The following is a 71142-nucleotide window of genomic DNA, read 5'->3' on the forward strand; positions in this document are numbered from 1 at the left end:
TGGCTGCTGCTTTTTTCCGGCTCGGGGTTTTGCCGGAGAAAAGCGCCAGTCTAGACGGGATCTTTCGGAAAAGATTTTAAGAGGAATTCTTAATCCTCTTGATCGCGGCTTCATTTAAATTTACATGGCTGCCGCGCTGAGCCGACAAACAGCTGATCAGCTGTTTGTCGGCTCAGCGCGCTAGTCTGGACGCTCCCCTGCTGACATCAAAGCCCTTCGTCAGCAGCCCCGTTATTCCTCGTGGGATGAGGTTTACCGGGGCTGCCGACAAAGGGCTTTGATGTCAGCAGGGGAGCATCCAGACTAGCGCGCTGAGCGGACAAACAGCTGATCAGCTGTTTGTCGGCTCAGCGCGGCAGCCATGTAAACGTAAATGAAGCCGCGATCATTTAAATCGCGGCTTCATTTGACTTTGCCAAACAAACAAATCTACATGGCTCCGTCGACGGAGCCATGTAGTTTAGATGTACCCAGTGAGTTTAAAAGCTATGAGCTAAAAAAAAAAAAAGCACAACAATGCAGTCAGTGTACAGCTAAGGTGCTTTTCTTTACTATGGTATCTTAACTTCTCTAACACAAATCTTAAACACATATATACACAAACGCCCTCCAAAAAACAACAAACCATCACCATTGTAACATTTTAATTTACTCAATTTGTGTGTAACTTTTCAGCTCTAGAGAGACAATTAATGTGGAATGTGAGTGTTTTAAATAGTGTTAGTTCCCTGTACATTCTTTTGTAACTCCCACAAAAGAAAACCTGTGAAGATTCAAAGCCATGAATAAGTCACTTTCAGAATACAAAATAGGATGCAAGCACTATATCCCTTGTTGTAGTTTACTTGATCAGAAATAATTTAAGGGTTTTTGTTTTCTGCCATACTCAGACTGGTCTCTGATTGATTTAAGCCCTCGGATGAAGTTTCAGCATCTGTAAAAAGAAGTTTAAAATATTTTAGGCTTACAAAACACATTCTCATTTGAAGCTTTTACCTATTTTGTTCTCAGTTTTCTGATGGTCTATAGCAGAGATGGGGAACCTTTCTGGCATTGGGGACCACTGACCCACAGAAAAATGAGTTGGGTCCTGCACACAAGCGAGAAGAAAAAAAAACACTCCTCACTGATGTGGCCCCCAACTGAGAAGATGAAAGATACTCCCCACATTCCTCTCAAACACCAGAACCTAGGAGAGCCCAACCTACTAGATTTTGTGTGCTCCAGCTGCACGGTAAGACAGTCAAGGGGCTGGAGTGCCAGCTGGGCTCCTCAATCCAAGGGGGGGCACTGAGCCTCAGGGGCCGGATCCAGGCCAGCCGGGGGCTGCATCTGGCCCCCAGGCCTGTGGTTCCCCTCCTCTGGTCTATAGGATCCAGAAGTCTCTCTGGAAATGTCTACCATAGTACTGAACATGTGTGTGTCTACACAAGCGGGGAATCACACCTGTGATTCCCTTAAGGAACAAGTAAACTGCATTGACCAAGTTTTCCAACAGCTCATCTTCCATATCAACACTTAAATGATGTGGCCAGACTTTCAAAGGTGCTCAGCAACCAGCAATCCCCACTGAGAAGCTAATAATACCTGCTTTGATTTTTATACTATATTTTCCATTAACTGAATGGATAATTCTTTATATTCTGTTTTAAATTAATCCAACTTTGTCAGTGATTGCAGAAACTATTTAGGACTGGTATCTTGCTATTCTGTTTATCTACAAAATAATTTTCCATTGTTTTGTTTTTGGAAAGTTGAGGATTTGCTACAATTTAAACATTAGTTAGCTAGTTAGTTAATGCCTATTATGCCCGCTGGTTTGTAGGGCAGCAACATGAATAATAAAAAATTATATTTAAGTATCTTGGCTTACCATCTATGGGTACTTGAACTTTTTCTTCTTCCAGTATCTCTGACTGAAGTAACCCATTGGGTGGAGCTTCAGTTTCTGTAATAAAACAAAATGAAAGGATTAAAATGCCCCACCTTTACTACATTCATGTCTGGATTTGAATTACTCTCTTTCTTTGTTCACCATTTTTTTTTGAATTTAAAAGGCTTCTAGGACACTACACCAACACTCCTCCAGCAACACTGATCAGCACATATGCAACTGAGAGCTTCTTTACACTTAGACTAATGTCTAGACTGCCCCCTCTTAGGCAAGAGTAGAACTCTTAATTTAATTTTTAGCAACTGAACCACACTGTTTTATATGTAGAAGCTTATAAATCTGTGTGTAAGGAACTCCAGAGTTGACTCTAGGTATCTGTGGATTTAAACCATGTATTTATTAACTGGAAAACCAAGTTCACAGTCTATGCATTGTGCTGTACATAAGGTAAGTAGTATCTGAAGAGACAGAAAGTATCTGGTGCATAAGTGCCTGCAATAAGAGTAAATTGTGACATTCTTTTGACCATGAACAAATAAAAGATCATTTTTAATTAAGCCTCTTGGTAGATCCTTTGTAGGACTTTGAAATTTTTCTCTTTATAGGATATAAGTCACTGGAAGAAGCTGCAGCTTCTACAGTAAACACAATTAGAGGATGAAATGTTTCACATTCACAAGTGAGTTAATTCGCATTTTCCATGTTCCCCTTTCTCTAATTTGTTTTTTATCTAAAAGTGCTGGAGGAGGAGAAGGCGGCATTAGAAGTCTTTTAGCATTTTAGTAAGGAGTCCCCCTGGCCACATCAATATTAAACAGTGCATGTAATTTTTGCTTAATAAGCCCCTCTCTCTTCATTAAAGGCCCAAAACAGTCCACTGAAATCAAGGAAAAGACTCCCATTGGACTTCGATTCAGATCCTAATGGGATGCAGCATTAGAAGCAACATTCATTTTGTTTTCATCTACATATGATGGAACAAGCTACTTCTCTTTAGTCAGATTTCACACAAGGAAGACACTGCTGTCCTGCGTAGCAGGGAGGAACTCAAGGAGAGATGGAGATTTCTGTGAGTATGACGAGTTAAGATCGTGTAGTCCCATGTTTCCCATTATATCTACTAGCACTGTTCGTCCCATTGTGAGGGTAGACATACATGTGGCCTCCTCCCTCAACGCTGTTCCCAGGGACAGAGACTCTTGGGCTGGCTTGGGCCATGGGGCCTCTTCCCTCCCCGCTGCTCCCAGGGGTGGGGAGGCTCAGGGTGTGAGGCCTCTTCCCTCCCCGCTGCTCCCAGGGGCAGGAGGGGGGATTAGGGCCTTCCCCGCTCCTCCAGGGATGCTGGAGCACGTGCTCTTCCTCTCCCTCTGGTGTGTGGGGGGGGGGGGGAGGCGCACGCATGCTCAGTGCACTGCTCCTCCTCCTCCCCTCCACATGCTTGGGGTGAAGTCTCAGTGGAGGGGATGGGGCTGTGGGTGGGGCTGGGGACCTGCTTCCCCCTAGAAACTTCTCAAGCCTTCTCAAATGTTCACACTCCGCCCCCTCTTGGCCACAGCTCTGGACTCTCGGCCCCTCACCCTGACCCAGGCTCTGGGGCACCCCCTCCAGTCACAGACTGGTCCTGGCCTCTCTCCCGCTCCCCCATCCCCCTCCCTGGCCTCTTGGTCCCCTGTTCTCACCCAGCCACGGCCCCCCCCTTCCTCCTTGCTGGCCTCTCAGCCCCCCATTCTCTCCCTGGCCCACTCCCAAGTCACAGCCAGCCCTGGCCTCCTTCTGGCCTGTTGGCTCCCCACATCCTGCCTGGTCACAGACAGCCGTTGCCTCCTCCCTGTCCCCCCCCCCCCCTTCCTGGCCTCTCAGCCCCCCCATTTCCTCCCCACAAGCCACAGTCAACCCCGGTCCACCTCCTGGCTTCTCGGCCCCATTCCAGCCATTGGAGGAGGATAGGGGCTAAGCGAGGGGGTTGTGGTGGCAACAGCAGTGGCTCCTTGCTGTGTGGGGGGTTCCAACACTCTGGGACCCAGAGGGGAACTGCTGCCTCCAGCAACTCAGTCCAGATGCGCTGGGGCCATTGCATTCCTGGCGGCTCAGCCTGGAACCCTCCCCTCCCCCAACCACCCACAAGATTAGCATGCCAGCACCAGCTGGAGGTGGCTTGCAGAGGAGGGCCCCTGGCCCTCCCCACAGCAGAGAACGCAGAGCCTCGGGGTTTTCTCCTCTCCCCATTCCTCTGCAGTAAGACAGTGCTGGTGCTAATTTTGCGGGGGGTTGGGGAGGGAGGGTTCCAGGCTGGATCCCACCACCTCCTTGCTCACCCTTGACCCGAGCAGCTGGAGATGACAGTTCCCCACCAGGTCCTGGAGTGTTAGGACCCCCAGCACAGCAAGGAACCCTTTAGGGGAGCCCAAAGAACACCCAAGGGTGGGAGAGGAGAACACTGAGCCCTAGACACCTCTTCCCCTTTTGGAGAGTCTGTTGATGCTGGGGGGGTGTGTGTGACATAGAGTGACACTGTAACATCACTCTGTCATCCTGCAGGAAAAACTTTAACATAGAGAGATGAATGTTAAATTACAAAGCGAAAAGACAACTTTAGTTAACAATTTGCATTGGGATTGGAATGACCATCTTATGGAACAATTTCTCAGGACCCACAGATATTAGAAATTGGTTTCATACATATTTTTTTCATTGTTTTCAGGAAAGGATTATTGTATCTATTTAGTGATCTGTAAGTGTGTCTTATGTATGCATTTTACACACACAAACTCCCGTTAAATTGGGTGCATAAAACTTTGAGAGAGAAAAGACAAAGAAAGTTCAGCCTTAATTATACCTTCTTGTTTACATATATCCTTACGAAGAAATTGTCATTTATTATATCTGTGACCTCCTGAGGAGGAAGCAGCTTGGGGCTGGAAACATTTCTTTTTATATTTGTCAATACCATTGTTCAGTATAACCTGAATGTGAATATTTTGGATAAAAAAAGGAAGTTTTTTTTAAATAATTGGCCTACTTGGCTTCAAACCATTAAACATAAAAGGTGAAACTGACTTTAGTGGGACCAGTATTTCACACCAGAAGCTTTACCCTCTTGTTTGGGAATGTCACAGTTGCATTCCTTTTGTTTTTCAACCTGCTTCTGCATTAAAGAGCTCCAACTTCAGATGTTATCAAATTTTTGTAGAAGTTAGGATATTCTGGAACATATAATTTACCATCTGCAGTTGTTTGGACTTTTTCTCCTTCTGGGGCCTTTGGCTGAAGTAAGCCATTGGATAAGGTTTCCAAGTCTGTAACAGACAAAATAAAAGAATATTCTGTATTTTAAAACACACACCTCATATTGAAATACACAATGAGACAGGAAAGTCATTTTGATGCTTTGCTATTATCTAATAACTAGCCAATTAGCCCGCCATAAGATGGGATTTTCAGGTCTCTCCTCCATGTCGGTCTTATTTCCTGAGCCTCCGGTTTCTCGCTCCGTCTCTCTCTCCTCCTCCTCCTGCCTTCCCCCCTCTCTCTCAGCTCTCCTCCGCCTTCTGCCTCTCTCCCCGTCTCTCTCTTCTCCCCCGCTGCCTCTCATTCTCCCTTTCTCTTCTCCTCCTCCTCCTGCCTCTCATTCTCTCTCCGCTCTGTGTCTCTCCATTGGGGATGCACGCTTATTGAGGCCCTGCCCACTGGATGTGTATGTCACCTCCCCGTCCCCCTTCACCTCCTGCCATGACGCTCGGCTGACTTCTGCACCGCTCAGCCGGACTGCCACGCAGGAGCAAGCAGCACAAGTGGCCTCTCTCTCTCTTCTCCTCCTACTGCCCCATGCTGCCTGGGGAGTGCGGACCCCAAACGGCCGCTTGAGTTGCTTGCTCCCGCGCGGTGGCCCAGCTGAGCGGCGCAGAAGTCAGCAGAGCGCCACGGTGGGAGGCAACAATGATGCCCAGAGGGAACAGCCAGCGTTTCAGCGTTACAAAGTCACAGACATTGGGCTACTATATCTAATAATATGATGCTATGAAGATTTAATTCTAAGACTTCCAAAGCCATAGGGAAACTTGACTTACAGTGGTCTTAACCAATTGTGTATTTAGGTTACCACTGGCTAGAATGCTTTTAGCGGAGTTGCTCCTCTGCTGAGATGCCAGTGTAGCCTCTCTTAACCCAATGGATGAGGCAGTTTTGCAAAAGCACAGCACAGGGAGCCAGGTGACAGTTAAGTAGGAAGAGTTCTGCACTGACTTGCTACATTGCACCCGTAGCTCGAAATAAGTTACACAATTTGAGCTACGCAAATTGCATAGTTTATTTTGAGACAATTTCAAAATTTGTCGCTGTCTACACAGCACTTATTTTTAAATAAATCACTATTCCAAAAAATCCCATACTGCTTGTGAAACGAGGTTTACAGGGATGTCAGAATAGTGAGCCTGTTATATTTCGAAATAATGAGCATTCTCAAAAGACACAGAATAGCTAGCTCCGCAGTATAGATGTAGCCTTGAAGTCTATCTCTGAAAGCACAGGGATGTAGCCAGTGCAGATCACTGAACCCTGAATATGAAGAATCCGTCACTGGGGCTGTGGATTATGAAAGACCAAAATGCTCAGGAGCTCACTGGAGGTTTGGAACTGCTGAGATACCATTCCTCTTCCTTTTTCCCAGTATGTGCATGTACAGAGTGGATGGGAAAGAATAAAAGTTAATGGAGAAAAGAGAGTTGATATGACCTGAAAAAGCAGTGGGGCTTTTTGAGGGGCTCTCCTTTCCTGTAATTAGGACCTCCTGAGAAAGTGACCAGATGTATTGGAACTTCCCTGGAATAATTTGGGCTATTTATTAGCCTACCGTCTGGAGGTGCATTTTCCTCTTCAAGAAGCGCTAGCATATCAAAGTCAATGAATGCAGTTTCTGTAACAAACAGCCAAATGAAAATATTCAAATTCATAATTACAACACTACTTTCTGCCTCTGAAGTGTTCTCTTTTTTTTAATGCCAGGTAGTCAACGAAGAGGCTAAGAGCCCATGATGTACCAGAATGGCCTCAAACATTTAACTGGGACATACAGCAGAAGTATTTTCCAGTTAGCTATTTCAACAAGGGAAACGGTTCAAGGTTCAATATTAATCAATGACAAGATATTAAGCCTTCATCCCAACTCAAGTAATATTTACAGTCTAAATGCTAACAAACCAAAACATAATTGCCACCATCCAGTCTTCTATTGTCTAAGGGCTACGAGATTACAGCAGGACAGTATAATCTGGACCCTTAATGCCAACACTTAAAACAACTTCAGAAATCCAAAAGCCATAATTGTAATCAATTGAAATAGAAAAAAAAAGTCATCAAACCCACTACCATAAATCCTCCTAAAATCTTATTTTATGCCTTGTGGTATATGACACAGCTGTTATATGACACTGCAAACCAATATTTACTACTCATGGTTTTACCTTTATATGGACACATTTCCGATATTTCCCCTAGTGCAACTTTTTTTTCCTGCATGAGAAAGACAGCTTTATTATTATATACTGTTTATAACAGTTACAATTTATAACACACATTTAAAATGTTTTGATAAAGATTCCCCTGCATACTACTAACATGACTAAAGAGAATAAAAATCTGAATGGTACTAAGGTGAAGTATTTGAGATTGATCCTTCTCTTATATTCAATATGAATAACATTTTCCAACTCACATTGAATGACACACTGAAAAGAAATTGCTGTTACCTTATTTTGTGTTTTATGAGAAATTTTAAGTTTTGAAAAATCCTAGTCTCCAGTACTTATACATACGGCACAGCACAGTCATATCAGTGAACAGTCAATATGCCATGGTACTATCATAAATATGGTACAACCAAAATAAAATGGTCCAATCAGCCACTCAGAATGTAACTAGAAAATTAAGGCATAATTTTCTGTCCTGCACTATATAAAACACACAAACTTGTGGGTGCAAAATCTCTTGTTAACTATTATTACTATGTGCTAATAAGCAGAGCTCGACAAATCAGTGAATCTACTTGCCCGTGGCGAGTAGATTTCAGCCGGTTGCCCCGTTTACCGGCGGTGCGCGTATGCACAATGCGGGTTTGGCGCATGCGCAGTGCGGGTCTGGTGAGTAGATTTCGTCGCGGTTTGTCAAGCCCTGCTAATAAGCAATTAGTTGCTCAGTTGCCCAATTTATATATATAAATACTAGGGATGTTAGTTATCATGTAATTGAATAGTTGTGTAACCACACGAAATTTTAGCGGTTACACGACTGTTCAATAGTCCCCAGGGACAGGGCTGGCAGCCAGTGCACTCTGGCCCCATACCCAGGGAACACCCTGCCACCCTACACTGCTGTCTCTGTAGGTGGGAGGGGGCAGGCTGATCAAGTGTTCATGGGGAGACTGCTTAAAGCTAGCTCCTCATGGGCACTGGCTCCCACTCCACCTCTTGCTGCCTCTGATGCAGAGGTAGCAAGGGAGGGGAGTGCATGTTGTTGATAGGATTTACCTATAAGGCTAGGCTTATTGGTTAATTGTTTGCTCAACTATACACTAACATCCATAATAAATGCTAGTCTAAACATCCAACTATGAGTTTTTGGTATATTCAACTGTGGATGTGCATTTTGTAGGGGTCTAGTTTGAAAGAGGGGTCTCAGTGTCCAAAATTGTGATGGGGTGTTCACCCCACACCAGCCTGGAAGGTGTTAAAGAGGCCGAGAAAGGGCCAATTAAGCAGGTAGGCCACAGCTGAGAGGAAGGAGGTGGCCTAAGTAATCCCCTGAATGATGACAGCATCCATCTGAGAAGGAAAAGGGGGCCTAGGATAATGCCAGGACACTGACAAGAGAAAGGAACTGCAGGGGAGTAGTTATTGCCACTCCCTGGGAGCTAGCAGGTGTGTTCGAGACTATAGTGCCATGAAGCCTACTGTTACTCCCTGACAGAATGGTGTTGGGGCTAGTCAATCCAGCGAGGAAGGGAGCCAGAAGAAAGAGCTGAGAAGTAGGAAACTGTAGGAAAGAGTCTGGGAACAGCAACATAGGCGGGGAGTGGACAGGCTGCCATTGTTAGAGATAGGGCCATAGACTAAAACTCAAAGTAGAGGGCATGCCTGGGTTCCCCTACTAGCCACTGGCGAACTGCTTGAGACCATGGATATGAAAAGACTTTGAGAGCCCAGAAGGGGGAACCACTCAGTGACCTGACTAGAGGATTGAATCATGAAGAGAAAGATGCAGCTCCTGGAGCAAAAGAGGAGTTGCAGATTGAGAGCGACTGAGTGGAACTTCAGGAACTATTTAGAAAAGCTAAAACAAAATACAGGACTATGTAGCACTTTAAAGATTAACAAGATGGTTTATTAGATGATGAGCTAAACGTACATAAATCCATGGGTCCGGACTTAATACATCCAAGAGTACTGAGGGAGTAGGCAAATATCATTGAGAAGCCTTTGGCCATTATCTTTGAAAAGTCATGGAGATCAGGAGAGATCCGGATGATTGGAAAAAGGCAAATGGAGTGCCCATCTTTAAGAAAGGGAAGAAGAATGATCCAGGGAACTATAAGCTGTTCAGTCTTACCTCAGTCCCTGGAAAAATCATGGAGGGGATTCTCAAGAAATCCATTTTGAAGCACTTAGAAGAGGGGAAGGTGATCAGGATAGTCAGCATAGATTGATGAAGGGCAAGTTGTGCCTGACCAATCTGATCAACTTCTATGATGAGGTAACTGGCTCTGTGGATATGGGGAAGTCAGTGGGTGTGATACACCTTGACTTTAGCAAGGCTTTTGATACGGTCTCCCACAATATTCTTGCCAGCAAGTTAAAGGAATGTGGATTGGATAAATGAATGGTAAGATGGACAGAGAGCTGGCTAGAAGGTCGGGCCCAGCGGGTAGTGATCAACGGCTCGCTGTCAGGATGGCGGTTGGTTTCTAGCGGAGTGACCCAAGGTTCGGTTCTGGGACCGGTTTTGGTCAAAATCTTTATTAATGCCCTGTATGAGGGGGTGGATTGCACCCTCAGCAAGCTTGCAGATGACACTAAGCAAGGGGGAGAGGTAGATACACTGGAGGGCAGAGATAGAGTCCAGAGTGCTTTGACAAATTGGAGGATTGGGCCACAAGAAAACTAATGAGGTTCTACAAGGACAAGTGTACAGGAGTGGTCTGAGGCCGGCTGCGGCAGCTGGCACCCCAGCAAGCAGTGCAATTGGCGCCCCCGCCTGTATGGCCGACAATGGCAGTGACATCATCATTGGGCGCCCGAGCCAGAGGCACTCTAGGCAACTGCCTAGTTCCCCTAGGCTCACGGGCTGCCCCTGCAAGTGTAGAATCCTGCACTTGGGATGGAAGAATCCCAAACATTGTTACTGGCTGGAGACCAACTGGCTAAGTAGTAGTTCTGCAGAAAAGGACCTGGGGATTACAGTGGATGAGAGGCTGGACATGAGTCAACAGTGTGCCCTTGTAACCAAGAAGGCTAATGGTATATTAGATTGCATTAAGAGGAGCATTGCCAGTCGATCCAGAGATGTGATTATTCCTCTTTATTCGGCTCTGGTGAGTCCACATCTGGAGTATTGTGTCCAGTTCTGGGCCCCCAATTACAGGAAGGATGTGGATGCGTTGGAGAGGTTCCAGCGGATGGGCAACCAAAATGATGAGGGGACTGGAGCATATGACTTATGAGGAGACGTTGTGGAAGTTGGGTCTATGTAGTCTACAGAAAAGAAGAGTGAGGGGGGATTTGATAGCAACCTTCAACTTCTTGAAGGGAGGTTCCAAAGAGGATGGAGAGAGGCTGTTCTCAGTAGTGACAGATGGCAGAACAAGGAGCAATGGTCTCAAGTTGTGGTGGGAGAGGTCCAGGTTGGATATTAGGAAAAACTATTTCACTAGGAGGGTGGTGAAGCACTGGAATGGGTTACCTAGGGAAGTAGTGGAGTCTCCATCCCTAGAGGTGTTTAAGACTCAGCTTGACAAAGTCCTGGCCGGGTTGATTTAGTTGGGATTGGTCCTGCCTTGGGCAGGGGGCTGGACTTGATGGCATTCTAAGGTCTCTTCCAGCTCTATGATTCTATAAGTGCAACGGCAGGAAGGGACATTAGCCTGGCAGAGATAATCCCCAGAACAGCCAGGAAAAGGCACTGCCAAGCAGTGAGTAGAGCACCTTGTGACAAACCCACAGATGATCAAATGGAAATAATATTAAATGGCAAGTGACATCACCTGTATCAGATCATGGGTTAAATACTTCAGAGTTTCCTGAGTTTCTTCATTAATTTCTGTTTCTGTAATGACCTCCCAACCACCATCCTGGAACCTCACAGGCATGGAGAAGAAAATCCCCTCAGGGGTGCAAAACTGCCCTAAAGAAAAAAATTCCCACAAAACATGTTTCTTTCTGATGAAAACACATAGTAATGCACTCACATTTTGTAGTGGTGAGTAGCAGTGTAAAACCCTAAAACAGACCAATTGCTGTCTCTCTGTTTACAATACAAAGAACACTGAACTCCCTGCACATTTTAATTAGGAATCCACAAAATCATTGTGTACCTTCCACTAGATATGCAAAATTCCTTATTGCCATTTGTGCCTTAAATGATACTTACGAAAATGTTTCTACATGTATTTGGGCCTATAATCACAGGTAAAGGATAAAGCAGTGACTATATAAAATCAGTTGATTAGTGGGTTAAAATAGAGGGACAGGAAATGAAATAACCACAAGAATACCACATTCCAGATCCTTGGTGGAATAATTTCTTAGATTTGGAAGTTTTTGTGTTTAAAAAATAAGTTGTTAGCTCAGAGTATAATGATTTAATTTTAAATAGTTAAAGGTCTGAGTAAAAACATTACTATTACACTCACTGAAGTAGAGAGAAACCTTCAGAGTGCGTGTGAACTATAAATAGAAACTTACCTTCACTGAGTATTCCCATTGATACAATCTCCCCGGGAGGAGAGTCTTGGTACCAGTATCTCAGCACAGTGGCTATTACATGAGCAGGTGAAATGCCTAGACAGTGATGTTCCCGGGAACTCAGTAAACTCAGTACAGATGCAAATTCTGAACGCACCCAGTTGCTGCCATCAATAAAAGAGATTTTTAATATAACTATGGAAGGCTAAGATCAAATAGTCTTCTTGAAAAAATAAGAACTATAGACAATAGGAGATGTCAGTACAGACTAATTCAATCTTGAGTGCCTAAGCTAGTTGCCTACAGCCATAAATAAAACACAGAGGTAAAAATGGCCTGGTTGTCAGAGGTGAAGAGTGTTGCAGGTACAAGTCATTTATTCAAATACCTTTTTCCAGAATTTAGACTAATGGGGACTCCATAACCTGCTAGTGGAGATAACCCAGGGATTGTTCGGAATCTGCAGCTAATCATAACTTCTCAGCTGCTTCCTTGTAACTGCATGATCCCCTAAGAGCATAGACTGTTGGACTACTGCTGTCAAGTTAATCAAGATCTCAGAGCCATGTTTTCAAAGGGAGTTAGGCACATGAAGATATAGACAAGTAACAGGATATAGGCATCTTAGCACCATAGGCCTGGCTTGACATAAGTGAGTGGAGAGAGGTGAGGTCTCATTTATTGGCAGACAAAATTAGGAATTTAAATGGATTAACAGTCTGAAAACAATGTTCGTACCAACTGAGATAAAGTGCAACATCCAGGTAACCTTTTACAATGGACAAGACAACAAACAAGTCTGGAATGTAAGGTGCGGTAAAGCAGGATTGGGGAACATGCAGACCTGAGCCTTGGCACATCTTTGTGGGGCTGGAGCCGCAACCACCAGTTTGCCAGCACATCCTGCAGCCCCTAGGCAGAGAGGCAGATCAGGGAAGCTCCATGTGCTGCATCTGCCCCCCATCACCAGCTCTACAGCTCTCCTTGGCCAGAATCTGCGGTCACTGGATCCTGCGGGGGTAGTGTCTGAGGATGGAGGCAGCACACAGTTTTACGGCTGCTCTTGCGCAAAAACTTGCTGCCTGTCTATACTGGCCGTGTGTTCTTGCGCAAGTGAACTGACGTTCTACTGTATAAAATCAGTGCTTCTTGCGCAAGAACTATGATGCTCCCGCTCAGGAATAAGCCCTCTTGTGCAACTGTTCTTGTGCAAGAGGCCAGTGTAGACAGGCAACATGAATTTCTTGCGCAAGAAAGCCCGATGGCTAAAATGGCCATCAGAGCTTTCTTGTGCAAGAGAGCGTCTACACTGGCATGGATGCTCTTGCGCAAAGGCACATGCCAGTGTAGACGCTCTCTTCTGGAAGAGTTTTTGCCCAAGAACTCTTCCGCAAAAGAGTTCTTGCGCAAGAAGCTGCCAGTGTAGACATAGCCCTAGGGTCCAGACTGACAGCTGCTACTGGGAGCAGCATAGAGCCAAGGCAGGCAGGAGGCCTGCCTTAGCCCTGTTAAACCGCTGCCACCTGAGGAAAGTGCCACTTGGCCAAAGCCTGCTCTCCGAACCTCCTCCCCACACCTCAATGAGAGTCATTTTTCCCATTGACCTTCCACTGTGGGAATGGCGCCAAAGTTCAGCTTAAGGTATGTCAACTTACCTATGTTGTTTACATAGCTAGAAATGCCTACCTTAACTGATCTTCCTCTGTAGTACAGCCCTGGTCTCACTCTACACAAACTAGCAAGCAGCAAAGGTTCGCTTATAACTTCTAGTCCAGTGGTTAGCCCACTTACCTGGAGACCACTAGTTCAAGTCCCCACTGAGAAGGGAATTGAACAGGAATTTGCTATTAACCAGATGAGTGTCCTTATCATTGGGCTGTACAGTTAGTTTTTGTCCCTAGCCCATTTAACAATCAATTGTTCAACTTTAATTAAGTTATTTCAACAGGAGAAATTGAGGAATCCCCATGTCAGAATATCCTGTAGCCCAGTGGTGTGAGCACTTGCTTGCAAGGTAGCAGATCCATGCTCAAATCCCTTCTTGCATTCCAAGTGAAGACTCTAGCCACTGAGTTAAAGGGAAGTCCTTCCCTCTCTATCCCTGCTGTCTTGTGTGGAATTGAGCAGCCTCTGAGTAAGGCCCCACATGCAAGTTAGGTGGAATACCTATCTTCTCCCAGTTTGTGGAGCATATTGGGGCTTAAGTGGAAGGTCAACACATGGATATCTAAAGTGAGGCAACAGTGTCCATACTCTAGGTGTTTTTGGAATGTTACCTGCAAAAACATATTCAGAGTGAGGTTAGGTGTCTACAGTGTGGGGCAGCATCTGAGCAGGATTCTGTGGATTACAGTGGTTCCTAAAATGGGACTTAGGTGACAAAGCACTTTTGTAGATCTAGTTCAATTGGGCACCTAGCAGGATTATCAAAAATGCCTATGTGCTTCTTTAGGTTCCTGAATACTTGTGAAAAACCTGGCCCATAGTGACTTTTCCTTGTTTCTCTAGTCCTTTACATAATAAAGTGGAAGAAAAATGTTTATATGATCAATTTTCTTTCTTTAAAACTATTTTAACTCATTTTGGGGAAAAAATTATCTCAAGCTGAATTTTGTCCCATTAGTATTATGTTGGAAGTATAATCTTTAAATATAACAATGACCATGCATATGCGAGTGGCAGCAGGATGATATGGATTTTAAAAATTGATAACATTTAAAAGATCAAAATGAAAAATAAATGTGTACTTTACCCATCATAGATCATGTCCAGCAAATGACGTGAAAAGCTAGGTGGACCCCAGATAGCACTGTCATATCTGTAAACTTTTGCTTTAGACAGATCAATATAGCTCCTGCCACTGATATTACCCCAAATAATCACATCTTTGATTCCTGTAACAAAGGAGAATATATAAAGATTAGCGAACAAAAAGATATTGTGTTTAAATGCAGAAGCAGGCTGGGAGCAGGGTGTCTGGCTGGGGGAAGGAGGCAGGAGTGGGCTGGGGCAAGCTGTCTGGACAGGTGGCAGGAGTGGGATGAGGGTAGGCTGTCTGGCCAGAGTCAGAAGTGGGCGGGGGGCAGGCTGTCTGGCCAAGGGGCAGGGTTATTACCATGGGGCAGGAGTGGGCTGGGGGCAGGGTGTTGGGGTAGGAGTGGCCAAGGGCAGGTGTCTGACCAGGAGGGAGGGAGCTCAAGCAGGCAGGGGGCAGGATGTCTGGTTGGGGGCTGAGTGACGGGGTGGGGATGTAGAGTCTGAGCAGAAGGGGGTGGGAAGCACTTGCGTGATTTTGCGCTGCATCGCAGGCACCGTGTAATATGGCCTCCTACTGCTCCCATTCGCCAGAAGAAAGCTTCCAGGAAGTGTGTCCAGGGGGAAGGAAAATGGCAGCATGCATGGAGACATTTTTGGCCACTTGTTCCCCACAGGCCAGGGGAAGGAAAAGGGCAGTGCACGGAGCCAAAAATGATAGAACTTGTTCCCTGCAGGCCAGATCAAGTGCGGAGGCTCAGGGCTTCCCCTCCACCCTGCAGGAAGCCAGAGATGACGTGCCAATCTTGTGGGCAACCATGAGATTGTAGCACCAACACTGGCTCCCTGCTATAGTGGGAGCTGGGGGACTTGAGTTGGGGCTCCAGAAGAGCCACATCTGGATCCCTAGTAAGCCATATTTGACTTGCAAGCCATAGATTGCCAACCCCTGCTCTAATGTGCACTTGGATGGTGGCACATGAGAGAATGAATGAAGGGCCGCCCACCTAATTAGTGGGGCTGTGTAGATGTGGCTCCACTAATTAAGTGCCAGGACCGGGGAGAAGACATACATATAAAGCGAAGTGGTGGTCTTGGGGAGAATGGGGGGCAGGTAGGAGGGGGCATAAGGTAAGGGGGAAAATAGGAAGTAGGTGAGGGAAGTGGGGTGAGAAGAGGGAGGGGGGAGAATTTGGAATATGCAGGGCTGCAGTTGCCAGAGAAAGTGATGACTTTCCACAGCTCCAGGCCTATGGCTGCTGGGAAAAGATACCCCACTTACCCAGCCTCAGCTCACTGGCTCCTGTGATGGAGGGGAAAAGACACCATTTCTTGCCAGCTGCTGCTTAGAGGCTGCTGGTGCAGGAAGATGCCTCCTCCTTTTCAGCCCCAGCTCACTAGGGCTTTGTGCAAGGTTTTTGCCAAGAAGCTTTTTGCGGAACAGATCTTTTGAGGCGTCCACACCTCAAAAGTGCATCGCAAGAGAGTGTCCACATTACATGGACACTCTTGCGCAAGAAAGTTCTGATGGCCATTCTGTGAATGGCCATCAGAGCACCCTGTGCTTTTTGTGAGAGGCTCTTTTTGCGCAAGAAACACGTTGAGCATCCACACACACCTTTTTGCACAAGAACTCTTGTGCAAAAAGGAGTTATGCCTCGTAGAAGGCAGTATACCTATACCGCAAAAAGCCCTCTGTTCTGTCAATTGACTGTAGATTTACTTGAGCAAAAATGCGCTTGAAGTGTGGACGCTCCACGGGTTTTTGCACAAAAACGGCTGTTTGCAAAAACCTTGTAGTATAGACATAGCCTGGCTGACAGGACTAGGTGGGAAAGGAGGGAGAGATAGAGAAAGCCCCCCTTCCCATTTGTTCCAGCCCAGCTTGGTGGCTGCTGGGGTGGCGTACAAAGGCTAAAGCTGACAAATATTATACCTAATTTCCGTAAACCTTGCTCACAAAAATAGGCACATCCATCGCATTATATATTAAAATATGAGTTGTGTGGTTTTATTTGTAGAACAAAAAAAAGTTAAGATTTTTTTGGTCCTGCCATGAGGGCAGGGGACTGGACTTGATGACCTGTCAAGGTCCTTTCAAGTTCTACTATTCTATGATTCTATATATAATGCTTTTATTCAAAGCATTTTACAATAGTTAGCTAACAGTACAAGCAACATTTGGAAAGATCATTAAGTGGCCCACCAAAACCATCAGCAATTTTCAAGTGTTTGGGAGAAGAGTTTGAGAACCATTGCATTAGTGTATATCATAGTACTAATTTAAGTTACCAGGTAACAAATAAAAACAAACTGAAAACATGAAAAAAATAAAGCCTTAGAGATAAATTCTTAATAGTGACTTGTAAAAGATTATTAAATTAGCAGACTTACCTCGTGCTAAAATATAGCCTCTGTCTAGACTACATGGCTCCGTCGACGGAGCCATGTAAAATAGTTTATTCGGCATAGTCAAAGAAGCGGGGATTTAAATAATCCCCGCTTCATTAAAATAAAAATGGCCACCGTGCTGTGCCGACAATCAGCTGATCCAGCACAGTGCGGCAGTCTAGACACGGCACGGTCAACAAAGGAAGGCTTTGTCGACCACTCCGGTATGTCTCGTGAAACAGTACAATATTTAACATATTAACTTCAAAGAAAGGCACTGATTGCACCCATACAAAATGTGTGTGTGCACCCATTGTACTTTTAACTATCTGAATTTGTCTTATTCCGAATTCCATATTTGCAGCTGTAATGGGTGTACTTATTTTTACATATATCCCAACTGCTCTAAAAATCTATGCTCTATGCTCAGATGCATAATTCTGATCATTGAAGTTCCCAGATTGTAACTGATATTGAAGAGAACAAATACAAATTACCCACCTGCTGAATGCATATTCAGTTTCCTGGCCAGCATGGCTTTTGCTGCACTTTCCAAGAACATTGCCATGGCGATAATATTCTGGGGGTCAATGGACAGGGCAAATGTCATAATCATTAATGCCCTAAGATTCACAAAAGTTTTTCCTGACACAATAACTTTGACTGTGCTGTTGGCATTCTTGTCCATCAGGGAACCATACACTTTACATTGTTCAGTGACCTGTCTGATACAGTCCTCAAGTGACGGGATCTCATGTTGTAAGAGGATATCATCAAGCAAAATGACAACATCAGCCTGAAGAAAGGCATCATCTAATTCAGTGTGCACTGAGACACTGCGAAGGAGGGGGAATGCTAAGTCCTGAGCCTCCATTACAATACCCTGCAGAATTTCCTTGTAGTGGTTACTGTCCAGCAGATGGATGCTGATCTCTGTGGCCATCCCAAACACTTCTCCACTAGCCAATAATGGAATCAGGTTGTAGCAGGCAGGAGCTGACGCACTAATGAGAAATTTTAGATACAGAACATTTTTTAACTAGTAAATGCTGCTGTTTGTTCTATAAAATGCATTATAAAAATGGATGACAGAACTTAGTCATGTAGTTCACAACTATTTACATGATCCATTACCTCAGATCAATGTTTCCCAAATGGCGTTCCGCGAAACCCCGGGGTTCCGTGAAGTGAAAGTAAGGGTTCCGTGAGAAAATTCCTTTACAATAACATTTTATGATTTAAAAAATTAATAATTAATATGATGTGATTTCTGTTTTTAAATATGGGCAATTAAACTAAATGTTGATCTCATGAACTTGTTTAGCATTTGTTTTTTATTATCCTTACTTATTTGTGGAGGAGTTTTTCAGCTCCATATATTAGACTGTTATTAGGGGTTCCACAAAATTCTTTCAAGTTTAAAAGGGTTCTGTGGCCAAATAAAATTGGGAAACACTGCCTTACATCATTTCAGTCTAGCTTTTATATCAACATGTTAAAAATAAATACAAAGCAGGCTTCCCTTCACTAAAGTTATGCTGGAAGGTTAAATACCACATTTTAAAAGTCCACCAAATTAATAAATTCTTGCACTTTTGTCTACTTACTCTTGTATGCTGCTTGTTTTCTTTTTGCATTTCCATTATTTATGTACGGCAGGCTGGGGCAAAACACGGCCCACGGGCTGGATTCGGCCCACCGAGCCACTCAATCCAGACCGTGGATACAGTGGGGATGCTCAGGCAGGCTCCCAGTCTGCCCACCACACACTGCTGAGAAAAGCGGCTATGGTGGGGCTCTGTGTGAACAGCTGTGAACCCAGGGGAGGAGGGAGAGGATTAATGCACTGCTCCTGCCTCCAACACAATCCCATTGGCTGGTTTTTCACCAATGGGAGCTGCCTGTTGTCAACAGGCAGCTTGTGATGCACCCTCCCCCCCTTCCCTTAGGCTCACAGCTATTAAAAAATCACATGGCCTCTTCAGCCAGTGAAGGGGTGGAACACCACAATACCCAAACCCTTTCCCCCTCTCCTGCACCCATATCTCCTCCCAAATCCTGAACCCTAATCTCCTGCCCCAGGTCATAACTCCCTCCTGTTCTAGGTCACAACCCAAATCCTCTGCCCCCTTCCTGTACCCCAGTTCCCTGCCCAAAGATACAACCCAAAGTCCTGCACCCCCTCCAGCATCCCAGTCCCCTGCCCAAGGTCACAGTCTGCACCCTAGACCCTTGCCTCAGATCACAACTGCTTCTTTCAACCAAGTTCCCTCCCAGACCCCACATTCTCTCCTGCACCCCAATCCCTTATCACGTTTCCTTTTGCACCCAGACTCCATCCCAGACTCCACACTTCCTCCATTAATATCATGTAAGAGTGTGTCCCTTGACCATTTTCCAGTTTCTTGGAGTGGCCCTCTATCAAATTATTGCCAATCCCTGGTGTACAATGGAAATAATCAGTTCCTATATGGTTTCTGGTCAATTTCATTTTCACTATTTCAGCATTAGCATAAAGCTACACCAGGGGTTGGCAACCGTTGGCTCCTAAGCCAAATATGGCACAGTAGGCAGCCAAATATAGCTCTTTTGAAGCTCCTCGCCTTCCTTCCCCCCACAGCACGGAGCCTCCGCTGGTGCTCCCGCCTCGCAGGCCTCCCTCCCAGCCCGCAAAATTGGAATGCCAGCACTGGCTTCCTGGGGGGAGGTGCAGAAAGCCCTGAGGCTCTCCACTGGATTCGGCTTGCGGGGAAGAAGTGGAGCCAGAAGCATCTCTGCATGCTGCCATTTCCCTTCCCCATCCTGGGAGAACAGCAGTATACGGATGAGCTTCCTGGCAGTTTTCCTCGCTGCTCTCATTGGCCGGAAAGCAAGTAAGTTTCCTCCCCCCGCCGCAAATTGAGACCCCCCACATCCCCAACCCATTCATTCATACACCCTAAGCCGAGTCTCTGAACCCCAACCCTCTCACTAATACCCCCTCCACCGAGACCCTACACTCCTATCCCCTCACTACCTTGCCGACATCTCCCCCCCCCCCCACACACACAACCCCTACACCGAGACCCTGCACTGCCACCCTGTTCCTGCACTCTCCCTTGCTCTTGCATCTCCCCCCTGGCCAGACACACTAACCCCAGCGTGCTTCTGCACCTTACCCCCTGGTCCCACACCCTACTCCCAACCTGCTCCTGCATCCTCCCACTTGTCACACACCCTACCACCAGCCTGCTCCTGCCCCCTTTCTTGCTCCTGCCCCCTTCCCTCAGCCAGACACCCTACTCCCAGCCTACTCCTGCACCCCCTACTTCCCATCCAGACCTTGCCCCCCAACCCGTCCTGCACCCACCTCCCACCCAGATCTTTCACCCCCATCTCTATCCCACTCACTGGCAGCCCTGTCCTGCACTCCGAACCCCTCATTTTTGGCCCCATCCCAGAGCCTAGGGAAGCCCACAAAATCCACTAACCCTGGAACCCCAGAAGAGTTAACGGTTAAGAGTTAAGAGACTGAGGCCTTGAACCTCAGTCTTCCCTGTCCCCATTCCCCATGGAGCACCAGGGAAGTGAGGTGTTTCAGTTGGGGGACACATCAATGAGAGCTGGGGGTTTCTGGAGGGGTGAGGTTTTTGGTTTTTTTGCTTCGCACTTGTGTGGTCCCCAACTGATTTTTCTTGGGTCAGTGGATCCTGACCCAAAAATATTCCCCACTCCTGCTACAAATAAAGACAATACTAGAACCTTTTGTGTTGAACATAATATTTTATTTTATTTAAAATTAAACCTGTCCCCCATCTGGCCCCCAGAGTCCTGATCCTGTGGTCCAGCCCCCATCCAGCCTCAGAAAGGGCTGGTGGTGGCCTCCCTCCTGCTGCAGCATGGGTAGGAGGGGAGGCCATGATCCGGCAGCGGTGATCCTGGCTCAGTCCCTTGTCTAGTCACTAGTGCCCAGGTGCAGCAGCCCAGCCCCAACCAGGTGAGGTAATCCAACTCCAGGACCCGCCTCCCCGCACATACTCTATTTCCCACCCCCAGCACCCTGACCTGCCTCCTGTACCCCATCTCCCTGCCCTGAGCCCCTCATATACCCTCACCCTAACTCCTGCACCCCCACATCCACAAACTGCACCCCCAGCAGTAGCTGAAGTCCCATTAAATAAAGTCTGTGAGTACAATGTTTCATATATGCTATTATTAATCATTATTTCAATTATCAATAATATTAAGTTGTATATTTTCAGTCTTATACTGCTCTGTTGACTATTTGTTCTGAATTTTGATGTAGTTTGGTTCTTTGGTTTGAAAAAGTTGCCGACCCCTGAGCTAGACTATTTATTTATGTAAAAATTCAATTACTTTAAAACTTGTCACCAAAATATTTCTATTGGGTTCTGATAATGTAAAAATATTCCTTTCCCAAAGTTCATTTAGGGGTTAAATTTGGCCCAACAGTATCCTTGTAAATTCATATCACCTTACAAGGTTTTTTGAGGGGTCTTTGGAGGAAGAGTGGGTGAGGGATTGGGTTTTTAGGTTGTGGGGTTTTTTTATTTGCTTTTTGTTTTGATATCTGCAAACAAAAAATACATTCTGGAATATCTATTGAATTACAACCTATTCTAAGTAAACAAATGAGCAAATGTTGGAACAGTTTAGTACTTTATAGTATTTTTAGTAAATTGCTAAGCTGTGAACAATGTTTTATAAAAAGAGTAAGTTTTAATTAAAATGAACATCAGAAGTTGGTGTTATAATGTGTTAAGATTTGAAAAGAAAAAATATTTTACAAAAAAGATAAATTACTTGTATTTACCTAAATAAATGTAAACAGTGTTAAAATGGATATGTGCAAGCCCCATATTCATTTAATCAGCGGCAGGAAGATTGTATTATATGAGAAGAAATGCATAATTCTAAAGCTGAATGAAATATTGCAATGCTTTTGCTTTCTCACCTACTTATCCAAACCTGCAAGGGGTTGATAAGACTTTTCAGATATTCCTCCTCTTTCTCAATTTCTATGTGAGTATTCAAATTCTCCGCCCCAATTCTCAGCATCTGCTCACTCAGCATGTCCGAGGTGATGCCATAGTAATGCTAACAATGAAGAAAGGACATTCAGCAATCAGAGAGTAGCCCCAAAATGTTATGTAATATCTAAAAAAAGGAGACAGGAATAAGAAAAGAATTCAAAATGTGGATCAGTAATACTGAAAGTCTTTTTACCTGGGCATGCTCCATAAAATCGTTAAATCCTCCCAGAAGCAGGCCCTTCCCTCCACGGTCCAATAATTCCCGCCACACAATTGGTGAGTGTTTGTGTTTCCATCCATTTTTTTCACAGATATCATGAAGCCACTGCTACAGGCAATTCACCCAAAACAATTTTAATATTTTTTCACGTGCAGAAAGGCAATATTTAAATATTACTGCTTATACTCTCCAATGCAAAATAGTACAAGTTGTACCTCCCTAAACTGGAACTCTCTGGATGTAAACCATGGATGTTGCTGGACCACAGAACCCAGGAATAGGGAAGTCTAGCGGCAATGCCAGGAGCGCAGCAGGGGGGCGCATAGCAGGTGTGTGAGGGGAGTGTCTGGTTGCATAGCGAGGAACTACTGCCCTGGCTAGCAGAGAGCTCTGGCCCTGGAGGCAGCTAGCAGCACAGCAGGGAGCTCTGGCCCCAACCACCAAGGAGCATCAGGTCTACTGATGTAGTGGGGAGTTTTGGCTCTGGAGACAGCCAGTGGCGCAGTGGGGAACTCCAGGTCTGGGGAGCCCTAGCTGAGCTGGCAGCACGAGGAGCTGGGGTTGGAGCCCAGCAGCAGTAGATCCAGGTCTGGAGCCTCAGCCTGGGAGCAGTGGGGCTAGGCATAGGCTGGAAGCAGCCAGCAGTAGAGAGGTGCAGGGGGCTGGGAGTCAATGACAGGGGGCCTCTCCTGGTCCAGTAAATCCCTTTGTACAGGACTGGTCAGGTCCCAAGGGTGTTGGACCAGAAGATCCAACCTGCAATATTTATCTAAATGCACAGATGTGGGGTATTTCACAGGTGTCCCAAATGTGAGCATTTGAAAAAAATGCTACCAGCCAGATGGTTGTGATGTGTTGTGCAAGGATTGAATTAGCATGAGAACAAAATATCATACTTCCACCTCCTTAACAACATCATTGTGAAAAGTCTCTCTCAGATAGTTTAGCAGTAATGCAGCACCATGTAGTATCAACAGTCAGACCATTTTATAAAAGAATCAGTTTAGAATTTCTACTCAGACTGAGATGCAGAGTAAGCTGCAGAGGTGATACTTATTCAGTATCATAGGCATGCATGATGCTTAACTGAGGAACTCAGCAAAATCTAAGAAGTGATTAGTAAAACCTCTCTTACAACTTTGTCTGCCTCGTAAGATAGTTCTGGGATTTTTTTCTAGTAATTTCCCCTAGTCTGTCTGCTGCAGGTAAGAAATTACTTTTCCAGGAATGGCTACCAGCAATTAGATAATACAGATTAGATCTAAAACATTTACTTTTTCGTTAACTCATGTCCCAGAGTAGAACTTGAAGGAGACAACTGTTTTCAATAATTGTCTTTGTTTTAACCTTGTTTATTATTAAATATTGTTTCAATTGGTTTGAAATAGGTTATGCAAACTGGTTTACAGGTGGTCTGAAAGAGCTGTCTAATTGTTCACTGAAGCTTCCTGTCAAAGCTGTTCCCCCCACTGGCACTTCAAGTGCAGAAGGTGGGGGCCTGCAAGAGACTTTAAAATACCCGGCCACTAAAGGCGTGTGTTTAAACTCTCCAATGTCACAGACTCCCTGACTTTGGGTGGTACACTGCCCCCAGCCAAATGCAAAAACCCGTTTGAGAACCCAGGAAGACGCACTTGTGATGCACGTACGCTTTTTAACCTTTCCTCTGGGGAGGGCTTGAAAAACTATATTTTTTTAATAGATGATCTTTCAGTGTCAGGTAAGTGCACACAGAATCTCATGTCTTCTAGGACAGTCTTTAAAGATTATGTCTTTTTTATTAACAAAATAAAGAAGACATTCTTGGTAAAGTGTATTTGGTTGCTAGATGTTAGTGAAATAAGGCAGGTTAAAAACAGAGAATTGCTTCCCTGGGGTTCAGTTTAAAAGCTGCAGTATAAGAAGGGGTAGATGAGCTCAGCACAGAGGAGTTCAACTAGCCCCAAAATAAAGAAAATAACCTGATCACGTCTGGCTAAACATTCCCTGTTCTACTTACATATCTGCTGTTCTAAGGTTTGGGCCTTCGCTAGGCATGGATATTGCTGGAAATGCCATGCCTTGTTCCTGGCTCAATCCATCTCTCCCAGCAACCCTCTGCTCACACAAAAACTGCAGCAGGAGAGTCCTGCTTCAATTCAAAGACTCACATTCTGTTTTCAATTGGCTCTCTTGGCTCCCTGCCAACACTTCCTGGAGACTCTCAAGGATCTTTCCTCTCTAAGATTAACCCGTACAGACAATTTACTTAAACTGAATGGCTAGGATGTCCAAAAAAGGGTAATACCTCTCCCATTCATCATACTTCCATAATGTACAGCAGCTTATCAAATGCTATTTTGTCACTACTGTCATTCATATACCTACAGCTACTATTTACTGTGACTGTTCTTCCTGCCCTATGCTGTATGAAATTGCCTTATGTATACAAATATGCATAATTCGAAGATGCTTTGGACAAAATACCTCATGTAACCTATACATTTTAATGTCACAGTCTGCTGGATCTGCATACCTTATTCTGGTGTATGTATCATTCTCGTATGTAAAGTAAGAAATATGGGGCATGGAATGGTTTATGGTTTTAAATGTGGAAAAGAAAGCCATCAAGGGTGTTTCCAATGCTTGGACACCTCTCAGAATTGAAGTGATCCAGTGTTTGCATTGCTCTTTGGGGGAAGAGATGGTGTAAGGGGCAGTTATCACAGCTCTGTGTCTTGACTGGGGGAGACCAGGAGATTGGCCCAGCAAGACAGGCTGATGAGGAGCCCCAAAGAGCAGGAAGGTGAATGTCAGTGGCTTTATCAGCATACTGGGAAGCAACTCCAAGAGGTCTTCTATGACAACACCCCGTCACACTTACTACACTGCACTCTGCTAGATGCATACCAATTGAATTCAATTGAAACATTATTATTAGAAACCAATTTCATAAGCCATCCAAATGGTTTGATACTGAATCTTAATTAGCTTGATTAACTCTGGATCATTGTTCCCTGTAAGCTGCTTGGCAGCACAGCTTCACAGGTGATTAATCAGCCTCACCCAGTCAGAGGTTCAGGGCTCCATGCATAAAGCTGCTTGACTGGGAGGGGCTAATTAATCACTTGTGAAGCTGTGTTGCCCTACCTACAACTTAGAGGGAACACTACTCTGGATGTAATCTAGTATATTACAGCCACAAGAAAAAGAAAATTACCTTCATCTGGACATTTCTGATATTATCCATCGCACACTCACTCATGACACATTATACAATGCTTACTATATTACTGTAATTATTTGTATTACTATAAGTATGGACCAGGAATCCATAATATGAGGCACTGTACAAAGACAGACTGTGAGCACTTTGGGGTAAATCAAGAAACAAAAGAGAAGTAAGCACAAGAAAACAGTGAGATAGTACTGTAAATGTAAGGCAGTGGTTTTCAACCTACTTGATCCCCCCTCTCCTGCAGCTAGCAGCCTCCATGAGGTTGGAGCAGGAGCACCAGCACCAGCTTTCCACCACGGGGGCAGAGGGCAGGCCCAGGACTCATGGGTCAGATCCAGCTTGTGGGAGAGGAAGCAACTCCACACGCTGCTGCTTCCCCTCCTCCCAGCTGGGGGAATGGCAGCAAGGAAACCACTCACCTAGAGGCTTTCCCTGTTGCTCCCATTGGTCAGAATCATGGGTAATAGGAGCAGTGGGAGTAGGTGCCTGGGAGTGGCAAGGGGTGTGGGGCAGATAAGTGCACCCTCATTCCCAGACCCTGCACTCCTATCAACTTCATGGATCCCACCAAGACCCCGCCTGCACCCTCATTCCTGTCCCACTCCCTAACAGCACCAGTCCACACACTGAACTCCTCATTTTTGGCCCCACCCAGTGCTTAGGGGGATCACAAAATCTACTAACCCCAAAATCCAAGAAGAGTTAATCTGGCCTGTGGGAAGCCCTGAACCTTGGTAGTCCCTGCTTCCTCTCCCCACCTGCCTGCCACAAACAAAGACAATGTTGTTTTGGACATACATTAATATTTTACTTCATTTAAAATGAAGTTCGGTAAGCTAACACGACAAAGTGAAAGTGCTTGGTATTTTTAATTATTTTGATTCATAATATTTCCTTTTTTACTGGGTAAATACGCTCCCTTACATTATAGCTGCCATGGGCATCAGTTATGTAAGGCAGGGGAAGGCGCTGCCTTCCCAAACCACCAGGCATAGCCCCACAGACACTATGCCCCCAGAACACCTGCTGTAGGTGTTCTGGCGGGCAGAGGGATACTGCCCCCAGTGCCTGCCCTCCCAGTGCTCCAGGTTGGGGAGGCCAGTACTGGCCACGTGGCATGCCCTCTTTCCTCCCCCAGCGCTCTGGGGCTAGAGAGCCTGGGACGTGTGGCGTGATGCACCTTCCACTGTGACTGGGGAGGCTATGGTGAGCACACGCCCACTCCCCTCCTCTCCCAGTGGTTGGAAGGGGGGAGTACGGCACATGGCACGCCACCTCACCTCCCAGGGGCAGGGAAGAAGCGGGGCTGGGTGCTTCCCCCCCCCCCCCCCGACTTGTCTTCACTGACCAACCATGATAGCCGTACATTTAAGTTTTTATGCTCCAGTAGCCTAATAGAAATAATTTAGTATTTAAGGTATTTAGAGATAAGAAAAGGCATTTTGTCATCATGGATGGTTGGCTAGTAGTCCACCGAAAAGTTTAAGAACTACTAGTATAAGGTGATGTACGTTGCATCACCACCATGTTATAAAGGGAACTTAGTGTAAATGAGAATGTGGCTTTTAGTTTCAATACTTTCAGGCATTGTAACACAAAGCTGTTAAAGTCTAAAATTCCTTCTACATATATTGGCAAATAATAGCTGAGAAGAAATAGTATTTGAAATACGCACATATCAGAGGACTAGTAGGCTAAGTACACTGAAAGAAACCGTAATTTCTTGTACACTGAAAGAAATAGTATTTTGTTTACTATTTCATATTTTAAATTATTTGTGAATGTCCCAGACTGTCTACAACAGGGCTGCTCAACACGTGACCTGCAGGCCACCTGTTTATTTGCAGCCTGTGGTGTGGTTTGGGTTTACCCAGGGCTCAACATGTGGCCCATGGATGGGATCTTTCGAACATGGCCTCCACTGGGAACACACTCCACAATGGCGAGGCATCTCCCAGGCGGGGTGAGCACTGAAAGACACAAGCGGACGGGCTGGCTGGAACAGATGGGTACAGGGTGTCAGTGTTTCCAGCCCCCAGGGAGGAGGTGCGGGGAGCGCCGGGGCATTGTGGGAAGTGCTTTGTATTCATGCCTGTCAGTGTGAAAGAAGCTATTTGCATGTATATTTAAATGTATATGCAACCACACTTAAGATGTGGCCCGTGGCATGTGTTGTGAGTGTCATTTGGGGCCCCTGGGCTTCCAAAGTTGAGTAGTCCTGTTCTACAATAGTAATTTGGTGTATCGAACTTCTGTAGTTTTTAGAGCCATGAAGTGGTCTTAATATGTGAAACCAATCAAGCACAATACAGATTAGAGGCATTTTCCATTCTCCACCTGAAACACATGAGCATCTGTTAATGAAATGAATTAAATACACTTACCTTCCACTTGTCAGGATGCTGAGTAATCTTGTGTATCTTGAAGTTAGGTAAATTAATCTGCAGATAGTCAGCCAGAAGTTCTGCCTTAGCAAAGTATGGACAGTCTGCCTTTCCTGGACATAGGGGAATTAGCATAATTCTAAGAATGTATTAGTCTGATTGATGAAAGCTTCATAAGATACACATTTAGAAAAACAAGACATTCTGATCTAAAAGAAGGAAGAAGAAAGGGGACATTACAGGGCCAGATTTCTGTAGGCTCAGGGATCCCATAAAGCAAGTGTAATGACAAAGATGTAGTCTACTGTCATTATCTCATTTAAAATCTTACTGTGCCACCACAGAAAAAAATATGTACCGGTAATATCCAAATGAAACCAAGCTGAGAGTTGTATGATTTAAACACCTCACACTGCTGCTACACTAGACACCGCATAATTAAAAATACAGCCAGAACATACCTGGCATTTCATTTGAAAAAAAGAATATATCCGGAATAAAATAATAAAAAATACTAATATACTACAGCTGAGAGAAATCAAACACAATAATATGAATGAAGACAAGGTCTGATAGTAGATGACAGATCAGACATATTTGCAACATAATGAAACACCAAATAAATGCAAATACAAAATATATGTGCAGATAAACAGGACAGTTATTAAGCTACGTCTATGCTACTAGTTTTCTTCGCAAAAAATATGCAAATTAGGGACTCATTTGCATGAGTCATGATCTCATTTGCATATTTTCTGCCGATCCGTTTTTGCGCTGGGGTTTTTGCACAAAAACAAGCAGTGTGGACGTTTTCTTTTTGCACAAAAACCCCTTTTTCCGCAAGATCCGTAAACCTTTTTGGGGGCATAAGGATCTTGTGGTAAAAGGGGGTTTTGTGCAAAAGGAAAACATCCACACTGCTTGTTTTTGTGCATATTTTTCATTTGCATATTTTTGGCTGAGAAAACTCGTAGTGTAGACGTAACCTTAGAGAGCCTATCAATGTTGCATTCATGTGACCACTGTGGAATCATTCATGTGATTCACTGTTAGAATATTAAGACCTGCAATGTGTGTGCTGAAGGGCAACATTTAGCCTGAGTGTAAGGGAAATCCTTCCAGCACTGAGATGTATGAAGCTCTCAAATAGAGCAGAGGAGGCCTCAACACTACAACCAGGCTGGGCAAAACACCAGAGAACTGAAATAAGCCTACATGTGCCCTGAAGGACACAAACTGAGGGAGAATGAAGCTTCCCCCAAATCCCCTCCCTATCCCTACCTCTCTCTGTTCCCTCTAACTAAACCAGTAAGAACCCTTCCTCTGTCCCCTCTAACTGCCATATATCCTTCCCTACCTCCTCTGACTTCCCCATACCCTCTCCCCCTAACTGCCCCATACCCTCTCCCCCTCCTCTGACTGCCCCATCCCCTCTTCCTCTGACTGCCCCATCCCCTCTCCCCCCTCCTCTGACTGCCCCATCCCCTCTCCCCCTAACTGCCCCATTCCCTCTCCCCCCTCCTCTGACTGCCCCATACCCTCTCCCTACCTCCTCTGACTGCCCCATACCCTCTTCCTCTGACTGCCCCATACCCTCTCCCCCTAACTGCCCCATACCCTCTCCCCGCCTCTAACTGCCCCATCCCCTCTCCCCACCTCCTCTGACTGCCCCATCCCCTCTCCCCACCTCCTCTGACTGCCCCATACCCTCTCCCCCTCCTCTGACTGCCCCATCCCCTCTCCCCCTCCTCTGACTGCCCCATCCCCTCTCCCCGCCTCTAACTGCCCCATCCCCTCTCCCCACCTCCTCTGACTGCCCCATCCCCTCTCCCCACCTCCTCTGACTGCCCCATCCCCTCTCCCCCTCCTCTGACTGCCCCATACCCTCTCCCCGCCTCTAACTGCCCCATCCCCTCTCCCCACCTCCTCTGACTGCCCCATCCCCTCTCCCCACCTCCTCTGACTGCCCCATCCCCTCTCCCCCTCCTCTGACTGCCCCATCCCCTCTCCCCACCTCCTCTGACTGCCCCATCCCCTCTCCCCCTCCTCTGACTGCCCCATACCCTCTTCCCCTCCTCTGACTGCCCCATCCCCTCTCCCCCCTCCTCTGACTGCCCCATACCCTCTCCCCGCCTCTAACTGCCCCATACCCTCTCCCCACCTCCTCTGACTGCCCCATCCCCTCTCCCCCTCCTCTGACTGCCCCATCCCCTCTCCCCCTCCTCTGACTGCCCCATCCCCTCTCCCCACCTCCTCTGACTGCCCCATCCCCTCTCCCCACCTCCTCTGACTGCCCCATCCCCTCTCCCCCCCTCCTCTAACTGCCCCTCCCCCTCTCTCTCCCTCCCCTGACTGCCCCAGAGCCTCCCCGCATGAGCTTTCCTTCAGTGCCTCCGCGCTCTACGCCCCGCCCGCCCAGCTCCCGGTGGGTCCGGCTCCGCGGGCAGTGGGCGCGGGCGGGTCTCTCACCAGCCAGCACGAACTTTGCCATGAGGAGGCTGGCGGCGGGGCACCAAGCGACTCCGGGCTGTTGCTTAGCAACGTGGCGACGCCGCCTCCAGGCAACGTTTCTGCGCGAGACAGCGGGAGTGAGAACGGAATTGTCCCTTGGCGCGCCCCGTACTCTCGCGATAATCGGGGGGGGGGGGCGGTGAGGAAGCTGTCACGTGGGCTCCCCTGCGGCGGTCCCAGGAAGCCGCGCCGGGCCGGGTGAGTGGCAGGCGTGCAGGCCCCGGCGCTGGGCCGGGGCTCGTGTGGCCTCACGGCGCGGTGAGGGGCGGGCCTGGCCCCTCCCCCCCGTCGCGAGGGGGCGCCCCTCTCCGGGGAGCTGCGGGCTGAGGCGGGGAGCTGGCCGGCGCTCGGGGTCTCTCGGGGCAGGTCGCACAGCCCGTGTCGCTGTACACGGAGGGCGGTGCGGTGCGGTGACCGGGGCGGGGAAGGTGGCGTTCCCCCGGTTTCAGTCCCCTCTGCAGACGGAGGAAGGAATGCCGCCTCCGCTGCTTCCTCGCTCAGCTGCTGCTTGTCTGTCAGAACCTCCAGGTGCTCCCCATAGAACTTCTAACACCGAATGCAATTGTCGTTCCTGCACTTTTTTAGCGTGATGGTCATTAAAAATGTCAATGGTGTAAAATCAAAATTTGATTAAAAAAGGAAAGCCATGCTAGTTGCTCTTAATCTTCCTATTTAACAATAGCAAAACATTCATTAATTTCTCACTTGAAGTTGCTGCAGAATTCCTAGTCTGCAGCATGGACTTCTTTTCTGCCCTAAAATACACAGTATTCTGCTTACAATTATACTTTCACTTATATCTCATTTAAAAAAAATCCATCTTCTTTCAGAAATTCTGTGGATTTGAAAGTTAAAATTCCTGAAGAGGTCTGCTGCCATTACCAAAATGTGTCTTCCTTGGGTAGAGTGGTAGCCATGAGACAAAGGGACTCTTTCTTGTTCTTAGTAGATCGGATAGCTCCATTAATCATGAGCTTTAATTACTCTTCTTCTCATAACTTGTATAATATCAGATGTTATCAGGCCTTGGTCATACATTTGTTGAACACCCAAGACTGTGAATTAACTGAATCTGTAACATCTGTATGCATTACAAAAATGGATGCAACCTTTCATAGAAGCCCTTGGGACATGCAAAAAGAGGTCAAGGAAGCCCTTAATGGTTACATTTATTGTGTTATCTTTCACTTGGTCCTGTATATTCTAGGGATGTGTTTGTGTATCCATTTAAACAGTTAACTGATGAGCCCTCGCTCATCGATCAACCCTCATGGTTACACACAAGCCCTCACCCCCCACGCTCCCTCACTATTATCTCTATATCAGAGGCAGCGGGGGAGAGGTGTACGTTGGTACTTAAAAGCCAGCTCTCGTGGTGCTGGCCACCCCTCCCCGTCCCCTGCCTGTAAACATGTAACCCCTGAAATGTTCAGAGGATACACTTTACCAATCTTCCCCCCCCCCCAAAAAAACCCCCCAAATCCCTTGCTTTTTAACATCCCTAGTTTATTCTCATAGTATTGATCTTCTGTCTGACTCAGGCATTTCTAGAAGCTCCTATCTCTATGGCAATGGGTTCTCAAACTTTTTGGCCTGCAGCCTACCCCGCTCAATGCAAAACCGTTCTGTAGACCGCCAGCCAACTGCCCATGATGCCTTTGCTTGTCTCCAGCTATCTTAAATACTAATTTATTCATATTGGACTGCTGAAGCATAACAACTTTATGCAGCTATAACACATGGGGACATATATAACCCATAAGAAAGGACATATTAATAAAAATCAGAATAAATAAATAGATTAAGAGCTTTAACTTTATCATGTTAGTTTGCCAAATTTCATTTTAAATAAAGTAAAGTATTAATTTATGTCCAAAACAAAAGGGTTCAGCATTATCTTTATCGGGGGTGGGGAAGCTTTTTGGATCAGAGAACACATAAAAGTGAGGCAAAATAAAAACAACAAAAAAGCAGCCCCCCAACCCTCACTGATATGGCCCCCCAATTGAGTAACCTCACTCCCCTGACATTCCGATCCCATAGGAAGAGGAGGTAGAGAGGACCGAGATTCAGGACTTCCCACAGGCCAGATTAACTCTTCTGGAGTCCCGGGATTAGTAGATTTTTGTGTGTCGTCGTTCTCTCCCCCCGCCCCCTCGGCAAGGTTCTGGGACAAAAATGAGGAGTTCAGTGTATGGGAGGGTACTGCCAGGGAGTGGGATAGAGCTAGGGGTACAGGAGGGGGTCAGGGATCTGGATAGGAGGTAGGGTGCTAGAGCAGGCTAAGAGTGGGGGTCTGGCCAAAAGTTTGGGTGCAGGAGGGAATGAGGGTGCAAGATGTGTTTAGTAGATGTGCTTTTTTAACCTTTAAACCAAATATTTGTTAATGATTTTATAATTTCTAATTGATTTCACAGAGAATGCATTTTACCTGGTGTCCAAAGACCTGTTTCTGTGGACTTGAATTTGATTAAACCTCTGTCTTCTGAGCTGGCATTTGAAAGCAGTTTACAAAACACTAGCAAAAATGAATAATAAAATGGGTTATTTGGTATGGACAATTGGACATTTTCAGGTATGTGGTTCTAAACTGTTTTCCGGCTTTAGAACTGCAATGAGAACATGCACGTTAAGGATCAGTAGACATAAGAGTGCCATACAAAGTGTGAACCCAAGAAGATTCCTGTTAAATGTTCCTTCTTGTGGGCTTGAATTTTCTCTGCGATTGCTGTCTCAGGGGATACCTGTGTATTGTAAAGGAGATGCCACTGTACAAGAACAGAATGCTACAAAGACTCTATTAGATGAGCATGAGCAACCCTATTCTAGTGCTTTGGACCCTCTAGAAGAAGATAGGAGTAGTGTTGAAGAGATACTTATAGAGAAGAGTGAAAGGAGTCTATCACAGCAGTTCTTTGATGACCTTCAAAAATGCACATCTCCCACTGATGTTTTAGATCTAGTTTCAAAGTCTGCTGCCTCCTGGAAGCATTGTAGTAACTGTTTTACTACTATGTGGGTGCTCACTAAAAAGCTGTCTGAAGACCAGAAGCGTTATGAGAGACAACTGATGATTGAACATCCTGCATTTATGAAGTTGTGTCAGCATCTGATGCAAGATTCTAGGAGCATGTGGTGTGATGACTTGGTATACAGTCTACATGCCGTGCTGAAGCTAGGTATACCCCAGAACACTCGACTGGTTCAGACCTTGCTGAGAGTCTGTCAGGTAAGTATTGGAATCTTTTAAAGATTGGAATAACATTCCAGCAACAGTTCTTAGAGGTTGTAGAGCTGTAGTGTCCAACTAGTTGTGAAGCAAACTATCCACATTCAACTGGACAAATAGTCACATTGTTCAAGCCAACTAGCCACTCTGACTTCGCCAAATAGCCACATGTGGCTAGTGGCTAGCATGTTGGACACCACGGTTGTAGAGACTACAGATTCAGAGTGTCTCCACATGAATATCTTTGATTTGAGGTGGGGGGGAGGGGGTGTTATTCCTCTATATGAATCACACAGTAAAAAGAGAGAAGCTCAAAGAGTATTTGCATTTCAGGCTGTGATAAAACTTTAGGTCTTCTTAAGGGTTAGAAAAACTTTTTTCTTCTTCCACTCTCACTTTATCCTCTCCTCACCTACTGTGAGGCAGGTTTGAAAGTGAGCATTTGTGAAGAAAGGTATTTTTGATTCTTTGATTTGAGGGGAGAGGCCAGTGTCCTTCTTGGCTCCTAGTTGCCTTTGGCTGCTGTCTCTGGGAACTTGTTATGGTTTACCCACTAACATCTGCTCTAAGGATGTTAAAGAGTGGTTATTTGGCTAATTGTGTAGTCGATACAATTTGCACGATTATTTGATAAGGAGGCTGCTCTGCAGTCTCAGTGAGGATAACTCCTGGAGCTGGCTCGAGCTGGAACTGAGCAGTCCTGTCTCACTCTGACTCTGGACTGCTGCGGCTCTGCATTTTAAATGTATTAAGAGTCACTGGGTTCTTACTCCCTTTAAAATGCAGAACCGCAGCACAGGTGGCTCTTACTACATTTTAAATGCAGAGGCACAGTGGTCCTGAACCAGTGAGAGTCAGGGCTGTCAGCTCCTGTTTGTAGCGGCCCAGGCTGGCTGCTGCTAACAGAGGCTGCTACAGCAGCAGCCCCTGTCTGTGTATGCCTAGCTCCCTGCTGCCCCCCTCTGCTCTCCCGACAGACAGGTGCTGCTGCCAGAGCAGCCTCCCCTGTCCACAGCACAGCAGGGATGGTCCTAGGGGAAACCAGCTTTTAAGCTGGCTCCCCCCAGCACTAGCTCCTGTTCTTCTCCCCACCCGCTGCCTCTCCTACAGAGGCAGCAAGAGAGGGTGTGGGGGGAAAGCAAGTAGTCAAGTACTCTTTTCGACTACCTGATAAGTTTATGCTTATTGGGTAGTCAAGTAGTCAACTACTTGCTTACATCCCTATTCTGCTCTTCTTATCTTGGGGATTTTTACAGGGCCTTTTCCCAGCTGCTGATGCCTACCATGGCCTTCCTCTGAGAATCATACGACTAATTCTTTCTGTGCTAGGTGAGGATTTTTCCATTGCTGGACCTGCTGCTGACCTGCGAGTTTGTTTCTTGACTTTTTTCAGAGCCCTCCACCAACTACTTTTCTACCCACAGTGTGTAACTTTTTCCTGTTTCTTTCCTTTCCATTCTCTTAAAATAGTCTGTCTTCATCCCTGACTTCTCTTCCTCCTCCTTCTCCTAACTTTGAACATGGCCACCCATGTTTTTTAGAGTGAAGGAGGGCACTGACTTCTTATGTCCCCACTGAGTGTGCCTACATTTGAACCACAAATGTGCTTGAGCCTGCACATTAAAACTGCTAAATATTTAGAAAATACTTTAGAGAGGAAATCTTGAACATGACTTGTATGATATTCGCCAGCATGTATCCATACACAGATTCTTCCTTTTGTCCTTAATGTGTGGTTTTTTTTTTCTTTTAGGTCTAGTTTCTCATTTTTTTTCAGGGTCAAAGGGAAGTAACTCCTCAGAACTTAATAGAATTATGCCTGTGTTTGGTCAAAGTAGAATCAGCCCAGTGATTTGACCTTTTTCTTTGTTTGGACTAGGGATGTTAAATATCGGTTAATTGACTGGTTGCTTAACCTCATGAATTCTTATCAGTTAATCAACTATTAAGTAGTCCCTGGGGGTGGGGCCAGCAGCCAGTGTGCTCCAGCCCCACTCCCGGGGAGCCACCCACACTGCTGCTACTTTACCAGAGGCAACATCATGGGATACCAGGTGGGAGCTGGTCCATGAGGGGAGCCAGTTTAAAAACCAGCTCCCGTTGTGGACTGTCTGCCTGCCATCCTGCACTGCAGCAATCCCTGTCCAGCAGTAGGGTCTGAGCTCTCAGACCCAGCTCACGCAAGGATGCCTGCCTGCCTGGCTGCTAATAAACTTTAAATGCAGATCTGCAGTGGGGGTAGGTCCCAGACCCAGTGCAAGCCAGGACTGAGCCATGCTGCTAGCCAGCCTGCTAAAAAAATTACTGCCGGGGGGTGGGGAAATGCATGTATTTTATAGCATTAACCGATAAGCTTTTGCTTATCGGTTAATCAACTAGACAATTACATCCCTAGTTTGGACGGGGAATCAGGTGGAGCTGAGATAACTTAGACTTAAGAACTTTCTGATATTGTGAAAATATATCTTTAATAGGAGCGCCTCAATGAATTTAATGACCGGAGTCTTTCTGTTGTGGCAACCACCTTATCAACCATGGAACCAAGCAGCAATGTGGATGCTCTTCAAGCTGGATTACAGTGAGAACAATTACTTTTTGATGGTTTCCTTATTTATAAATCTTGTCATGTGAAAATCTATTTCTATTGGAGGAAAATAAAACGGCATGAACGGAGAGTGACCATGCTTACTCTTTTGCCCAAAGTACACTTTGATATTTTCTGACTTATATTTTTGGCATTTTCATGGGGTTGGTTTAATGATATATTACATTAGACCATCTTAGTGGTTGCTGACATGTAAAATATAGTAGAAATGTCCAAAGCAAGAAGCCACTCAAGCCTTTAAGTAATTTTATGCTGTCTTAAACTATCAAGGACACTTTGTGGTGACCATGGCTCTAATCCTACATTGAACTCTGTGGGGCAGTTCTGTGCAGGATCCACCCTGAGACGCTCATTGCAGAATTGGGGCCTACATAATTATCATCAGATAGTAGCTGAAACAAATAGCTCTGTTTTGCACCTTTGTTGGCATTCTCAGCAGAAAGGGAGGAGTATCGCTTGTTCTCCTTTCCATTTGCCCCGTTTTGCTGTGTCCTGTACAAATCTCCCCTGAATTTCGGGTCACTGAGGGCTTGTCTCCACAGACAGATTGCACTGTAATAAGTTACATCAGTTTAGTTAAACTGATACCTCTGTTACCCTGCAGAATGTTCTCTCTGTTGCACTTGCATTGGTTTATGTTGCAAGTTACAGCATAGTGTCCCCACAGCAGTGTTCTGCATCAGGGTGGGTGGTGCATTGCAGGCAAGCATTCCAGTTTCCTCCACTTGTCAGTCCCCTCCACTTTTTGGGCAGGGAAGTTGCCACACAGATCACAGTACGCAGGGAAATGTTCTCCTGATGATATCACACACCAGTGCCATTCCTTCAGTGTCCGGAGATGGCCACATTATGATAAAGTCAATTTTACTGAGTCAGAGCAGAATTGCACTTGTTTAATTTAAACAAAAGGGGGGTGGAAGAGAAGTGAGGAACATCAGTTTAACTCAGAGTATGTCTGGGAGACGCATGTGCACCTGCTCCCTCTGTACTAGCGCAACTCGTGTATGTAGGCCAAGCTTCCTTAAACCAATTCCATTTTTCTTTATCAGGTTACTGGTAGAGCAACGAATTCCAAAGATCAGTAACATTTTTATGTTGCAAAGCATAATGAAATGCATTGGAAAAGATGCCCCACTTTCTCTCAAAAGGAAATTTGAGGTAAAAAATGAAAATCATTGGTGCTGCCTACTGTTATTCCTACATAGCTGCTACTTGTGTTTTGCTATTTATTAGCTGCTCATGGCCCATTCCTAACAGAATGGGATTCTTATAATCTTTTCTAAATCCAATGAAAGGAACTGGGATTGATATAGTATTTAGAAAAAACATCAAAACAATGTATTTATTATTAATACATTTCTTCATTGCCTTTTATATGTCTTTGAGACTGTATGGGTGAAACTATATTTTAAGGGCTGGTGAAACTGAAGTTAGTGGGTCTGATTTTTGCTCTTGGTGTTAATTCTAACCCAGCAAATGGTTCCTGATTTATGCTGGCTTAAGATGCACCAGAAGTGGGCCCACTAACTTTAGATTCACTAGGGTGTTTTTTTTAAATCTTGTTTAATTTAGTTTACATCTGTCAAAGATGTATCACAAAGGGCAATAGAAAATAGTTGTTTACTAATCATTTAGAATAAAGTAACGCTCGTGCACACAGCAAGGATCATCTATCATCCTTACTGTCCAATGTCATTAAATATGCCATCCATGCTAAGTAGCAATCCACCATTCTTTCAGGCATTGGTAGAAAAACAATATACATAGAAACCAGGAATGAGTCCTTTTATATTTTTTTTTAAATTTTATTTAAGAAAGAAACTGGAGCACTTGAGAATTTTAAGGACAGCTCACACTAAACGTCTGATTTGCTGTAGTTGTTTTTATAAGAAAAATTATTGGAAGGAGTTACTTTAAGCTCCTTCCACTGCTTCCAACTTTCCTTCAGTATGAATCTGATGAGGATACAGAGTTGGCATAGAGATCTTCCCAGTTCACTTCATCCTTCAACAGAGATGACTTGAGCTGCCAGTGCCAAGAATGAAGAGTATAATAAAACTGAATTAATTTTAGAATAGAATTTTGAAGGAGCTGGACCACTTGACTTTTCTGAATGCTCAACACATGTTTAGTGCTCTGGCTGCGATGAATCACTGCTCCATTCCAATCTTGGAGGCCTGCAGTAACAAAACCATTGGTGAGTAAAAGTGAATTTTTAAACTTTGCCTCTCCTCTAGTCTGACTCTTCCTAATGAGAAGGTCTTATTCCAATTTCCTTTTAAACTCAGGAAACATGATTGTTTTGTAGTCTAGCGATGCAAATCCACCAGACAAAATGCAGCACAAAAAATGTGGAGGACTGATGGATGATCAAAGAAAGTAGTTCTTGTGCTCCCTGTCCTCATTAATACTACAAAATATCATCTCTGTGGATTATAATGGCACCCTTCCTAACTCTGTAATAAAAATGTTGCTAGCATTTTCCCTATATATAGAATTTGGAGATGATAAAACTAATGACCAGCAAGAAAAAATAGTGATTTTAGATGTGCTTTAAAAATTGTTTCTGAACTGAACATTTGCATCTTATATTATGAACTGACAACTCTGTGTTTAGGGAGTAAGCAAAAGGGAACATGTTCACTGATTAAGTGGATTTTGTTATTGAGTTCTGTTTAGCAAATGATGGCACAGTCTAGCCCCTAAGGATCTTAAAATGATGGTTAATATTCCAATCTTTACTTAGCCCCTTGCAGTAAGTATTGAGATATATTCTTACATCCAAAACTATGCAGAAATAGTTAATGTTGCAAAGTCAAGCCCTCAAAAGGTAGGAAATATCACAGTTCATGTTAATTTGGTCCCTTTGTCCATACACTTTATGATGCAGTCTTTAATTTCCTGGTAACAAATTAATTTGTCCCATGGGACCTCTGCTTCATTAGTGTTTGGGATGGATGGTTTTCATCGCAAAATATTTTATATTTTGTTCTAGCCTCATTGTTTAGTGTACAGCCATGCACATGATACAAATCCTACTCTGAAGACAGAATTATTAATTTCCCAATTTGCTTTCCTATTACTATAATTTATCACTATAATATCCAGCTTCTTCACAAATAAGGATTTATTTTCACAATACCAAATAGTGAGATGATATCTACATTTTAAATATGCAGAACTGAAGCACATAGAGATAAATGTCTGTGTGTCCACTGATTTTGAGTGCCCAGTTTGAAATACATTGTACATGATCTTGGAGCACTTAGCATTATTTAGCACATTATATGTTTGAAGCACAGCTCCTCTTGATTTAACTTGCAGCTGTGAGTTCTCAGCACTTCTGTAAATCAGATCCCTGGCTCTCTAGTTGGGCACCCAAAAAATGAGGAACACTTGGATTAAGTAATTTGCCCAGCATTATGTTGGATCACTGAGGCAGAGGCAAGGATAGAATCCAGTTCTCCAGGATGACATTCAAGTGGCCTTAACCATGAGACCATGCTTACTATTTTGCAGTCATTCAATGTATGCCTTCCAGCAACTGCAGCAATGAAGGAGAAAGTCCTGCACAACAGCCTCCTTCACTACACAGACCTGATGATCCCCTGATCATGTCCGTCCTGTGCTCTGAATGAGGCATAGGTCTTGTGGAAAAAATAGAATGTGATCATGAAATTGCAGACTACTGCAGTAGGAGACTGAACTAAGGTTATACAGGAAGCCTGGCATTTTCTAACTCTCCTAACGCCCCCCGCCCATGCCCCAGGAGCAGCTGGGCTGCCACCACCAGCTTCCCCAGGGCTGGAGCTGGCAGCAGCTGAAGGTAGGAAGGTGGGGTGGGCCTCAGTGGGCTAATGGCTAAGCCATCAGTGTTCGACTTTGCAACTTTTAATACAAATTGTTTTGAGGTTTGTGTGTGTGAATCCACACGTATAATTTCCTTGGGCTTTAAAAGAAAATTGAAAAAAAAGAAATTCCATCCTGGGTTATCATACTGACACCCATGTAGGCCATCAGCAGGAGTGGAACCTTTAGACAAGTGGCTTGCACAGTCCTGTCGGTCCACAGACGATGCCTAACATTTCCACAAGGAGTCCACAAATGAGAGAGATTGAACACCACTGCTTTAGATCTAGCTCATAGACCTCTGTCTTTAAATCTAAGGGAATAACTTGTAGCAAAAATAGCTGGTGATCTCAGTATGGACCATCACTAGAGAGGGGTCAGACATTTTGCTGTTTGCAAGTGGTTGTGAAATCCCTAGGCAAAGGAATGGTAAAACTCAGGGTTTTTGGGTTCTGTTCCAGGGTCCGGAGGGATGTTCTCTGGTGAGCACAGATTTTTCTGTTCCTCTCAGGCTTCATCCCTTCTGCCCTGTGCCAGTCATGTCTCCTCCCCACCTTTGGCTCCTTGTCCCCATCTTGTTCTTGTCAAATCAGCCTGTCTCCACTCCTCTCAGGGTTCTCATCCTGGTTCCCGTCTCCTTGCCCAGTTATCCCCAATATGCCCTTCTGTGCTCTTAATCAGAGTACCAGTACATATCCCCGAACTTTTCATCCCTGCCTCCTTTGCCCAGCCAGTCCCAGTCTCTTCCAGGGCTCCCCATCTGAATTTTCATATGCCCCTGACGTACATGTAGCTCACATTCATTGTCCCCCCCTTCTCCCTTCTGTTACAGAGAATATCCATGGTATTCCATTTTGGCAGCTAATCCACATTCTAAGATCATGCCGCATCCTCCGGTACCACAATGTAGTTCTGTGTTCAGCAGTAGCAAACTACGTGACTTCAGCCATCTATATGTGGGACACTAAACAGGTGAGATAGTGACCAAGATTTATGGTGATACCACTAGCACTGCCAGTACAACATCAGTGATAGTCTGTACTTCAGTTTGCATTCTGAAATGGACTTAAAATGGGGTGTAAATTTCAGTTTTGCTCTACACATGGGCTGTCTTTTAATGTGAAACTGCACAATACTAGAAAATTCAAATGTCTCTTTCTTGATGCGTATATATACTTAAACAACATTTGTGTACTTATACAAAATGGTTGAAGGGAATTCTTCATTACAACTGGTACACTGGTTGTCATTTTATGTGTATTAGTAACTGTGTATTAGCACTGATGAGCCCACATCAGGACTTGGACCCTTGTGCTCTGTGCTAAACAAAGACAGGATCAAAAGACAGTCCCTGCCCCAGAAAGCTTCCGGTCTAGGTATAAGACAAGAAACAACAGAAAGATACAGACACGCAGATGGAGGATTAGAGAGAAACAATGAGACGATATTAGTTTAAATATTTTAATAAGAGTGAGTTTAACAGCCCATTGTTCTCCTATTTATTGCTGTGTGGTAATAAGTAATACAGTTAGTCATGCTCACAATTGCCAAACGTTTATTTTCATTTTTAAAAATACTTCTGATGCTTTGACACCAAACAGATTAAGTAAATTCCCATATTGAAGTTCTTATTCTAGTTTTAGTTTGTTGGTGGTTAGCCTTAAAAATGTTTCTCTCCCTATGCTTTTTTGTTCTGTTTCGTTTTAGATTGTCCTGTTTTTGTCTGCCTTCGAGGGTGTTCATTTTCGACCTGTCGAGCTGATGGATATTGTGGCTGAGAAGGTGACAAGTCATCCTGAATCCCTGAACCTGAAGGATATTCTGAGTATTCTCCGGGTGTATTCACTTCTCAACCATGTACCCAAAAGGAAAAATCAGGAGTAGGTTCTGGCTTATAATGCCTTGTATTGCATTGCAGAGTTGTTATGTTATGTGGGTGTCTGAACAGGCACCTGCTGCTGATATTGGAATCCAGTTGTGAAATAATTCTCACTGGGTCCTATTTTGCTAATTATGAAATAAACTTACTATATTGATCACTGTTATTTAAAAATATATACATTTTTCCGATCAACAAAGTGATGTAATAGAGAATGAGGGCCCATCACTTAAGCGATACAATGAGCGATAACATTTTAAGCGATAAAATAAGTGAAGTTAGCAGTAGGATGCTGGACTTGAGATCCGGTTATCCAAGTAGATTGGAATGTCAGCGTGGGGTTTTGTTTCAGAAGTACTGATTTATATTTTATGGAGATTTTTAGGAAAGTGAGTTTATTTATAAATTGGTATGTGAAGTTATCTTTTCTTCCTTTGTAGGTTCCGGGAGTCTCTTAATGCTGCCTTGAATAAGTACCTCACCAGGATTTCGAATGTGGATCTGTTGAAGGCAGTGTATTCATTTTGCATGTTAGGGTATCTGCCCCAGGCTGCAATTAGTCAGCTTCTGCAAGAGGATAACCTCAGTGATATACTAACAACAGGTAAGGCATTAATTTTTTCATGTGTGTTATGCCATTGAATGCAGAGTAGAGAAGAGTAGTGGTAGCTCCAACACAATCACTCCATAGAGTATGGTTGCATTGAAGTTCACAAGCTAAGTGGGACAAGACTGGTTAATATTGGGTATGAAATAAGCAACTGAGTTCTGCAAGTTATTGCTACTTGTTTGTGATTCAGGAAATTCTACCCTCAGACTCCACACTGGATCAGTGCCCTCATAATGGCATTGGGAAGTGGTGTGCAGTTGGAGGTATCATTTTCATATAAGACACTTCATTGGTGAGAAAAGTGTTTCCTGTGTAACTGAGTGCATGTATGTGTGAAAGATAGTAAATATATGATTTATTGTAGTGATGTTGAGTAGCGGTTGATTAGTCAATGGGGGGGGCACTGCAGCTCTGCAGTTTAAATGTGGAAGGAGCCAGGCGTGCAGGCTGCCCAGCTCTTACTAGGGATGTAAGTGATCAATTGACTAGTCGACTGTCCAATAAGCAAAAGCTTATTGGATAGTCGACACACTAGTCTCACTCCCACCCTCTCTTGCTGCCTCTATCACAAAAGGGCAGCAAGAGGGTGGAAGAAAAAAGGGTGCTGGCTTAAAAATAAACTAGAGCTGGGGCTTTTGTACATTTCAAAAGTGGAAATCTGCACTAGTCCTTATCGACTAGTCGACGGAAATCCCATTGACTATTCGATTAGTTAATTAATTGAAATGTAATTATCCCTAGCTCTTACTACATTTAAAATGCAGAGTTGCCGTGGGATTAGCTCCTGGGGGCGGCACCACTGCCTGGGGGAGCCCCGAGCACTGACTCTTGCTCCCTCCCCTTACTGCTTCTGCCACAGAGGCAGCCGGGGGTGGGGGAGCAAATAGTTGAATAATGACTTATTGTAGAAAGTAGGGATATTAGATAACACATACTTTAGTAATCATGTAGCAGTAACAATTTTTAGTGGTTATATGGTTACTAAAATACTCCCTGTGGGCGGGGCCGGCAGCTAGAGGCATCAGTGGAGTTGGTCTGCGAGGGGAATCAGTTTGAAAATTGACTGAGACAGAGGCAGCAGCATGGGGGCAGCAGCAGTCTCTGTTTGTGGCAGGACTGGGCTTACCATGGACAGAGGCTGCTTTTGTTCCTCCCCTTCCATTTCCCACCCCCCTGACAGGAGCTGCTGCTGTCCCTGTATCAGAGACAGTAATGCTGGAGTAAGGGGGAACAGTCAGGATGCCAGAGCAGCTCCTGTATGCGGGGAGCCCAAGATGGCATCCTGCCTGCTCCCCCCAACACCAATACAGAGGTAGCAGTGTGGGGAGGAGGCAGGCGGCTCCACAAGAGCTGGCACAAATGAAGAGCTGGCTTAACAGCAGGCTCCCCATGCATATGGGCTGCCACCTGACCCCCTCACCCTCTCACAGAGGCAGCAGCACGGGAGGCCAGTGCTTGAGCACCAGCTCTCACCTGCCCTCCGTGCTGCTACCTCTGTGGCAGGCAGTGGAGAAGGAGGGGCAGAGTGGGAGGAGGCATCTCTGTGAGTCATGAAAGCCAGCTCCCCGCAGGCACCAGCGTCCGCCTCCCCCTTGCTGCTTCTGATACAGAGGCAGCGGGGGGGGGGGGGGGGGGGGCATATAGTCATTTGGATTAATCGATAAGATGAGGCTTATTGGTTAACTCTTTCAGCAATTATATGCTGACCTCTCTACTAGAAAGTCAAATTGTGGATTCTTACTTCTGTGACATGCATTCAAGACTTTCCAAGAATATATAAAGTAACATAAGTTTTGCAGCTAAATCAAAGATTAGCTCAAAATACAACTAGTGGTTAGAGGCATCCTAACGGCAATAGTTCAGGGTAGTCATTCAGCTTTGTGGTTGTAATTCGGTTAATTGCTTTGTTTGGCACTGAGTCGGTGTAAGTGTATTCATTGCTTGCAGAATGTGAATACTCTGCTGTTCTACTTCACACAATAATTTCTCTACTTGGAACCAGAATAGATCAGTACAGCTGAGTGAACAATGATGCTTGCATTCGCTGGCTGAATCGAAGGTGGGGGGGAATCAGTTTATTTTGAAATGAAATTTATTTTTTGTTGTTGTTTTGGTTTTTTTTCTCACTGAAATAAAAAACAGTTCCATTCAGGTTAAATGAAATATGTTGCATACTGTTTTGAAACATTTCCACCAGTTTTTCCCTAATTTTTTTTAGTCTGAATTATTTGCTGAATTTGATCCAAATTTGCAAGTAGCCTCATCCCAAAACAGCATTTTATTAGAGAATTTACCATTCATCTGAAAAATGTTGCCCCACTCAGTAGTTTAGTGCTGTTAAAGCACATTCTCAAAGTGACATCCAAAATGTGACTTAACTCCTTAAATGAGTATTGATAAAACACACAAGTATTTGGGGGTTTGTTTTTTTTTTTAAAAAAAACAAGCAGGCTCCGTATGTACGTAAAGGTCTGTCACTTATTAGTAATCCTGCTGTACCAGGATGACGTGTGGCTGTGTAATATAGAGGGCGAAAAGTGGGTAAGCAAGCAGATTTCAGACTTTAAAGAGTAGATGGTCCAATGGTTACGGTGGTAATCTAGGACTTGGGAGTCCTGAGGTTGAACTCCCTGCTGTGTCAGAGACTCCCTCAGGACATGTCTACGCAGCGGGGCAAAAGCTGATCTCAGCTACATCAAGTTGAAATAACTTAACTCGGGTTTTGGCGCTGTCTACACAGCAGGAAGTTGAAGAAAGAACACTCCTCCTTTGACTTCCCTTACTCTTCGTGTAATGAGGGTTACAGGAGTCAGAGTAAGAAGTTGTCCAGATCGACATTATTTCGAAATAACGCCTTGTTGTGTAGACATGCACTTTATTTCAAAATGTCAGTTATTCCAAATAACACTGCTGTATAGATGTACCCTGAGTGACCTTGGATGTACCCTCAGTTACCTGTTTGCCTCTCTCTGCCTCTGTACAATGCAAATAATAGCACTGCCCTACCTCACCAGGAGGCTGATTCTACAGTAATGTATGCCCTGTAGTTGCTTAGCTAGCTATATAGTCAAGAAAGTTTTAACAGTGTCATGATGGCATATTTCAAGAAACAATTGGTTTTATTATGCCTAATTTGGAATTAATCTGCTGCTCAGCACAGCTGACATCTGTTTTTACTGCAAAAAGTATGCAGTGAAATTGGGAATTTGATGGGGTAAAACAATATGTTTGAGAGAGTTGTGTATCCGTCCATCCATGAGTCTGTTCAAGAACTCCTTCTCAATGGTCAGAATTAGGACTATCATATTTGGTATGCAGCTCTCTCATCTTTACCATATCTTTATCTTTATCATAACTTAAAGCAAGGTCAGGGTTTGGTTGTTCCAGGACAATGGGATTTTCCTGGAATATGATCCTCATAAAAAGCAAAGAGGGGAGGTCTGCTAGCATGCAGTTATACTGCAGAATGACCATTGGGAGGGCAGGTGCATCGGTAAGGGTATGTCTACACTAGCTCGTTAGTTCGTGGAATGAGGAGTAACAGTTAACTCGAGTTAGTTCAAATTAACGTTTAACTGCCGCATCTAGCCGCGGGCAGTTAGTTTGGACTAAGGGAGATTTAAAAATGGCGGCGCCTGGGAACATGCAAATGAAGCCCGTGATATTTAAATCCCGGGCTTCATTTGCAACTCAGGTTGCCCTAATTTGCCTACCTAGCTCAAACTAACGAGCTAGTGCAGACATACCCTTAGAGAGTGGCAAGCTTTGGATGGGGCTCTGGATGTTGCTGGCACCACGAAGGGTAAGGTTCACATACTAGTAAGCTGCCTCCCTTATTCCAGCCAGCCCCAGTGATCTGGTGCCTGAGCAACATAGCCTCCACCACCAGGCAGTCAGGCACCGTGGCTCCAGCCATGTTGGGGGGATGTTGTGTGGCACCAGGCAGCTGTACTGTCTAGCCCTAAGGAGCAGCCAACCTCCTGCACCCCCCTCTAGGGATCTAAAATCCCATTTAATTGGTTAACCAGTTCAATGTGACATTTAACCAGTGAACCAATTAAAGGTGCATGGCGGGGGCGCCACTTCAGCCCAGCTCAGCTGGAGTGGCCCCTCTAAGTGTCATGACTGGGCTGAAGCGGCCACATGCTGCAGGCAGAGGCTGCTGTGGTGTGCCCATCTCGGACAGTGGAAGTTCCAGCTGGGCTGGAGCACCCCTGTCCACGGCGGGAGCTGTTCTAGCCCCCACGGGTTAAACCAGAACTAGTAAGCATTACCTATTAACTGAGATGCTTACTACTGAACTGGTTAACTTTTCACATCCCTACCCCACCCTCTGCCATAAGCCCCACGCACCTCCCAACCCCTTTCCTGAACCTCTTCTCATTCCCCCCAACCTTGACTCCTGTTAACCAACCTTGACCCCCCAGCCTTGACTCCCATCTTAACCTTCATGTCCCGAGCCACTCCTCACTCCCCAATCCTGATTCCTGCACCTCCAGCAGCCTTGCCCTGATACCCACACATCCCCAAGCCCCTGCTCTTACTCCTGCACCCCCACACACCCAGCCCCCTGCCCTGAGCCTTCTTTCATTACCCGAGCAATGCCAGGTAAATCTGCTAATACGATACAAATATATTGCTACTTTTTTTTTTCCCCTCCAGAAGGATTTAAGAAAGAACAGAATGAAAAGATGCTGCACTGTGTGAATGTGTGTCTGGAACTTGATAGCCCTTCTTCATTCCCCAAGCCAGCAGCTGTGTTCACAAAGAAACCCTCCTCACCTTTGGTTTCTGATTTCCCTGAGGTTCGGGAGGCTCTGCTGAAACTTCTGGGAGATGAGCGTATGTTTCAGCAAAACATCCAGCTGCCACATGATTACAACATTGGTATGGGACCGCTCCATTGTCATGTGCCTTTCAGTATTCATTTCAAGTGGTAAAGTAATGGACTGGCCATTATTATACATAAGATGTTTAAAAATGTAAATTTCTGGTGATAAGCTCTATTTGACCACAAGATCACATTTTCAATGTAAGTGCAATGTAAGATCTACCTCAAACCCAAATACCCTCACCCAGCTTCCTTCCCTCCCTTCTCTGAGGCCCCGCCCCTGCTCTGCCCCTGCTCCAAGGTCTCACTGTGCTCATTCCATCCCCATTCCTCCCTGAATCTCTTTCACTTTCACCAGGCTGGGGTAGAGGGTTGGGGTGCAGGCTCTGGTCTTGGGCCAAGGGATTCAGTGTGTGGAAAGGGGACGCCCTAAGGGTAGGGATGTGGGGAGGGTTCTGGAGTGGCCTAGGGGATAAGGCATTTCCCTGGGGAGATCAGGGTTGGGGACCCAAGTCCTGCCCTTGCAGATGCCCACCCTCGGAGGGACCAGACAGCCAACAAAGGATAAAAGACCCTCTGAAAGAAGGGCGGTGGTGTGGGCACTTGAGTGGACTAGGGGATAGATGACTTGACTAGGGAGTGCAAGGTGGTGGGTTCAAGTACCATCCATCCTGGGAGTGGCAGGATAGCCAGCAGGGGCCTCCCCAGGGATGGAGCTGGCTCCCACACTTAGAAGGCAGGATAAGGGACCTGCTGAAGGTAGGGAAGTGAAGTGGGGGATAGCTTCTGGACCGTAGGGTGGTGGGCTCAATCCCATCCTCCTCCACCCATTCAGGCAGTGGCTGGACAGCCAACACCAGCTGCCCCAGGGATGGAGCTGGCTCTCACATTAGGAAAACAGGATGAGGGAGGGGAGCCTCTGGCATGGCATTTGCCTGGGGAGTACAGGGCTTGGGGCTTGTGTTCCCTCCCCCAAACACCCAGCATTTTTGCTTTTCCGGTTTCTACAGTTTTCCGGATGCTTAAGTTCTGGATAGTGCAGGTTTTACTGTATTTTCCTTTTTATTTGATTTAAAAAACAGGATATGACCTTCACTGAGAGACCATTTATAAATGTAGTAAAGTTGCATGGTGTATTATTTCTTTGTATGTAGGGCTTATATTTCTATGAGTATATCATTTGCAAGCTGCTCTCATTAACTGATTCACTTTGAATACTTCCTAAACTTATCAAATGCAGTGGTAAGAAGTTAAAGGTGAATATGTATGGATCTGTCTGAGGTTTCATGGTGACCTTGTCAGGACTCTTTTCATTAAATCCTGAATTTATACACCTAGGAGTATTATATCTATCATTTCCAGTAACAAGCACCTTTTTTGATTGTGCCAGAGCACCAGTTGAATCTATTTATTGCTCTTGAAGTAATGGCAATATATTGTGCATACCGTCACACACATGCAATAATTGTAGGTGGGTTTTTTTCTATTGATTCCATGGAATATGCTGAAATCGTGCCACGGTCAAAGCTTCTTGTGGCATTTAATACTTGCCTGTTTTATGTTCAGCTTTTGAAATCGAAATGGATGCAGACAGAAAGAAAGTGCTTCCAGTAACTGAAGCGGAAGATCCTGCTGATTCTCCTGATGTTCAAAGGTACCTTAATTTGGTTACAAGTTTTTCTCTTTCTCTGTGCTCTCACAGGAACATAAGAATTGCCAGACTGGATCATACCAAGTCCTAGTCCAGTATTCCTTTTCCAACAGGGGCCAGCACTGGATGTTCCATGGGCACGGGGAGAGGGAGGGTACAAGAAACTCCACATTGGGTAGATGTGGGATAATCTGCCCTCCTAAAGAACTCCTAGGTTATAAGGCCAGACAGAGGGATCACTTTGATCATCTGGTCTGACATCTATCTAACCCAAGTCATAGAACTCCCTGAATTAACTCCTGTTTGAGCGAAAGCATGTCTCAGAAAAACATTCAATCTTGATGTAAAAATTGCCAGTGATGGAGAATTCACAACGACTCTAGGTAAATTGGTGTGTTTTCCAATCCTTTCCCACATCTCTGAACTTTCTGGAATTTATCCAAAGCACTGTTATACTGTGGACACTGGAACAGGATACCTCCCCTAATGAGTAGAGTTTGACATAAATCCTGAAACATGAGATTTTGATTTCCTTCAACAAAAATTTTGCATCAACTACAACTATGAATATTCTTATTATCATATAAATGTTGAATCCCTTGTTGACACTTATTGAAGTTGATCTCAGCAGCACCCTCTGGCAACGAGTTATATCGAATTGTGCATTGAGTGAACAATTATCTCCCTGTTCTGTGTTCGAATGGGGAAGCCAGTTTAACTTTATGCTGAGAAATGTCTTTTTTAGTAAATGAAGTCTGTATAAGTCTATTCACCCAATTCTTGGACAGTGTTATAACCTAGGAAACCTAAATTGTGGCTTGCAGACCACAGTAAAACAAAATCTGCACAATCTAACAATGACTTATCCCCTGATAGTGACATTTAGCACAAAGCCTGTGCAATCACTTAAGTCATATTTTGAGGGCTTAAGTGGGATTTAAGTGAAGAATGGCCTTGCACAGATGAATTTCTCTGTCTGTCTTTTGGTGGAAGGGGAGCGGGTTACTCTGTACCAGTACTGCTTGTCAGGCTACCAAACCATTACACTTTATTGAATCTTCCAGGCAGGTTAAGGATTTGCAGAGCAGATAATGGAAGCAAGAAGGAAATAAATGTTTACATGTGAAAGTAAATAAGAACAGCCATACTGCATCAGACCAATAGCTCATCATAGAACCACAGAGCTAGAAGAGACCTCAGCAGGTCATCAAGTCCAGCCCGCTGCCCAAGGCAGGACCAATCCCAATTAGATCAACCCAGCTAGAGCTTTGTCAAGCCGAGACTTAAACACCTCTAGGGATGGAGACTCCGATACTTCCCTAGGTAACCCATTCCAGTACTTCACTACCCTCCTAGTGAAATAGTTTTCCTAATAACCAATCTGGACCTCTCCCCACCGCAACTTGAGACTGTTGCTCCTTGTTCTGCCATCCATCACTACTGTGAACAGCCTTTCTCCAGCCTCTTTGGAACCTCCCTTCAGGAAGTTGAAGGCTGCTATCAAATCCCACTTCACTCTTCTCTTCTGCAGACTAAACAGACCCAACTCCCTCAGCCTCTCCTCGTAGGTCATATGCCCCATCCCCATAATCATTTTGGTCGCTCTCCGCTGGATCGTCTCCAATGCATCCACATCCTTCCTGTAATTGGGGGCCCAGAACTGGACACAGTACTCCAAATGTGGCCTCACCAGAGCCAAATAAAGAGGAATAATCACTTCTCTGGCTCTACTAGCAATGCTCCTCTTAATGCAACCTAATATGCCATTAGCCTTCTTGGTTACAAGGGCACACTGTTGACTCATATCCAGCATCTCACCCACTGTAATCCCCAGGCCCTTTTCTGCAGAACTGCTACTTAGCCAGTTGGTTCCCAGCCTGTAACTATGCTTGGGATTCTTCCATCCCAAGTGCAGGACTCTACACTTGTCCTTGTTGAACCTCATCAGATTTCATTTGGCCCAATCCTCCAATTTGTCTATGTCGCTCTGGACTCATTCTCTGCCCTCCAGCGTATCTACCTCTCTCCCTAGCTTGGTGTCATCCGCAAACTTGCTGAGGGTGTAATCCATCCCCTCATCCAGATCATTAATAATGTTGTTGAACAAAACCGGTCCCAGAACAGAACCTTGGGACACTCCACTAGAAACCGACCGCCATCCTGACATCGAGCCGTTGATCACTACCCGCTGGGCCCGACCTTCCAGCCAGCTCTCTGTCCATCTTACCATTCATTTATCCAATCCACATTCCTTTAACTTGCTGGCAAGAATATTGTGGGAGACCGTATCAAAAGCCTTGCTAAAGTCAAGGTATATCACATCCATTGCCTTCCCCATGTCCACAGAGACAGTTACCTCATCATAGAAGCTAATCAGATTGGTCAGGCACGACTTGCCCTTCATGAGTCCATGCTGACTATTCCTGATCACCTTCCCCTCTTCCAAATGCTTCAAAATGGATTTCTTGAGGATCCCCCTCCATGATTTTTCCAGGGACTGAGGTAAGACTGACTGGCCTATAGTTCCCTGAATCGTCTTTCTTCCCTTTCTTAAAGATGGGCACTCCATTTGCTTTTTTCCAGTCATCCGGGATCTCTCCCGATCGCCATGATTTTTCAAAGATAATGGCCAGAGGCTCCTCAATGACATTTGCCAACTCCCTCAGTAGCTTCGGATATATTAAGTCCAGACTCATGGATTTATGTTCGTTTAGCTTTTTAAAATAGTTCATAATCTGTTCTTTCCCCACTAAGGGCTGTCCACCTTTGTCCCATATTGCGTCACTTAGCGCATTAGTCTGGGAGCTGACCTTGTCCGTGAAGACAGAGGCAAAGAAAGCATTAAGTACTTCAGCTTTCCCCACATCATCTGTCACTAGGTTACCACCCTCATCCAGTAGGGGCCCCACACTGTCTCTGATCACCCTCTTCTTGCTAATATGCCTGGAGGAACCTTTCTTGTCTTCCTTCACATCCCTTGCGAGTCGCAATTCCAATTGCGCTTTCGCCTTCCTGATAACTCCCCTTCATTTTCGAGCTATACATTTATACCCCTCCCTAGTCATCTGCCCAAGTTTCTGCTTTTTGTAAGCTCCTTTTTTGTGCTTATGTTCACCAAGGATTTCCCTGGTAAGCCAATCCGGTCTCCTACTATATTTGCTTCTCTTGCTACACATTGGAATGGTTTCTTTCTGTGCCTACAATAAAGCTTCTTTAAAATACTGCCAGCTGTCCAGGGCTTCTTTCCCCTTCATGTTAGCATCCCAGGGGATTCTGCCCATCAGGTCTCTGAGGGAGTCAGTCTGCTTTTCTGAGTCCATGGTGTGTATTTTACTACTCTCTTTTCTTCCTTAATAACACAGCAGTGCTATTCCTTAATATTAAGGAAGTCTCTGAACAGTTAACTGTGAAGAATACTTAAACTGTACATAATGCTGTTTGCCAGCTCCCTAAGAAATTATGCTGTTTTTGCCTTTAGAGTGGCTGTTCTCTGTGCTCCTGTATCGGCTTTCTGTTTTGGCACAAGGCATCCCCGAGGCAAGTTGGCAATGAAGATAAGGCATCTGAAAGCTCTGGGCTATCATGTAGTACTGGTAAGAAGTAGGTCATCTTATTAGTATGGTGACGTGTATGATAGGCGAAGAAACACTATACTTAAATTAAATTGGCACTGCTGGAAAAAATCTTTGACTAGCGATAGTATTCTGCGATGTTATAAATCGGGATGTAATAGAGTAGTTGGTTAAATGATTAACTGATAAGCAAAAGGTTATCGATTAATGCTATCGATTAGATACATCCCCCAGCCCACCCTGCAGTTCTGCCATTAAATTTTTTAGAGGGCTGGCCAGCCGCCTGGCTCAGTCCCAGCTTGTGCCAGGTCCCAGGAGTTACCCCCGCTGTGGCTCTGCAAGGAAAGTATTATTGTAAGGAAAGTAGTATCCTGGGATCCAGCGTGAGCCAGGACTGATCCAGGCTGCCTGCCCACTCGCTCCTTAATTGCTTTTCATGCAGAGCCACAGCAAGAGGTAGCTCCCGGGACCCACAAACTGGGACTGAGTACTTGCAGTGCCATCCCTTATCGATTAATCTTGTAGTTAGCCACATTTTCGTCGACCACACGATAAACAAATTACATGCTTCTTAACATCTCTAGTTAACAAGGGCAAAGGGGCTCTACTGTGGTAAACTCTGTCCAGGTGGAGTTGGATCGTTTTTTGTCATGAGGTAATCAAAAGCCTGAATTACAGTACCTAAGAACCTTGCATTAAATTGATCAGCTATTGATTCCTTCGCCTGTTTTCATGTGCAATGGCTGATCTGCACCCATCGTTTTCTGGAATGCAGGGGTTTACTACATCTGTTTCCCTTCATTAAGTGTGTTGGCTCATGAGACAATGTGATTTTGTTGCTTAGCAGCAGAACTAACGCAGCTTTTCCCTTCCTCTCCTTTCCACAAAGGTCCACTACCAGGAGTTTAAAAAACTGAAGGAAGAAGAAGCAATTGAGTGTTTGAAGGGAAAAATCTATTCAGCAGATGCTCTTTGTTTTTCTGATGTGAATTTGCAGGATAATAATTAAAATGGACTGAGAACTTTGGGTTTCTCGCTTTTTTCCCCATCACAGCCTTTTACGAGAAGTGGGAAGCATTTCCATATATTCCTGAAAAATGCCTCAAGACATTGTACCCCATGGAACATTTGAAATTCAATTATATCTACTGATGGAGCTCTTTAGCAATAGAAGCAGTTCCTTTTAAAACTGTGTTTAAGAATGCTACAGCTGTAGCTCCTTAAACAATAATTGACTTAATTAAAAAAAAACCTGCATTTAGTGATGAAAATATCTTTTGTTTTGTTTTTTAAACTACACGTAGGCTAAACTCCAGAGGGCCAAACTGCTCATGTGTTCTTGAACAGGAAGGAGTATGACAACTTTTCAGAGCATTTTGGACTATGATTGCTCCCGGTGTAGCAGGACTGGAGTCAGTCTGTTCTTAACATCCAGTAAGAACAAGCTGTAAATTATCAGATATTGACTGGAGTGGAAAATCAAAAGTCCCAAGTCTGACTCAGAAAATAACCTTCTAATCTCATTTTCAGAAGTCAGGGAGGGACAGCAAGTGATTCCTTAGGCTTCAGACTGAAAAAGAAGCATGTAGAATTTCTCCTGTTATAACATGCTGATACTCATACATGTGAGATCCTGGTCCTCCTATTAGTATAAAATGCCTTGTGATGTCTGCTCATGTTTCAGACTAAGTTTGTTTAATTGCATGATGCAACACAACATCCACTAGTAGAGGATAAACCAAATAATGCTATGGAATTGAAAGAGTGGAAGAGGCAGGCATAGGTCTTCCCTCCCTGTTCTTAGGAATATTCATTGGTAATTACTTTCAAGAGCCAGTCAATGAAAAAAAAATAAAATATTTTCTTTTGTTTTAATGAAGTCCAATTTTGACTAGGGGTATTTTGAGCATGTACTTGCTGCCAGCATTGAAATATGTGGTTTAAAAAATCTGTTTCCCATTTCTGTCTTATGGTCAGTCCTGTGATAACGATATCATTCAACAAGAACTAGTAAATATATGGCAGAGTCTTTGACAGTAACTTGATTTAACCAAATCACAGTGCTCTTTGCTTTGCATCCTGGTGAGCTGTGAATTGCTCTCTTTGTCTCTGCATTCATCTGAGAATGAGGTTGAAGCTTTGCACTGATGTGGTAAAAGGATTACCGGGAAAAGAAAAAACGAGGCATTATTTTAATGTGCTGCCCTAATCATCACGGAGTAAATCAACTGAATATGATGGATGTTTATAGAGGGAACTTGCTAGTAAAGATAAGGAGGAGTAGCATTCCACAAGAAGAGCTGTCCTTGCTGTTTTTCAGAGTGTTTGAGAAACCCTATAGCATGGAAATGTTGCTGAAAGCCTGTTTTTGTGATATTTAAAACTGGATTTTCAGATCAAAGGGTTTTTTCATTGGTGGATTTCCCTCCTTCTGGATCAGATGCATCAAGAAGTACTGATTATCTGAATGAACGTTTCCTTTTTTTCTAGCCAAGATGGCATGCAAATGATTTTCTTTGCTACCAACACCACATTAGACGTGTAGAGTACTCCTGGTCATTGCGCTGAATGAGTGACCACTGGAAAAAATTGTGAATGGAACCAATGTTACATGTCATAACACTAGTTATAATGCAATAGCCCCAAATAGATGACATATTTCATGCAATATGCATTTTACTTGTTGATAGTACCTTGCTCCTGCTGTATTACTAGCTGTTTATATTAATCTGGTAGCTTATTGATACAGTGCTATAAACACTCTGCTATATAATAATAGTCAGGGCTCGACAAATAATGTAATCTACTCACCTGTGGCGAGTAGATTACGACCCGGAAGAGCCGGCGCAGAGCGATCTGCGCATGCACAGAGCACAGAACAGCACGAAACAGATATTTGTTTCCACTGAAGACTTTTTTTTTTTAAGATATTCTGACTCTCATCCTGTTCTTTCCCTTATAGCATGGATTCCACTTGTTAGCAATCTCAAGTTCTGGTTAAAAAATGGCCCATTATATCTGAAGGTTGCCAATAAGTGGAAGTAATGTATGGGTACAGCCAGGGAATGAAGCATTGGGACATGGATGATACCTCTTCTTGCCTGCCTGTAAATTTGCCTGTGGTGGGGAAGGGAAGCTATGTACAGAGAAATGGGGGATGTGGCCCTTATGCCGGGGCTTTTCATGCAGGACTTGGGGTTGTAGGGCTGTATGGTACAGGAGCCTGGGCTTGGAATGTGCCAGTTCTTCCTACCTTGGCTACAGCCCTGCAAATGTCCCCACTACTGCACTGATTGTAGTTTCCTCTTCCAGCCACACTCAGGCTTGCAGGGCTGCAGAAATAGGGGTCACAACAACACTTTGTCAATTAGCAGCATGCCTGTTGCCACTATTTGAATCCCATTAACATTAAATCAGTGGGGAAGGATTAATTAGTTCCCAGCAAAATGTTGCTACTAAGGCCTCGTCTAAACTATGAGTATAGGGCAAACTTAGCTACTTGAAGTGGATTTTCTTAACAATGAGTCCACACTGTTGAGCCCACTCCACTGACTTTAAGGGCTGTTAGTGAGTTTCAGTATTCCTTTTCATGAGGAGTATCGGTAAATTCAGCCTTGCATAGTCTACTTAAGGATAGTGCAGACTCAGCCCTCAATGTCAACTTTGGCCTCAGGCACTCAACATAGTGCCCAAATGTGACTGCTCTGGCCAGTACCTTCAAATCCGCTGCTCTCCACGTGCACAGAAAAAGCCCTGGGAAAGTCTGAATTTCATTTCCTGTTTGACCAGCATGGTGAGCAGAGCAGGCAGCACACCTGACTGTGAATGCCTAGGGTTGCAAGCAAGTTCCAGGATGGAGTGTGCAGGACATCCCAGAACTGATTGCGGTGTACGGAGAGGAATCTGTGCAGGCAGAACTATGAAGCAGCAAAAGAAACTGATATCTGTGTCAAGATTGCACAGGGCATTGTGGGAAAAGGATACACCAGGAATGCCCAGCAGTGCCGTGTGTACATATATGTAATTGTAGAAAGGTGGGGCTGGAATGGATCTCTAGAGGTTATTTGGTTCAGCATCCTGAAGCGGTCTCCCCTATGCAGCTCAAGTCCTGGCCCACCGTAGGAGTGACCAGACAGCCAACATAGGTAAACCTAGACAATCCTTGACATGCAGGACCCAGTAACCCTCTCCCATCTGGCACCCAGGGCTACCTGCTCAAATGTCTCCAAAAAAGCATCTGGGTCATCTGCTGGCCCCATTTTACAGAGTCCCAGGCCTGGTAGTTGGGTGCCATCCCCTCCCCCAGGACTCAATACTTGTTGCAGGAGTTGCTGCTGTACCTTGCTCTGCTTTTTAATGAAGTTCTGCAGGCTTTGCTGCTGCTCTGCCTATCAGGTTAGCAAGGCCTATCACTCTGGGAAGTTTTGCAGGGACTGCTGCATTTGCTCTTGCTGTTTGACCAGCCACTGCAGGGTCTCCTCCATTACTGGGCCTCCAACTTCGTTTGCTGGCACTGGATCCCACTTCTCACACCACACGTGGCAAGGTCCTCACTCAGGCCCCTTGTCCTGGGATACCTTCTGGTCCAAAAGTCACCAGGACCAGATGGCATTCACCCTGAAAGCACTCAAATGTGAAATTGCAGAACTATTAACTATGGTTTGTAACCTTTCCTTTAAATCAGCTTCTGTACCCAATGACTGGAAGATACCTAGAGTAACACCAACATTTAAAAAGGGCTCTAGAGGCAATCCCAGCAATTACAGACCGGTAAGTCTAATGTCAGTACTGGGCAAATTAGTTGAAACAATAGAAAGAATAAAATTGTCAGACATATAGAAGAACATAATTTGTTGGGCAAAAGTCAGCATGGTTTCTGTAAGGGGAAATCATGTCTTACTCATCCGTTAGAGTTCTTCAAAGGGGTCAACAAACATGTGGACAAGGGGATCCAGTGGCTATAGTGTACTTAGATTTCCAGAAAGCCTTTGACAACGTCCCTCACCAAAGGCCCTTTCATAAATTAAGTTGTCATGGGATAATAGGGAAGAACCTTTCATGGATTGAGAACTGGTTAAAAGACAGGAAACAAAGAGTAGGAATAAATGGCAAATTTTCAGAATGGAGAGGGGTAACTAGTGGTGTTCCCCAAGGGTCGGTCCTAGGACCAATCCTATTCAACTTATTCATAAATGATATGGAGACAGGGGTAAACAGGGAGGTGGCAAAGTTTGCAGACGATACTAAACTGCTCAAGGTAGTTAAGACCAAAGCAGACTGTGAAGAACTTCAAAAAGATCTCACCAAACTAAGTGACTAGGTAACAAAATGGTAAATGAAATTTAATGTTGATAAATGTAAAGTAATGCACATTGGAAAGAATAATCCCAACTATATATATAATATGATGGGGGCTAATATAGCTACAGCTAATCAGGAAAGAGATTTTGGAGTCATCGTGGATAGTTCTCTGAAGACGTCCAGGCAGTGTGGAGCGGCAGTCAAAAAAGCAAACAGGATGTTAGGAATCATTAAAAAAGGGATAGAGAATAAGACAGAGAATATCTTATTGCCCTTATATAAATCCATGGTATGCCCACATCTTGAATACTGCATACAGATGTGGTCTCCTCATGTCAAAAAAGTTATACTGGCATTAGAAAAGGTTCAGAGAAGGGCAACTAAAATGATGAGGGGTTTGGAACGGATCCCATATGAGGAGAGATTAAAGAGACTGAGACTTTTCAGCTTGGAAAAGAGACTGAGGGGGGATATGATAGAGGTCTATAAAACCATGAGTGGTGGGGAGAAAGTGAACAAGGAAAAGTTATTTACTTGTTCCTATAATATAAGAACTAGGGGCCATTAAATGAAACTAATGGGCAGCAGGTTTAAAACAAGTAAAAGGAAGTTCTTCTTCACACAGCACATAGTCTGGGGAGGTTGTGAAGGCCAGGACTATTACAGGGTTTAAAAGAGAACTAGATAAATTCATGGAAGTTAAGTCCATTAATGGCTATTAGCCAGTATGGGTAGGAATGGTGTCCCTGGCCTCTGTTTGTCAGAGGGTGGAGATGGATGGCAGGAGAGAGATCGCTTGATCATTACCTGTTCTGTTCACTCCCTCTGGGGCACCTGGCATTGGCCACTGTTGGCAGACAGGACACTGGGCTGGATGGATCTTTGGTCTGACTCAGTCTGGCCATTCTTATGTTCATAAATCAGTCGAAGACCCTCTGTAGTACAGTCACCCGAGCCTTTTATTGTCAGTTTCCCACCACCTTCTATTGACAAAGCTTTTGGATTACAGCAAACTCAGCCAGCTGCTTCTGCCTGGGGAGCACACTCAGCCTGACTCCTCACTTCTCCTTTGCTCCGCTTCACTGCCTTATATAGCCCTCTGGCTATTGAGGCTCACAGCTTCTTCTAATATCCCTTCAGGCTTGGGCTTGCTCAACTGGTTCTAATTGACCTTTTCAGCCAGGCTGTAGTGGCAGAGCTCTGGCTTAGACAGCAGTCTGCCACACCAGCTTCTCATCCATTGTTTTCCCCAGGTCTCCTCATCTCAAAAAAGATTCCTTGAGGATCCCCTCCATCATTTTTCCGGGGACGGAGGTAAGGCTGACTGATCTGTAGTTCCCTGGATTGTCGTCCTTCCCTTTTTAAAAGATGGGCACTGCATTTGCCTTTTTCCAGTCATCTGGGATCTCTCCCGATCTCCATGAATTTGCAAAGATAACGGCCAAAGGCTCTGCAATGACATTTACCAACTCCCTCAATACTGTCAGATGCATTAAATCCAGACCCATGGATTTGTGTATGTCTAGCTTACAGTTACAGACTAACTCTGAAACTGTTCCAGCAGCCATCACTGGTGGTGAGAAGGAACTGAGGGGTGGCCGGGTCATATATAGAGTGTTACACTGGTGCCATTCGAGGGGGCTCCACAGCTGACCCGACAGGTCGCAGCTAGGGAAAAACTTTCCAGCATCCATGCACATGGCACACATGCATACCTGATTGGAGTAGATATGAGTAAGCACTTGAAGAAAAACAACATGGACTGGGTTCCATGGGAGTCCTGGACACTGAGGACTTTAGCTAAAACAATCTACACACATCCCTCTCCCCAAACACTCATTCATCATACCTGGAGTTTCCGCAGTTCCACAATAACTCCATGGAATTCAGTATGTTTCACATTTTTCTTTCTCTCTCATCCTCTTGACATCTAGACTCTGACTGAGTCATTCTCCAGTAAAAGCTCCTGCATTGAAGCTACGTAAGCACCCATGTTTATCTGGAGTGGAATCAGAACTCATTGGGATCAATGCAGCATAGTGCAGACTACTGCAGTTTAAATCCTGGTTTTCTGCTGTCACCGTATCAAGAAACCACATTGAGTCTCACTTCTACTTCAAAAGCATGGCAGGCTCTTCAAAGTACTTTATTCAAGTGAAACAATTTTAAAAAGAATACTGCATCAAAAGCACATTTTTACTTGTGTTTTTTAAAAATAATTAACTCTAAGTAAGCAAGCCAAGGATTATATTATTACCACAACTGAACTTCAAGAGACACCAAATAAGCCATCACTACAGTTTGATGATTAGGAAACAGCTTACTGCACTGCATTTTAGAATACCCAACTACATTTATTTTATGTTTTGTTACAAACAGTAAAATAGTTTATTAACCATTTAATTATGGCATAAATGATTAGATGCACATATGCTTGAAAAGAAAACAGGGACAAAATCAGAAAGGTTAAGGCACAAAATGAGTTACATTTAGTGAGGACCATAAAAAAGTGCTAACAGGTTTTATAAATGGATTAGAAACAAGAGAAAGACGAAGAAAAGCGAATGTTAATTTCTGTCGCCCTACCGAATTCATGGCCCACCTTGGTCAATTTCACAGTCATAGGATTTTGAAAAAATACTGTAAATGTCATCATTTCAGCTATTTAAATGTGAAATTTCTGACACAAAAAGAAGCTGTGCGATAGTATTGCCACTTTACTTGTGTGCTGCTGCTTGTGGCAATGTTGCCTTCAGAGCTGGAGAATGATGCCTGCTGACCAGGAGCCCAGCTCTAAAGGCAGAGCCACTGTCAGCAGCAGCAGCAGCAGCAGCAGCAGCAGCGCACAAGTAAGGGAGGCATAGCACAGTATTGCCACCTATACTTCTGAGCGTCTGCCTGCAGTCAGCAGCCACCACTCTCCAGCCACCTAGCTTTGAAGGTTGCAGTTCAGAAGTAATGGTGGCACGGTGTGTTATTGCCACACTTACATCTATGTTGCTGCAGGTGGTGAGCTACCTTCAGGGCTTGGCATCTTGCCAACAGCCTCCACTCTCCAGCTGCCCAGCTCTAAAGTCCCTCACTTCTCACATAACCTTGCAAATCTCCTTCAACTCCCTTTTGGGTTAAGATGCCCAATTTGAGAAACTCTGGTTTCCCTGCTGAAATCTGCACAATACAAAGTAAAAGTATACAAAAGACCAGATTTCATTGCCTGGCATGCATTGTCCATGACTGTAAATTTGGTAGGCTGATAACTGATGCCATCAACAAGGCTGAGGTGTTTGATGTCTATCTTGCTTCAGTCTTCAGTACAAAGGTTATTTGTGGCCAGAAGCTTAACATAATTAATATTAACAACAAGAGGAAGGAACACAAGCCAGGATAGAGAAAGAACAGATTAAAGAATTTTTAGATAATTTAGATCAGTGCTTTTCAAACTTTTTAGTCTGTATACTCCTTTCCAAATAACATGATGATGATGGGCGATCACTCATTGCCAAGGATGATCACCTTCCATGGGAGTTGTGGACTCTCAGGTGGCTGATAAGGCCAATCCTTGAACCATAAATTCTATTACAATGAAGACAGATGTTTTCAGGTACAGCAGGAGGCTGCTGACCATGACTAGAAGCCAGTCTCCCCTTCTTCCTATGCCTCTTCTCCTCCTCAGCTTGTCAGCAGGTAAATTAAAAATACAGGGGGGGCATCACATCTCCATTTTGAGCAATGCAGTGTCTCCCAAGTATCAATGTTACACTTCAAGTTATCCTTCCGCAAGTCCTTAACACTTCTGTTGTCCTCCGACATTGCATACAGTACACTTCTTTCAGCTCAGAAAACAGGACCTGTTTTGCGAGACATCCAAACAATGTGACCAGTCCAGCAAAGTTGCTGATAGATGATTGCCTCGAAACCCGTGGTCTTTGCCTCTTCCAGAACACTATTGTTAGTGCATCTGTCTTCCCATTTGATCTTCAAGATCTTGCAGAAGCAGCATAAGTGATGCCTCTCAAGGACTTTCAAGTGATGTCTGTAGGTAGTCCAGGTTTCAGATCCATACAACAGTGAAATATGAAAGCTTCTCCACCACTACAATCCATGGAGAGGTCAAATAAACTAAGAAAATGCAGTCTAGTTTAAGTTAATATGAGGTAGGTCCCAACTGATTGGAAGACAATAGTCAAATAGTATTTATCAACAGTCAAATTGGGAAGACATTTCTAATAAGGTTCCACAGGAGTCAGTTATTAATGAATATACTGAATAGTATCAGATCCATGATCTGGATAATGGAGTGGAGAGTATGGTTATAACATTTGTGGGTGACATTAAGCTGAGAGTAATTGCAAAACACTTTGGAGGACAGAAGGGTTAGACTTCAAAGTTACATTGACAAATTGGGAGAACTGGTCTGAAATCAATGAGAGACAATTTAATGTAGACAAGTGCAAAGTACTATACTTAGAAAGGAAAATCAAGTGCATAAATACAAAAGGGGGAATAATTGGCTAGGCAGTAGGACTGCTGGAAAGGATCTGGGTATTGTAGTGGATCACAAATTGAATAGGAGTCAATGAGACTCAATTGCAGGTGAACATCATTTGGGGGTGTATTAACAGGAGTGTCTCTGATATCAGACACACATATGATATTGACCCACACATCTTGCTTGATGTAGTAGAAGTAATTAGGTCCTTCACACCGGTGGTCCAGTGCATGGCGTTCCATTGCATCGTAAGAAACGGAACCGTGACCACCTGCCTCCACTGTAAGTAGCATACAGGTGAAGTGTAAGGGAATTAGATCTTTTAATAATTGTTTTTGCATTGCTTTGCACTGTATTAATTGCTTTCGAATTTATAGTATTTAAGGTCGAAATTGTATAGTAATTGTTCTTAAGGCTTGTAACTGTATTAACTGCTTAAAGCTTGCAATAAATAAGAAAGTGGTTAAGTAGCCCTGAAATGTACTGGTTTCTCTTGGATCTAAAATAAATCGAACAACACAACAGAGGTTCAAAAAACACAGACAAGCTCCAGTGAATGTAGTATACTGGTCAGCCTCACCTCAGACTCCAGAAAAATCCTGGAGGGGATCTCAAGAAATCTTTTGAAGCACTTGGAAGAGGGAAAAGTGATGAAGAATAGTAAACATGGATTCACCAAGGGCAAGTCATCCCTGACTAATCTGATTAGCTTCTATGATGAGGTAACTGGCTCTGTGGATATGGAAAAGTGGGTGGATGTGATATGCCTTGACTTTAGCAAGTTAAGGAAGTATGGATTGGATAAATGGACAGTAAGATGGATAGAAAGCTGTCTAGACTGTCGGGCCCAACGGGTAGTGATCAATGGCTTGATGTCAGGTTGGCAGTTGGTTTCTAGCGGAGTGCCCCAAGGATCAGTTCTAGGGCTGGTCTTGTTCAGCATCTTTATTAATGACCTGGATGAGGGGATGGATTACACCCTCAGCAAGTTTGCAGATGACACTAAGCTAAGGGGAGAGGTAGATACGTTGGAGGGCAGGGAGAGGGTCCAGAGTGACCTAGACAGATTAGAGGATTGGGCCAAAAGAAATCTGATGAGGTTCAACAAGGACAAGTGTAGAGTCTTGCACTTGGGATGGAAGAATCCCAAGCATTGGTACAGACTGGGGACTGAATGGCTAAGTAGCAGCTCAGCAGAGAAGGACCTGGGGGTTACAGTGGATGAGAGGCTGGATATGCGTCAACAGTGTGCCCTTGTAGCCAAGAAGGCAAATGGAATATTAGGGTGCACTAGGTGGAGAATTGCCAGCAGGTATATAGAAGTGATTATTCCCCTTTATTCAGCTCTGGTGAGGCCACATCTGGGGTATTGTGTCCAGTTCTGGGTCCCCACTGCAGAAGGGATGTGGACACATTGGAGAGGGTCCAGCAGAGGGTGACCAAAATGATGAGGGGTCTGGAGCACAAGACCTATGAGGAGAGGCTGAAGGATCTGAGCTTGTTTAGTCTGCAGAAGAGAAGAGCGAGGGGGGATTTGATAGCAGCCTTCAACTTCCTTCCACCAAAGAGGATGGAGAGAGGCTGTTCTCAGTGGTGACGGATGGCAGAACAAGGAGCAATGGTCTCAAGTTACAGAGGGGGAGGTCTAGGTTGGAGATTAGGAAAAACTATTTCCCTAGGAGGGTGGGGAAGCACTGGAATGGGTTCCCTAGGGAGGGGGTGGAATCTCCATCCCTAGAGATTTTTAAGTCTCAGCTTGATAAATCCCTGACTGGGTTGATTTAGTTGTGATTGGTCCTGAATTGGGCAGGGAGCTTAACTTGATGATCTCCTGAGGTCTCTTCCAGCCCTAGGATTCTTTGATTCTAGAAGAAGTGGGCTGTGCCTACGAAAGCTCATGATACAGTCTACATGTTTTGTGAGTCTTTAAGGTGCTTCTAGACTATCTGTAGGAACAGTGGCGGTCTTGTATTAAAAGTGCCATATGTTCCTAGCCATTTATAGTTCCTTTGACAATAGTTAATAGTCAGTACTTTGTGTTGTAGCGGTAGTAATAAAGGGGGTTTTGTTGCCCTTTTCTGAACCTTTTCCAGTGCCAATATATCTTTTTTGAGATGAAGCAACCACATCTGTAGGCAGTATTCAAGATGTGGGCATCCCATGGCTTTATATAGAGGCAATAAGACATTATCTGTCTTATTCTCTATCCTTTTTTTAAAAATTTCCTATCATTCTGTTTGCTTTTTAGACTGCTGCTGCACACTGAATGGGTGTTTTCAGAGAACAGTGACTCCAAGAGCTCTCTCTGGAGTCGTTTTAGCTAAATTAGTCCCCATCATATTGTATGTCTAGTTCAGATTATTTTTCCAATGTGCATTACTTTGCATTCATTTGCCACTGTGTTGCCCAATCACAGTTTATTGCCCTCCCCTTTGGACTTTCTATGGCACCCATCTCCCAGCATAGTGCCCTCTCTCTACTTGGGATCTGAGCCTGGTTCTTTCAGCTCTCATGGGTCCTGGGTCCCCTGCTTTGAACCCTTGGCCTCATGCTTCCTGCTTTCCCTCTCATGGAAGGTGGCTTTTGTTTGTTTGTTTGTTTGCTATCACCTCCAGTCAGCAGGTGTTGGAGCTTCGCGCCCGACATTGGGATCCCCGTATGCTGTCTTCCACAAGGCCAAGGTCCTGCCTCACCCTCACCCAGTTTTCCTTCTAAAGTGGTATTCAGCTTCCACACCAGGCAGGACATTTTTCTTCCTATGTTCTACCCTGCGCCCTACCAGAGTCTATGGGAACAAAGGCTGCACTCTCTCGGTGTGAGGCATGCACTCGCCGCCTTCTTGATCAAGCCCTTTTGCAAGTCCACACAGCTGTTTGTGGTGTTGGCGGACCATGTAAAGGGACTGCCAGTCTCATCACAGCACATCCCTTTCTGGATCATGGCCTGCAGCTGCGCATGTTATGATCTGGCCAACGTTTCCCCAGTGCCTCTCCTAGCGCATTCCACGTGAGTGCAGGCCTCGTCAGTGGCTTTCCTGGCTCAGGTTCCACTCCAGGAAATCTGTAGAGCTACAGCTTGATCTTCGGTGCACAACTTCACATCGCACTATGCCATTACGCAACCGTCAAGAGAGGACGTGGCATTTGGTACTATGTTTGAGACAGGCAGGCTCTGACTCTGACCTTCCCTGATTGGAATAGATATGAGTAACACATCTCAAAGCACAACAGTTACAAAGGTAAGTAACCATTTTTTTTGCTCACTTTGTATTTTAATATGCAATCAGTAACATCCTTGGAACTGTTGCTACACTGACTTGAATGCAGATCCCAAGGGAAAATAGCTGAGAATATGAATAGTACAAAATTGAAACAATAACAAACAGGCTGAATCATTCAAACCCCAGAAATCACTTCGATTCTTGACCAAACGCTCATCCTGAGATGTTATCAGTATGAGATAAGAGGACAAACTAACAGGCTTCACAGCTAAATACGAGGAGTTTGCATATATTGTATCCATAGCAGAACAGCCGGACTTTTTTATATTTAAGGAGCTGGGTTTTATTCCTAGTTTTGTTGCAGAATGGCCTCTATGACTTTGGGCAAGGCACTTGCTATTGCTCTCTCTATCTCTTTCCATATCTTTAATTCAGGGCCTGCAATTTCTGTCTCAGAGGGATGTGAAACTAAATTAATTTTGAAAAATTGTGTTCTGAAGAAGGAAAGGACTTTAGAGGGCTAAAGTAGTGTCCTGGAGAAAGGAGACCATATTGTTTCATATGGCATGTTCTTATTCATGACTCTTTCCATCACCAGAGCAACCCATGTCTTATTGAAAATTCAGGATGGGAATAAATGGATCAAACTACTTTCCAGCTGTGCTAGAAAAATAAGCAGCTGCCTGTGAGAACCAGACTAAAGAGCAGACTTCATCAAGCAAGAGTTTTGTTTAAGCTCAACAGGGCAATGGACATAGTGAAGTTAATTGTTCCTCCTGTGATTATTATTCCATCTGTCAAAAAGATCTTTATTCTGACTTCAGTGGTGCTGCTCATAGTCTTATTTAATACAAAACAAACATAATACCTTGCCTGAACTAAGGTGTGGCTTTACCAGACTCTGTTAGCAAATAAAGTACAGTGAACACAAAGTCCCCTCTTTTATGAATAGGTTTTGTGCCAATGCCAAAACCAAAGTCCATTTTCTGTATCAGTTATGAAGAGCTATTATTACTGGTACAGGTGCTTCTTGAGTTCAACAGGAGTTTTTTTTCCATTGACTTCAACAGAATTTGAATCAAACTGATAGTGAGTGACTGTCACTGTGCTATCCTTTTATTCAGTCAGCTTCTATTGGTGAAAGAGACAAGCTTTCAAGCCACGCAGAGCTCTTCTGGGATTGATGTGGCTACGACTACACTGCATATTCTCCTACCCTGTCCATTAGACAAGACGATGACATCTGGCTTGGTAAGCCATTGACATTACAGAAGTAATGTCACCAAAAAAATAAATATACCCTGCCTTAAAGGTAGACACCTCTGCTTTAGGCTGGAATTTAATTTCAGAAAATCATGTGGTTTGTTTTAATTAGTTTTTATTTTTGCTTTTTATTTAAGGAGGAGGAAAACAAGATTGCATCAGTTCAGCCTTTTCTTTCTGAATTTGGGCATGGCCAGTGTGACAGGTCTGATATCAATCTGGATAGGCCCAGCAGCAACCAGGGCTGGGTTCAATATCTAGGGGTCCATCTCTCACAGAACTGACGTGAGCCCTCACCCAGTAGCCTGGGAAATTCACACACCCCTGGGCACCTCTGAGAGGCGATGCTTCCCCACTCGCAAGCACAGAGTCTGAGTGCAGAAAAGAGACTTTTAATGAAAGAGAGAGAGAGGTCACATGGCATTATCTTGGGAAAATACCACAAACAGAGTTTGTAGCCCTCTCCCCCACGCGTAACTGTCCCAGCTCAAAAGGATTGAGCAATGTCTTTGGCCTCTCGGGCTCCCGAGTCCAACAAGGTAAGGGTTCCGTTCACTTACCCAAACTTTCTCCGGACCCCACGTCAAATGCCCCACTTACAGCTAGTGCAGACCCTGACACATCATCCAGATGACTCTACTCCTTGAGCCTGAGGCTGTGCCACCTTCATGCTGCTCCTACTGGCTGCCCGCCATTTCCTCCAGCCGCTCTGCTGGCCATCTGCTGCCGCTCCTACTGGCCGTCTGCTGGCCATTCCTGCCAGCCACTCTGCTGGCCACCTGCCGCCGGTCATTCCCACCAACTGCTCCGCTGGCAGCCTGCTGCCGCTCCCACTGGCCACCTCCGCCAGCCACTCCACTGGCTGCAATGGGTCTGGTTTCCGGCCAATCCAGTGATTTCAGCTCTTAGTGATTTCAACTCTTTAGCCATCACGTAGGCTGGCCAAAGATTCCAGCTGCCATTGGACTAGCAAAAAGACTCCTCGTGAATTCTGCTTTAGGTCTGTCCTTAAAACCAGGGGGGAAGGGGAGGTTGAGCCAGTCTTACAGCTCACACCTGGCAGGCATGAGCAGGCTGACTCAAGCCCTTTCTCTCCCCCCCACCCAACCCAGTTCACTCAACTCTGGAAGGGGGAGGCTTGTTCCTCTGAGACCTCTTACAATGATGGTGTTTCTCCTGCAAGCACTGGTGTCATATTTTACAGTTCCCACATTTAGGGGTAGCACGATTTGTGACCCCCCACAAGAGCCCCAAATTAGTTACAATACACCACATTCCATTCCAACACTGATCCTCCATCAGCCCTGGCTAAATTGGATTTACATAGCCACACCCCGGATTCCTTCCCCCTCCCAGCATGAGCTGTATTTACATATCAACAGTTAACAGTTAATTATATTAGGGTATGTCTACACTGCCACCCTAGTTCAAACTAGGGTGGCTAATGTAGGCATTCAAAGTTGCAAATGAAGCCTGGGATTTAAATATCCCAGGCTTCATTTGCATCTTGCCGGGCACCACCATTTTTAAATCCCCCTTAGTGCGGACTCCGTGCCCGCGGCTACACGTGGCATGGAGTAGGTAGTTCGAATTAGGTTCTCTAATTCGAACTACCATTACTCCTCGTGGAAAAAGGTTCCCCACCCCTGCCATAAACAAAGCAAACATTGAGACCTTTTGTGTTGGACATAAATTAATATTTTACTTAATTTAAAATGAAGTTTAATAAACTAACATGAAACTGTTAAAACAATCTGTTTAATAATTTAAATTAAACTGTTCTCTCTAGCTGTAGCAGTTGTAAAATGGCTCGAATGTAATTATGTAATTAGCAGAGAGTTTTCATTAGCAATTGGTGGTCCACGGAGAGGTTTGCTTTGAGCCAGATGGTCCACAGGCTAAAAAGTCAGAGAACCACTGGTGTATAGGAACATACACATTTCATCATAGAAAATAATAGCATGCGATACAGAGTTAATTATTTAACTGTGGTAAATTTCGGATGAGATAAATCTTCTGTGCATGAGTCAGTTTGCTCCACTGGTGATCCTGGAGTCTAGATATCCATATACTCTACAGCCCAGCACTTCTGAGAGTCAGGATTTTCACAGAAACATGAATTTATCTCTAGGGATCATCTGCCTCCTGGGAGTCCTGATCCCAGGGAGAATTGGCCTGAGGGTGCAATATGATGGGTGAGTATAAACCAGGGGCAAGCAAAGTGCAGCCCGTGGGCCGGGTCCAACTCACAGTCCGGTGCCCTGCTTTCCACACCCCGCATACGGCTGAAAGCAGTAGGCTGCAGGGGCACAATGTGTTCTCTGCATGCTGTGCTCTAAGAGGGAGGGGGGCTCTGTGCTCTACCTCACACCTAGCACAACCTTGCAGCTCTGCTTGGCTAGTTTCCAACCACAGAATCTGCCTGGACTGTGTTTACAGCTCATGCAGCATGGAGAGGCTCCCACCCCTAATGCATGCAGAGAGCACATGGCCCCCACAGCTGGCTGCTTTGAGTGGTGTGCGGGAGCATAGAAGGCAGGGAGCCTGCCTGAGGGTCCTGCTGGGATGCTGGCTGGGAGCCACTGAGGCAAGCACCTCCTGATCAGATCCTATCCCTGGCATCCCATCACTTCTTCCCCACAACCCTCTGCTCCCCTGCCCCATGTCACAACCCAAAGCCTCTGCACCCATACCCTGCACCTGAATGCCATAATGGAGGCACAACAGATTACAGTGCCTCTGAGAAGGTGTAATGAACAGTACAAGGAACTGTAAATGGGACACCACAACTGCAGCCTGCTTAAACGCCCAAGGCTACAATACTGTACTGGAAGTGGGAAAGCAAGTGCGTAGATATAGGGGAAATATAGAGGCAAGAAAAAGGGTGAATGAATTAATTCTAGTCAAACAAGTTAAGGATTCAATTGTGGAAGGTTCCGAGTGCCTCTTCTTGGATCCTGAGGGTGCTTAGCTCCCATTGGCTAAAATCCAGTTAGTGTAGCACCGAAATCAGGCCTTCTACAAATATATCAGGAGTTGGGAAGAGGATGATAAAGCAAGAGTAATCAATGAGAGCTATGGAGAGGAAATATGCAAAGTGATGTCTCCAAAGCTTTTGAGACACTGAGCTGCTATTAAAAATCTATCTGTAATAGAAGATGGAAATAGAAGAGGATTGGATAATCAGGGAGCAAAGGAAAACCTTGTAAAACTAACAAAGTTCAGGGAATGAAAAACATTGGAAAAAATTGGAAAATATGCAGATCTGCAAATCCCAATGATCTGAACCCAGAGGATGAAGGGAATAAGACGATAAAGTTGTACTACTGATAATTATTTCTGAAAAAGTGCTTGATAGTTTCTCTTTATTTTCTTTTTTTTCCATCCTACACAATAAAACTGGCATGGTTTCGTCCACAGCAGTACTTTCTGAAAGAAGATAGATGTTTTTTAATACATGTCATTTATTGTCTTTACAGAAATGACATGGCAAAGTCCACAGAGACTGAGAAAAACTTTGCCTTCTAAATCCTGGAAAAGTTTGCAATATTCTGAGAAAATGCATCTGTAACAGTCTCAGGAAAATTGTTTTGCACTGAGTTGTGAGAAAGGGTGGGTGCTCGTGAACTGAACTCTTAGTAAAATGCTTGAGTTACAGCCATTAGAAGAGGGGGTGTGTGAGAGACAAGTTGTAAAAGGAAGGGTTAGAGCCATGGTGTCCAGTTCTAAAGTAATGACCACAATAGTGGCTACTGCTATCGTGAACTAGCCACACTCCACTGGCCAAATAGTCACATTGTTTAAGCCAACTAGCCACACTTAACCAGTCACATGTGGCTTTAACACAGGGTTAAAGATTTCAGAACCTCACCTAGATTGCCTTTGTAAGCTGAGAGAAATACTTGCAAGGGCCTTTAGAGGTGAACACTAACAGAATAAAATATAGCTTTGAAATGCCATCTCATACCTCAGGTAAAATTATCCAAAACATACATGTGGGTATAGCTAGAAGAACTGGGCTTAAAATAATCACAATTTCTTGTAGTGTCAGATTGTATCCTATGTGGAATTTGCTTTACAGCGGACAGAAAGTTCCCGGGAATCCATATTGTTTATTATTAACTATGTTTATTACAGTAAGGCCTAAGGTCCAACCAAGAGTTGAGGAGCCATTGTGGTGGGCACAGTACAAATACAGAGAGCTAACAATTCCCCTGATGGAATTTCTTCTAGGTAGGAGAGAAGGTTGCACAGTTTGAAGGTGGAAGTGCCTAAACAAATGCTGTCTC

General features: G+C 44.7%; 3 protein-coding genes across 8 annotated transcripts in view; 2 read left to right on the top strand and 1 right to left on the bottom strand.

Annotated features, from left to right (window-relative positions):
• Nucleotides 1-528: 528 nt before the first annotated feature.
• On the bottom strand, nt 529-30444 carry MDH1B (malate dehydrogenase 1B). 4 transcript variants are annotated; one of them, XM_075934363.1, is made up of 13 exons: nt 30313-30444; nt 27844-27956; nt 22216-22350; nt 21944-22086; nt 17491-17993; nt 14597-14738; nt 11845-12008; nt 11145-11284; nt 7354-7402; nt 6744-6806; nt 5116-5190; nt 1874-1948; nt 529-934 (listed from the first exon to the last, which is right to left on the bottom strand). In XM_075934363.1, exons 1-13 carry the CDS (start codon nt 30332-30334, stop codon nt 861-863), a joined length of 1698 nt encoding a protein of 565 aa, XP_075790478.1. In that variant the 5' UTR covers nt 30335-30444; the 3' UTR covers nt 529-860. The 4 variants fall into 4 exon arrangements, 3 of the variants coding, with proteins under 3 accessions (XP_075790478.1, XP_075790479.1, XP_014431995.2); XR_012905413.1 differs by having other exon boundaries at nt 871-934; nt 6626-6806; XM_075934364.1 differs by lacking the exon at nt 22216-22350.
• FASTKD2 (FAST kinase domains 2) lies at nt 30439-53607 on the top strand. 3 transcript variants are annotated; one of them, XM_075934360.1, is made up of 12 exons: nt 30439-30552; nt 32772-33583; nt 36058-36161; nt 37238-37346; nt 38262-38385; nt 40870-41009; nt 41745-41917; nt 42357-42520; nt 47189-47413; nt 48924-49011; nt 52487-52601; nt 53470-53607. In XM_075934360.1, exons 2-12 carry the CDS (start codon nt 32882-32884, stop codon nt 53587-53589), a joined length of 2064 nt encoding a protein of 687 aa, XP_075790475.1. In that variant the 5' UTR covers nt 30439-30552; nt 32772-32881; the 3' UTR covers nt 53590-53607. The 3 variants fall into 3 exon arrangements, with proteins under 3 accessions (XP_075790475.1, XP_075790477.1, XP_075790476.1); XM_075934362.1 differs by having other exon boundaries at nt 47192-47413; XM_075934361.1 differs by lacking the exon at nt 30439-30552 and adding an exon at nt 30581-30882.
• A 15958-nt stretch (nt 53608-69565) lies between these two features.
• Nucleotides 69566-71142, top strand: part of CPO (carboxypeptidase O) — a 22997-nt gene continuing 21420 nt past the window's right edge. Inside the window, exon 1 of the mRNA XM_075934414.1 lies at nt 69566-69624. Coding sequence (XP_075790529.1) covers nt 69566-69624 — 59 coding nt within the window. The remainder of the gene's footprint in view (nt 69625-71142) is intronic.

The sequence above is a fragment of the Pelodiscus sinensis genome, chromosome 7, assembly GCF_049634645.1.
Source record: "Pelodiscus sinensis isolate JC-2024 chromosome 7, ASM4963464v1, whole genome shotgun sequence".
NCBI lineage: Eukaryota > Metazoa > Chordata > Testudines > Trionychidae > Pelodiscus > Pelodiscus sinensis.

What these genes read in the sequence shown, in the direction of transcription:
- MDH1B (XM_075934363.1), bottom strand. Translation starts at nt 30,334, where the DNA reads ATGGCAAAGTTCGTGCTGGCTG. An exon ending in ACTGAATATGCATTCAGCAG is followed by an intron (nt 14,739 to 17,490) that starts GTGGGTAATTTG and finishes CCTTTGTTACAG; the next exon opens with GAATCAAAGATGTGATTATT. An exon ending in TAACCCATGATCTGATACAG is followed by an intron (nt 7,403 to 11,144) that starts GTGATGTCACTT and finishes TTTCTCATGCAG; the next exon opens with GAAAAAAAAGTTGCACTAGG.
- FASTKD2 (XM_075934360.1), top strand. Translation starts at nt 32,882, where the DNA reads ATGAATAATAAAATGGGTTATTTGGTATGGACAATTGGACATTTTCAG. An exon ending in CTGCAGTAACAAAACCATTG is followed by an intron (nt 38,386 to 40,869) that starts GTGAGTAAAAGT and finishes CTTCTGTTACAG; the next exon opens with AGAATATCCATGGTATTCCA. An exon ending in CCCAAAAGGAAAAATCAGGA is followed by an intron (nt 41,918 to 42,356) that starts GTAGGTTCTGGC and finishes CTTCCTTTGTAG; the next exon opens with GTTCCGGGAGTCTCTTAATG.